Source organism: Aedes aegypti, chromosome 1, assembly GCF_002204515.2.
Source record: "Aedes aegypti strain LVP_AGWG chromosome 1, AaegL5.0 Primary Assembly, whole genome shotgun sequence".
Classification (NCBI taxonomy): Eukaryota; Metazoa; Arthropoda; class Insecta; order Diptera; family Culicidae; genus Aedes; species Aedes aegypti.
In genome coordinates this window covers 34,159,772-34,231,860 of record NC_035107.1, presented here as the reverse complement: position 1 = coordinate 34,231,860, position 72,089 = coordinate 34,159,772, and the positions used below count along the sequence as shown (strand labels likewise).

At 40.6% G+C, this 72,089-nt stretch overlaps 1 protein-coding gene across 3 annotated transcripts; it reads left to right on the top strand.

Moving 5' to 3' along the window:
* The first annotated feature begins 47,819 nt into the window (after nt 1-47,819).
* Nucleotides 47,820-57,404, top strand: LOC110674851. Of its 3 annotated transcripts, none has more exons than XM_021839362.1 (3): nt 47,820-48,328; nt 50,561-54,953; nt 55,152-57,404. In XM_021839362.1, exons 1-3 carry the CDS (start codon nt 48,324-48,326, stop codon nt 57,303-57,305), a joined length of 6,552 nt encoding a protein of 2,183 aa, XP_021695054.1. In that variant the 5' UTR covers nt 47,820-48,323; the 3' UTR covers nt 57,306-57,404. The 3 variants fall into 3 exon arrangements, with proteins under 3 accessions (XP_021695054.1, XP_021695053.1, XP_021695052.1); XM_021839361.1 differs by having other exon boundaries at nt 50,561-55,943; nt 56,142-57,404; XM_021839360.1 differs by having other exon boundaries at nt 50,561-57,404.
* Nucleotides 57,405-72,089: the final 14,685 nt, after the last annotated feature.

Sequence of the window (72,089 nt, the reverse complement as noted above, 5' to 3'; positions counted from 1 at the left end):
AACTGTGAATTAATTCTTGGAGGGATCACTCTGGAGGTTCAAATTGTTAGACGAAGTGGACAGGTACGCAGCGGATTCGCGTGGAAACACGAAAATACTACTCGGGAAAACTCGGAAAATACCGCGGGAAAAAAACTCGAGTGTGTCATTCACAAAGCGTAAAACATTTTATATTTCGTCAAGTAAAAGAAACGTCAAAACACGCACACCAGTGGTATCGGCACATTGGTCGACACAAGGGGGTTCGGCAAACTGGTCGAACTCAGGGCTACCTACCGTTGCATATTTGCCAACACTCCTCCTCAACGGTTAGCCCTCAATCTTTGAAGAACCCAAAAAACCTTACAAACGGGTTTACCTTCAGTTCTTCACACGTTCCAGTTCCAATACTACCCGCCTTTTAGCAAACTACCACCTACAGTACTCTTCGTAACTTTCTCGGAACAATCCGACTCCTGCTTTGCTACACACACAACATGGCTTGACGACGACTTCCAAGGAACACCTGCACAAACTTGCTGCTCCTCCTTAAGTCTTACTTTCACAGCCACTGACGCACGATGTTCAAACTTCCCATGACGCATGCTGCCAACTGCTTTTAATGCTTGCTCGGCTGTTCTCAACTGGTACAGGCTGCCATACCGGTCCCCTTTTGCAATCACAAAGCCGGCAGGGTTCACAATGTCACAGTCATTCTTCCGGAACACTACCACGGGAGAAAAACTCGAGTGTGTCATTCACAAAGCGTAAAACATTTTATATTTCGTCAAGTAAAAGAAACGTCAAAACACGCACACCAGTGGTATCGGCACATTGGTCGACACAAGGGGGTTCGGCAAACTGGTCGAACTCAGGGCTACCTACCGTTGCATATTTGCCAACACAAATCTGGATCACTTTCGGGTGTTCGTTATAACTGTTATTTCTATGAAATATATCACAGATCACCCAGAATCTTATCCGCGACTTCCGACCGCACCGGCACAGCGCTTCACTTGCACTCTTTGCCTTTGATCAATGTTTTGGGTTTAAGGCTTCCCCAAATCAACGCGATTTTTTACGGCGACAGCGACAAACAATCGCTGCAATTTCGCTGCTATATATAGTTTTATAAGCGTGTCTAAGCCACAGCAACGCGATTTCGCAGCAATTTTTGTCGCGTCGATCTTGATGGGTCCATATGAGAGTGCTTGCAACGAACGAAATCGTTGCCGTCGCGGAAAAAATCGCGTTGATTTGGGAGAGCTTTTACTCATGTGGCGCGAATAATTGATGCGTGCTATTAGTTGTCTTTTCTATTCTCCCGCTGTTCTTATGCAAAGTTAAAAGTGACGTCACAGTGGGAAAGTAAGAGAGAGAACTAATGTGCACATCAATAATCTGCACCACCTGAGCAAATCCAGAACATCAGGGACTCACGCTCTGCAGCTTTTTTTGACATCTGTGTACAAACTAGAGTTACTGTGCACGTGCTGTAGCTTGAGGTGCTGGAGGCTCATTGCTTGCTAGCGCACGGGAGCGCTGTACATTGTTTGACCTATTTTGGTGCGCCTCATTTTTCTTGAGATGTGTCTCAATGCGGTCTCATGCGCTCCGTCACATGTGCTGTTTTATATTCAGCGCAATAATTGAAGTGATAACAAAAGGATCAAAATTGTAACTCTTGGATCGCGAGTCTTTGATTATATCATGTAGGCCGTCTAGACACCTGCATAATTAGGCGAAAATAGTTGTACAGCCTCTTCGTTACTACGCAGTTGTTCCAAAACTTTGATACTGATGGTGAGCCGAAGCGCCGAGCACCACATGAGACGAGTCTCCCCGGAAGCACATCGGCTTGCGTGCGCTTTCAGAATTTTCGTAAGCCTCCAGCTAGTGCAGCACACTAGGATTCCGATGAGCTAAGAGACGGTTTGGTTGGAGGCTCGTCAGTAGATTTATGTGCTCCTGAGATATATGTAACTCTAGTACAAACAATTTTTGCGATATATTAACGGATTTGCTCAAAAGGACACGCGATTTTCCCCGGAGGAAACGAACAACCGTGGTTTTGCTCTCCTCATTCTTATGGAAGAAAACATTGCGGTAGCTCATCAAACGCAGTTGTTCCTTTCCTGGGCTATTCACCGCGAGGAATTTAGGGCAAATGGGCGTTTTTGGAAACTTCACAACAGCAGCGCAGTTTATCATATCCTGCGGACCAGTCAATACTACAGTCACCCCACAGTTATGGATAGCACACAAATATGGATCAAAGTTGGATTAAACGGAGAATATCTCATCAAATAAAGTTGCAATTACGCAGAACCCATTTTACCTACGCGAACCATAAATCTATACAGCATCGCAATCAACAATAACATGCTTAAACACATTTGTTCCGTTCGTAGGAAATAAAATGTCATACATATGTCTAGAAGCGTTGATTCATATCTGTCGGGCATTGAAACCCATACCACAGTTGGTCGGTGTTCAGACAGACCAGACTAGACGATATTTTGGCGTTGTAAGGAAACTTGAAAGACTGTCAATTCTGATTTTTTCGACGCTATTTTGATACAAATGTATCATCATATAGATAAGCTCCATTATAACCGCGAATAATGCAAATATTCTGATATTTCAAAAGCCCGGGGAACTTTTTCCTGAAGCCTTCGAGAAACACTTGGTCCACTCTGTCTGAACACCGACCAGTTATGAATCAAAGATAAAAAGATTCCTAAAGAAACGCCAAAACGTATGCTTTCACTAGCACACCATTCGTTTGCCTCGCAGATAGTTTGCTGTTAAAGTGTTCTGATCTATGATATGAGTGAATTTGATCCATAATGGTCTAATCCACCGGTGTACTAAATTCACTCGGTCTGAGAATTGTGACACTTGAGCGGGGCACGCTCCCGTATGATCCCCACGTGATCTGGACCCGCTCTAGTGTCAAAATTCTTCGACCAAGTTCGTTTAGTACACCAGTGGATAAGACCATATGGACCCATTTTTAACTGTTGCTAAGAGTAGAAGCGAGCGCTTTGCTTTTTTTGTTCGAAATAAAACTCAAAATTTCGCGAAATTTCGTTTCATTCCGTTTGTTTTCAATTTTCCGTGGAAATATTTTAACAATTTGGCGAAACGAAACGAAATAGCAAAATACAAATTTCGCCAGTATGAGTTCCGTGGAATTCCGCGGAATTTCGTTTCGAAGCATATTTGACGGAATCATTCGGTATTTCGCATACCCTTACTTTGGACAGACAATTTCAATGTGATTATTGGGAATTTGTTGAATATTTTCCAATTAGGGGGAGATCCCCCAGTACCGGACACTTAAGCCACTAAATTCATAAGTCGAAAAATATTGGTTTTATGTGCTCGTGTTACCCATTTATGATAAATATTATCATTTTTATAGTGTACAAAAATAAATTAATAATAAAAATAAATAAATACAAAAATTTTGACATTGGATTTTGTTGATGTATTTTAGTACTAAATTGATCGATCTTGAAAGGGTGCACCCAATACCGGACACGATCTGGAAATGCCTCGAATTCTGTAAATTTGAGCATCATTGAATGTTCTTGCTATAGGAATATTATCTAATTGCCAATTCAATGCATTTGCAACATTTACAAGAACAATTTGAGTTTATATTAATTTGCTAGATATCCATCAAAAACTTCTTTCATATATGATGAAAATTAGCACATTTTACGATGTTGTTCTGATTGTTTATTCTTCTTAATTTTATTGCATGTTTGATGCCATGATCGACGAAATCAATGAGAAATGAATGTATTTAGAAACACTGGTGCAATAATTACAAAGATATCATATAACAAATCAAGCTGTCCGAAACTGGGGGACAGGAGGCGCTTAATAAAAATTTTAATTTGTCCATGTTTTGTTCAATTGTGGTACAAAATACATTCATACTATCAAATTAGGATTATGTTCGATCATGCTTGCGTGATCCAAAGTATTTTTTCATACTTAAAATAATTACTAAATAGGCTCAAAATTTAGGCGATACGTAAATTTTTTTAAGATTTTCAAACTTTTCTACTTTTCTTAAAAGGCATACATATTTCAAGGATATGTTATTCTACGCAAACATTAGTCTCTATTATAGCTTTCTTTTCTTCTAATACCCCATCTTGATTGGACCATGATTTCTCAATTTTTAGACTTTGTCCGGTATTGGGTGCTGTCCGGTGCTGGGGGATCTCCCCCTACTGGTAGACACTGAAAAAGTCTGCAATGTGAAATGATGATTGATAAAACAGTTTTTGATAAAGTGTAGAATATTTTGAAATACTTCGTGGTAAAAACAAACAAAGCTATGACAAGAACACTATTTGTATGACATGTAGGTTTTTAAAAATAAATCTTTATAATATTTGAGATTTTTATTCCAGACTGTATAATAGTCTAATTTATTAGAATTCCAGACAAATATGTGAATGAGATGAGGAGCTTTACCAAAATTTTGAATAATACATTACATTCCAATAAGATAGAATTTCTGAAATAAATACAGTATTTTCTAAATTACTCTCGTATACTTGAATGCTCTCTGGTGTCTTTCGCATATTTTCGAACACCTGGGAATTTCAAAGATTCGGACAACTTTTTTAATGAGATTAGGATAGAGGAAAATTTCTGAATAAAAGGAGATAAACACCTCAAAAGTAATATGAGATGAGGATTCCAAGATATTTCTACAAAATAAATAAATGTGATGGGAGTCTGTAAATGATATTAATATTATAGACAGATTTCTTGAAGAAATTCCGAGAGAGAAATATATAAATACGCTGAGTACTTTTTCAGTAACTTTGAAATACTTGAGTGTTTTTGTGGAATTCTTGAAATTATTCCAAATAACACTGTTCGACAAAAAAGTCGATCTGAATGCACAGAGACCGGACACCCCGAGCTTGAAAGTATAAAAATAAACAAAAATAATGGCGTTTTCAGAATGTTCGTGTCTGCCCCGGTCATTTTTAAAATATACTTGAACTTTTTGCATTTTTTATTTAAAAATCTAATCTAATCAATAAACCGACACAGTGTTTTATATTCAGGACAGCGGAATTCATGTGCCATGTAATGTTTTCAACTTTAAATACAATATGAAGAGTTGTAATAAGATTTGCAGGGAGCCCTCCGCCCTTTTTTGTACCCTCCCCATTTTTAAAGTATCGCAAATGATGGAATATTTGATATACAGGGGGATGTCAAAATAACAAACACACAGGGACAGGCAAAAATTGGGCCAACTTTGGAATGCTGTAACTTTGACAAAAATTGACCGATTTCAATTCTTTAAGAAGAAATGGACGGGTCAACTGATCTAGTTTTGAGGTGCATCCATGGAGATGAACTATGACCACCGGATACCGGTGATAATCCGGATTTCCGGAAGCATGTCTTATGCAGTAAAATTATGACGTGTTTTTAGCAAAGGTCTCGGCTAGAAAATCAAAATTTTACTACACATGAAGCTAGAAGATCAAATTCTGAAGCGATTGGTGCGCCAAGTATAAAGATCGGTCCAGAAACAACCAAGATATGGCCATTTACCCGGAATCGGTGCCGGTAGTGCCCTAGCTTATCATAAAATACCCTTTTATAAATTGAAAATGAGTCTTGTACTCATGGCGCCGCCAAGTGCCCCGAGGGAACCTTGCATAGGGGACATTTCGATTTTGACACTAAAGCATATCATGCGACGGCTCATTCTTCATATCTTGTTCTAAATAGGGCAACTGTAGACTCAAAATGGATAGTTGACTACAGTGACTACTTCCGGGACCACCGGATGTCCCCGAGGGAACCTGTAATTAGGGACAATTGAAATTGAACTCCAATACATATCGTGCGACGGTTCATTTTTCATGCCTCGTGCTAAATAGGGCTATTGTAGACCTAAAATGGATAATTGACTACAGTGGCCACTTTTGGAACCACCGGAATTTCCCGGAGGAACCTGTCATTGGGGACATTTCTGTTTTTACACCAAAACATATCATGTGACGGCTCTTTCTTCATGCCTTGTCGTAAATAAAGTAACTGTAGACTCAAAATGGGAATTTAATTGAATTGGCCACTTTTGGGACCACCGGGTGTCCCCTAGGGAACCTATGATTGGGGACAATTGGAATTGAGCTTCAATACTCATTGTGCAACGGCTCATTCTTCATGTCTAGTCATGAATAGGTCAAAATGGATATCTAACTAGAATGGCTACTTTTGGGATCTCTTATAGTTCCCTAAGGAACCTATCATTGGGGACATTTCGATTTTTACACCAAAACATATCATGCGACAGTTTGTTCTTCATGTCTTGTCGTAAATAGGGTAACTGTTGACTCAATGTGTATATTTAAATATTGTGGCCACATTTGAGACCAATTTCGACGGTTCATTTTTCATGTCTCGTGCTAAATATGGCTATTGTAGACCTTAAGTGGATATTTGACTACAGTGGCCACTTTTGGGACCACCGGATATCCTTGAGGGAGGCTGTGATGTCTCCAATGACAGATTCTTCCGGGAAATTCCGGTGGTCCCAAAAGTGGCCACTGTAGTCAAATATCCACTATGAGGTCTACAATAGCCCTATTTAGCACGATACATGAAAAATAAACCGTCGCACGATATGTATTGGAGTTCAATTTCAATTGTCCCTAATTACAGGATCCCTCGGGGACATCCGGTGGTTCCGGAAGTAGTCACTGTAGTCAACTATCCATTTTGAGTCTACAGTTGCCCTATTTACGACAAGATATGAAGAAAATGAGCCGTCGCATGATATGCTTTGGTGTCAAAATCGAAATGTCCCCTATGCAAGGTTCCCCCGGGGCACTTGGCGGCGCCGGTTCTCCGACATTACCCGGAAAACCATTACCCGGAATGCAATTTACCGGAAGACCATTTACCGTAAACCATTTACCGGAATGAACCATTTACCGGAAAACCATTACCCGGAAGGACCGTTTACCGGAAAATTATATATCCATTTCTCGACTTTTTTATTAACATCCTTTTGACCGTTTTAGGTCATTCAGGTCAGTATGTTGACTTAAAAATATTTAAAATGACCACCAACGGACAGGGGAGGTCCTTCCTTCAAAATACATAAGCATCGACGAGGAGTCTAAGATATCTTCATACTTCATCATGTCAATATGCACCATTTTAAAAATAAGCTGTTCTTTCAAATTATCTTCTCAGCTTGTCATGGCTGAACTGGCTAAATTGGGCTACAACTATTGAACTTTACTTTTAACATTCGACCGTCGGTTCTCCATCCAAATGATAATGAATAAGCAAAGATAAGAATTTTAATACGATTGGTTGTGCTACTTTTCATTGAGTGTCAATTCACCGATTGTCGTTTCCACAAACGTCAACCAACCGGATGCATATCCCCCGTGTGTCCTTTTTTGCAGAGAATATGATTATACTAGAGAAACGCGGAGAGGATTTTGACTTTGTTTATAAACAATATTTGCAATGACTATCAACAATTCAGGTCATTCAAACAAAATTTTAGTGCGCGTGTCATCTTGTCAGTCGCCATAAGAAATCAAGCTCATCAATGACGTCACTTTCGTATCGCTTTATTTACTAACACACATCCATCGTCTCTTTTGCATAACATCTCTTTGAGTCTCATTGAATTTGCTCGATTGGAACCACGTTTGACGGTTCAATTGGAACCTTTGGTTTCAGAATCCGCGCTTCTCTATATAAACAAATTCTCTGCTTATTTCTAGAATGGCTTATTTCGGGCCATCTGATATTTACCGTTCTTTATTTGGTTGGCAGTTCTTTCGAGTTCCACCGATCTTGGCAATTTTTGCAAAATGTGTTTTGTCGAAAATGACCAAAATCTTCTACTTTTGATTGCTGATTGTTCTTTCTAGTGTATTAACCTGGAATTGAATTCGGGTACAGACAAATAACACAATCAAGCAAATTCAATGGAAAAGTAGATCAATTGAGGTTCAATATTTCGGAATCCAAAGACGGACGTCACAATGGCGAATAGTGTCCCTACTTTTAATCACCGAGACGCTCTAAGTTTTCCTCTTGATTTTTCTAGCTTTCCTCAAACCATAAAGCTGAAAAGTGAATTGCACTGTTGTATGTCGCTTTCTCGCAAGATAAGTGTTTTTTTTGTATTTTGATACAATATCAAAATTGGATTCTAAACTGTTTTAACTTAAGGGAATAAGAAAACCATCATAATTCTAAACATTTTCAAATGCTGAGATGTTACATTTACTGAAATGCACTCTACCTTATTTGTAAGCCTTTTTTATTCATACATCGTTATGCGAAACGTATTTATGTGAGCATTTTTCAGCAAAATGCGCTACTTCCCACATCAGCTGTCGTAAGGACGTGGCCAAGGTGTCTTTCAGTTTCTTGAAATTCTGAATGTCCTCCTTTTTGGAAGTCATCCACTCAAAATGTCCTCTTTTGTACCGTGGATCGACCCCGATAAAACACGGATCGTTCCTACATCAGGGGAATAAAACGCGCACGAATAACTACTTAAAACACTATATTTCGCGACACGATAAAATGGTACAAAACGAACATGTTTAGGAACGTAAACAAAACTCACTTAATATACAAATACATTACAACGACAACCACATTAAAAAGCATTCCTTGATGCGCATCTCCAGCATCACACAGTGACAGCTATGCTGCCGAGTGTGAGCCCAGCGGCGTGCGGAGTACTGGATAGTACACCGCGATAGGGTTGTCCTCAACATCCTCCATTCTAAATTTTTCATCTGGTAAGCCTACCCGTGCGTAACTACATATTTACCTGTTTGGTTCGTTATTATTTCCTCGCCAGTAGGATCTTGGAGTTTTTGGATTCCATTCACGCCACATGGTGGTCGAGTCTATTTTTAGGACAAACATGACTTCAAAAAAGTGTAAATTCTATTTGCACACGTAGACTGTGTTGTTGTTGCAGTTGCTCTAGCTTGATTCATTCAACTGTTTGCCGATGGGAAAAACAAAATTTAATCGTTATCTTTAATAGCGACGTCGGCATACCGTTCGATATGATGGTACCTGCTGGAAATCGAAATCGACCTGGAAAATCAATACAAGTTCATTGACGTACCGAACTTGAACTCACTCTTTTATTTATTTTATTTATTATTTGGTTTTATGACCTTTTAACTTATAAAAGTCATTCAGGTCGCGTTTCTTAGATTACATTAAATTTGATAATACATGTTGATATTTTTGAAAAACTCAATACATTTTTTCACTTCATCGACATTATCTCCAAGGGCGATGTATAACGATTCTGCAATACCGCTGTCTCTTCTGGCTTGGACATATTTTCTGCAGTCAACTATAATATGTTCTATAGTAACTGGAACTCCGCAACTGTCACATTGTTCAGGCTCCACATTGGCCATCAGATGGCCGTGTGTTAGTGCAGTATGGCCGATCCGTAATCGTGTCAAAACTCGACTGTCACGACGTTGCAGACTCCTGGACGTTTTCCACTCAAAAGGCGATGATTTGATCCGGCGAAGCTTAGTTGTGCTGTTGTGCCAAATAGTGGATCGCATGTTCCACAAGTAGTAACGAACCATTTGCTTGAAATCGGGATAAGGTATACTAGGAGATGCTTCTAGCATAGGACGATTCGTAGCATTTTTTGCAAGTTCGTCAGCGCGCTCATTGCCAGCAATCCCACTATGTGCTGGGACCCAGCAAAGTTTTAAATTACCATTGCTTTCCGCTATTAGGCGCCGAATTTGTGTAATCCAAGGATGATTCAAACTGATACCAAGTACAGCTGTAAGTACACTTTGCGAGTCACTAAAAATCACTGTGCTTCTTTCTTCGGAATATTTTTCTAAGGCGGTTAAAATTGCCCACGCTTCCGCTCTGAATATTGAGAGTTCTTTTGGTAAACGTATACTCATGTCTTGATGCGGACCATGAATTCCACAGCCAACACCTGTCTCACTTAATGAACCGTCCGTATACACATGAAATTGTTCGTTGTATTCTTTCCTCACTATTTCTTCAAAGTTGCATTTCTTCACAATTGAAGGACCTTGGTAAAATTGCGGGATTCTTACGTGACCAGGATGGCGCATCCAATCTCCTTTAAACGGAATCCCTGCCGGGGTGACAGAGGGAATCTCTAAGCCTAGCCAGTCGGCTGCCTCCATTGCTCGAAGATAAACAGGAGAGTCGTCATCTATACGTTGCCTTTCGCGTTGACGTACAGCATATAAGATCATCTGCTCTTTCGCATAATAATCCAATGGCAACATTCCCGATTCCGCTAACACACTTTCAATAGGACTTGAGCGAAAGGCTCCAGTACAGCACCAAATCGCTTCGTGGTAGATTTGGAAAACAGGTTTCAAGTCTGCAGCACTGGTTATAGGGGATCCGTAGAGTAGCTTAGGGAGGAGTACAACTTGAAGAATGCGAAGCATTAATGATCTGTCAGCACCAAAATCTCGATTTCCCAGACATTTAAATAGATTCAATACTTTTCGTCCTTCCGTACGCACTATAGCGACGTGTTGTTTGAAAGATAACCGAGAATCCAGCCAAACTCCTAATACTTTATGTGCTGTAACAAACTCAACGGTTTTGTCTCCATACTTGAGTGGGGTCTGCTGACGTTTATGAAATCGTTTGGTGCAAATATGCATGGCAACTGTTTTGGATACCGACATTTTAAACCCAGTTCTTTTGCACCATAATTCAATCTGCTTCAAAACCTTCTGCAATTTATGACGAGTATGAAGAACGTTCGAGCTGGAGACTCCGATGGTTATATTGTCAGCAAACATCTCTAACAGGGCTGCATCCTTAACATATTTTCGAATAGAGTTGACCGCGAGCAAGAAGAATGTAACAGCTAAAACCGAGCCTTGGGGGACTCCATTTTGCAGTATTTTTGCTGATGACGTAAATCCCTTGTAACAAACTCTAAATGAGCGTTCGTCGAGGAATTTGCGGCAGAATTTTGCCAATCGCCCACCGATGTTCGCTTCCTGTAGTCCTTCAAGGATAATATAAGTTATGGGTTTGCCAAAGGCCAAAGAGAGCATGCGGACTTACCTTTTTATTCCCCAGGGGCTGCTGGTTTCTAATGTTACGACGGCCTAAGTCGCCGGATGCTGGACGCCTTTGCTCACACCACTTCACCTCGCGGGTACTATTTATCGGCGATCTTGCACCGCACTTCTTCTACCGTAATTGAAGTTTTCGGAATTGGAGTCTCGAACTTCGTTTTCTTCTGAGCGCTAAAGCACAACTCTGGCCAATTTTGGCGCACACTATATGGGCGCAGTCGCGCTTTTAGGGGGCTTTAAACGTGAGCGATATACCCTATTTTTTCTAGCACACGCGAATCACCAGAAGATTTTAATGTTCACTAAGGTTACAATTATTCTTCTCTACGACACTTTTAGGAGTCTTGAGCCTTATCAAAGACCGTCATGAATCACTTCTCAGGTGGATACACACACCGAATATCCAGGGGCACAAACCGGTCACGAAACACGTCTTACTAGTTCAAGTCGCAAGCACCAAGCGACCGATCTTCTATTCTCCCGATCAAATCGGAAACCGCATCACTTGGTCTAACTTTTTGGCCTTCCCATTTTCGCCCATCCGTAGTCGTATCGCGAGTGGGGTTTTAGAACAGCGGGGGATACTGAGCTAGGGACGTTTTTCCGACGGCGTGTTGATAGGCAAGTTTTTCCAAAATAATAAATTTAACTTCTAGTGTAATCTATGTATGGTTTATTTTTACTTGGTGGAATTTTATGATACATTAGAAATGTAACAATAAGTCGACGCCAAGTTCTGTCGTAAGCTTTTTCAATATCCAGGAGAAGTAGTTCTGCGTGTTGTTTTTCTACCACCGCATTACGTCCAAACTGTTCTATTTTTGTCAACGTGTCCAAGGTTTGCCTTCCTCTTCTGAAGCCAGCTTGCTGTTGACCAAATGCATTCTGCTCTTCAAGTGCTTCTAACAATCTTCGGTTTACCATGCGTTCGAAGAGTTTGAGCATACAGCTGGAGAGATGAATGGGCCGTAGATTGTGAGGATCATTCAAACTTTTTCCAGGTTTAGGGATTGGGATAAGCAAAGTTTCTTTCCATGTTGATGGGAAATCATTTGCAGCCCACAAGTTATTGTAGGCGTTTAATAGTTTTCTTTTAGCATAGAAAGGAAGTCGTTGTAGCATTGTATTATGTACTTCATCTGGGCCAGGAGATGTACCCGTGAGTCGATCTATTTGGTAAAGAAGCTCATGAATGGTAAACTCCTTTGTGTATTGCGATTCTTCATCAGATAGGTGGACTGGTTTCATATCAGCTCTGATCTTCCTTCTACGAAATTCGTCATCAAAAGCTTCGTCTGACGACGCCTTTTCGAAGTGGCATGCCAGTTATTCCGAAATATGTTTTGGATCAGTGATAGTCACATTGTCAACTTGTATCCCTTGGTTAATATTGTTTGAACGTTTGCCACTAATTGCACGGACCTTGGACCACATTTCTTTTACAGGAGTTGATTCGTTGATTGAAGACACATATTGTTCCTATGACTTCCGTTTTTTTTTTCAGCGATAACTTTTCGTGCTTCATTACGAGCTTTTCGAAATTCTGAGTGGATAACGGCAAATCTGGACTATCTTTATCTATACCTTTTCTTTTGCAGAGTCGTAGATATTTTTTTCGTTTTTTAACAGCTTCCTCTACTCGATCACACCACCACGGGACAGCACGATTCGGGATCTCATCGGACGATTTCGGAATGGATTTCATCGCTGCACTAATGATGCACTCAGTTATTTGTTCAATACTGTAGGAGCAGTAATATTTAATATTTTTCTCTATTTCTTCTTCGTATTTTGACCAATCAGCTTTGAAAATTTTCCATCAAGGACGCCGTTTTTGCTTTGCACATAGAGAAAATTTCCCGACAAATATGGGTGCATGGTCACTGCCATGCAAATCATCGCCTACCTTCCAGTCTAATTTGTCTGCCAAATCCGGGCTACAAACGGAGATGTCAGGATTATATTGTGTTCGGTGAGGAAACAGCGTCAAACTCCCATCGTTGAGTACTACAAGATTCTGTTCTTCTAAAACTGATGCTATCATTCTTCGAAATCTCCAGTGATCATAGATTCTTCATCCAGATAAACTCGCTCGGACTCGGATATTTGGGACGGGGAAATTTCAAGAAGCAACGTTTTAGTAGTTGGTGACGTTGAGTCGGCAGAATCTGATTCAGAGCTGATGACACGGTTTTCGGGTATCGCAACCGCCTTAGAACGTCCTTTCCTTGAGCGTTTGAGTTCTTGTCCAGCAGTTGGGGGATCTTCTTTTGATTCAACAGATGCGGTGATTATTCGCTGAGATCTAATTTTGTTTTCCAGGGCTTGGATGTAGCTGTCCTTGCTTTCGATCTGTTTAGTTAACTTCTCGATCGTTTTCAGCTGGCTTTCCATCATTTCCTCCATCTTCTTCAATCTTTCCTCGATTTCGCGGTTCTTCTTATTTTCACTTTGCTTCCTTTGTCTTCTAACAACTTGATTCTCTTCTCTAAATCCACTTCTCTTCTTTTAATATCTTCTTCCTTCTTTTTTAACTCTTCTTCTTTTTTCGAAAGTTCACTAGTCAATCCAGTTGTTACGACGCTATTAAACGTCGCAGATCCATTTCCTTCGATCAGTCTACGGGCAGCCGTAGCAGATATGTTTTTATCGATCTTCAACCGTATTATGCTTTCTTCTTTCTTCCAGACTGGGCACAGGCGACTTGTAGACGGGTGTTCTTGTACACAATGTTTGCACTTGGTAGGATTCGGGCACGGAATTTCTTCACCATGGTAGATTTCGGCACAGTTAAAGCAACTCTTCGGTTCCTTACATTTGGTTGCAACATGTCCATACGCAAAGCATTCATAACATATGGTAGGAGGTGGATAGTACTTGCGTGTAGGAATTCGTTCGTAGCACGCAACTTTCACTTTTTCTGGGGGCATGCTTTTGTTGAAAGTGAGAAGCACAGATCCCGTGTCTACTCGTTCTTTGCCGTGTCTACGCTTAAAATGTCGTGCTAAGACAACACCTTGGTCCTTCATTTCCTCAACGATTTCCTTTTCTGGTATCCAGCTGTTTACGCTAGCTATAATAAAACAAGGGGTGATTCAATTTTGGCATTTTTTGGCTACAAATTTTATAGTTAAGTCTTAGCAGGCAATGATTTTATGTTGTTGATTGAACTGTCATTTATTTTCACTCGATGGGTTCTGCGACAAAAATATTTTCGCGTTCAACTTTTTATATTGAGCAAAACCATTTTCTTATAATTTTTAATTATTTCGTATGATTTTTAGGCAACCAATAATTAGGATCCAATGAAAGTTTCCTGGTGTGAACGAGTTCCCCTACAATTTATAGATAGCCGGAATAATCGGTGTGGGTTGTGGAAAACATACAAATGTGAATATTGAGCGCTTTTCTACGCAAGCAAGGCACTAATTAATTGGCTATCGAGAAATTAAAGTTCTAAAATTTTGCTTGAACCCGCTACAAACTGAAAGCTTTGCATGGAAATCAGCAGGTTTCAATTTCTAAGCAAGGAGAGTATTATCAATTTTTAAGGTTCATGGCAAGCAGCCGTGCGCTATGCTGTTGCGACCTTAGTTTACTTTAGCGAACGACTGAAACCCTCAGCGCCAACTTTCTCGCATTTGTGAAGGCCAAGAAAGTCCTCCCTGATCGCAATATTATTTCTATTCCCACAAACTTCCTAGATGAATATTAAATTCTAACATTATTAGTAACGATGGATGGCGTTGGATCCCACACGAAGTTACGAATAACCTGTTTTTCGTCCCTATTCACATTAACAGTACTGCTAGTCAAAGACAAATTAAATCAAAAAAAAAAAAAAAAATTATCCATCCAGGCTCAGATCTAGGCTACATCAAGGCTCAGATGGTCTTTTGTGTTAATGGAGCATAATACATCACTCCTTCGATCATTGGCGAATCAATCAAATTCTGAAAGGGCACCTAAAATAAATAAGAATTAGAGCAAATAATACAGATAAAAATAAAGAATAAAATATGAAACTTTTTCGAAACACTTTTTGGTTTTGGTCTCCTGGAAACACGTTTGTCAACAACAATAATTTTCTCCACCACGAAGGTTGCTGTGATCCAACTATAAATAAATTATAGTTTTGGCAAGAGATGTCAGAAAGGGGTGATTCAAATATTATGGCATGCTAGCGTAAAAAGCTGGATTCCCTTCAAATCACGACATGTGATAACAGCTCTGGACGTGTTCTTCATTGTGTCTTCAGCAACCTGCACAGGTGTTTGGTCAGCAAGCACGGTTAGTTTTTTCAACTGCTCAGCTTGACGCATTGACGCTACTTTGACCGTGTACGTACCAGCGATGAAATTTTTCTTTATTTCTTGCACCGTTGCACATGCTCGGATAGATTTGTCGACAAGAAAGATATTCTTGTCGCTGAGTGAACCATTCGGACTACTGACGGTCAGGTACAACGATGTACCGTCATGATTCCCCGATGCCAATAACGGTGGGAAGCCATATAGGCCCCCGCTGCTGGAGGCCATCCTAGGAGGAGATCAATGTATCGGCGATTCTTTCCCACTATCCCAATAGTTGTTTAATAGGCAGATGCGTATAACAGTTTATCCGTGAACGTACTCCAACGGCTTTTATACACGAACAAAAGCAATGTCACTCGATGTTGATGCTTGTGTTATGATTACACCCTTCACCAAGATTTAATCAGTCTTACTAGCTCTAGTAGTAGATCTGATTAGATTCACTTCACTAGCACTGCTATATTACAGTCTAGTCAACCGTTTTACGTCGGGTAAGACGATAACAGAGCTAGAAACACAATAGATTTCGAGCGAAGTTTGGCGATAAAGCTAAGCACAAGTACGCGAACCGGCTGACTCACTCTGTTAAACATACAACTCGAGAGGGATTCGCGATAAGGGCCTATCTGACAAATCAATAACAATGAGAAAATAACCAATACAATTCTCATGGGCAATTTTTAATCCCAATTGGAGAACATATCTCGCATAACTTGTGATCTCGCCCTAAAAGCCATTGGTAACCGAGTGTGTAGCTTCTTGTTACCGAGCAAACAAATAGATTTAAACGTTATTCAACAATGCTACGATGAAGAGAAGATCCTCTTCTATCTTCCAGTGGTTATAGTTTTCATCCTAGTTCATTCATTTGCTTAGAAACAAGGAGCTACACACTCGGTTACCAATGTTTTTTAGGGCGAGATCACAAGTTATGCGAGATATACTCAAATTTCAACCTTTTCTCTTAAGGCCCAAGCTGCCGTGAATCGCAAGTCAGTCCCATCTGTAAAAAGTAGGCATTGAGAAAATGGGGTGTGAAGTTTCCAAACTCGTTTTCCATACGAATATTCAAAAAATTCCAGATGTTTGCAACATGTCCAAATCTTAATGAAACTTTCACAATTTGCTTTTCACTACGATATCTTTCTGAGAAAAATATATAGATGATCAAAACACGGTTGATTTTTGTGTTACACGGTGCGGAAATCTGTAGTGGTACTGACTTGCGATTACTTTTCATTATGGGACAATTTGACTTGCTGTTTTTTCCAACTCTTTCTGAACAAATCTTATTATCTCATTAGGGCAGCTGAAAGAGCATTTAAAGAAATGCTGAAAACTGAACTCAACTCAATTTTGACGAAAATGCAGATTAGACTGACTTGCAATTCACGGCAGCAAGTCAGTGGCGCGTCTGAAATGCGCGCGGGCTACTTTGATCGCAATTTTAACAAATTTGATTACTTGTTTCAAAATTCTAATCTCACTTGTCTCTTCTAAATTGAAAGGAGATTATTTCTTGAGAAGAAACCATGTTCATAAAGTTATTAGATTTAGCTGGATTTAAACCTGTGCGCCGCCGCGCCACGCCGCCACCGCCGATCAATTTTACGTCACGCCGACGCCGCATGAGGTACCGGCGGCGCGCCATACGCCGGTCAGCACGTCGCCGCCGATTTTTTATTTTCACGCCGATCGTTTATGCAGCTCGAAAAAAAATCCTTTATCAAGAAATGCTCTACATACTTTTAGGAGGCGTCGTTTGTATGTATGTATCAAGGGGGTGGCAAGAGCCAGTAATTACCAACCCAACACCAATTCAACATGGCGTCCAGTGTTCTTGTTTTGATTATTTTGGGATAGACAAAACAAAGTTTTTATGGGTAGGAGACATCAATGATACCTCGCTGATGCACAAAACAATAAACAAAATGATGAACAAATGAAAAGCCGTATACTCGAAAATCAGGAGCAAGGTTAGGGCAAACCGACCAGAAAGTGGGTACCAAAACGTGAAGTACCAAAACGATGTGAGGAAGAACCGAAATGTATGCAGAATGGCAGTCGTGTCAGTCCCCTGGTATGTATATAAACCATCCACAACATCTCAAAAAATATTCTCACAGAAATTCATCAGGATTTTTCCATGGGTTTTTCTAGGGGATCCTTCAATAATTTTTCTATGAACTCCATCGAGAATCCTTCCAAAGATACCTCCTGATTGTTTTCAACTACCCTGGAATACCTACAAAGATTTTTTTGTGAACACTTCTAAGAATTCTTGTACTTATTACTTGTGCTGGGACTTTGGTATACCTATAAGACCAGACATTCTTCCAAAAGCGCTTACAGAGATTCCTTCAACAATTCTCTTCTCGCTAGATTTCTCGAGAAAACAAATCAAAAAGTTCTAACCGATATTCTTAGAAAATTCCATCATGCGTATGCCCAGAAATTTTCATAAAGTTTTTTCGATATGTTTGTTTTTTGGGAAATCCTATAATGATTTCTTTATTAATACCTTCACAGCTATTTCAAAGATTTCTCTGATATTAGAAGAATTTATTTATTAATTTTAATTGAATTTTTATATGTAATGTCTAGCTTTTCGGTAGTTGTTAATGTAAATACTCGACCATCCCAAATTGGGACTGTCGCCATCTTATAACAGTGTGAAAGAATCACCCGGAATGTGACTTACTTCACCGGAAATCTAACACTGACTGACTTGAGGCGATTGGAAGACTGACGGCCACATCACGCACACACTAATATTGCGATCATAGCATACGCATGCATTACCGTCTCAGCTGTCAGCCAGTAAGGGGAAAGGTATTAAACATACGCATGTAAGGGGAAAGGTATTAAACATACACACCCCACATTCTCCTTCTTCTCCGAAAAAAAAAAAATCATTAGCGCCGTTCTAGTGTCACCAATATTTATATTTCAATGCAATTATTTATATAGTTATGTTCTGATTTATTCTATTTTTGACAGCTTTCATTTATTTTTGCTGCGTTCGCTGCTTCAATTCAACTGTTATACAGCACAAAGCAAATAATCTTGGCTTATAGCGCTAAAATTGTTAGTTGGGAGAAATGTTCAAGAAATTTTCTACAGCGAGTAACGTGTGAAGCGCCATACTTTCTCAACTGCGTACTGTGATTTAATAAAAATTGATTTTCATGACCATTTCTTGCAAGGAATTTCCCACGCATGAAGGAAGGCGATTACTTTACTTTTCAGATACATAGTTCCCATTATTATATATTCTTAAGGAGATTTTCACGCTTTTAACTGGTTCATCTCCGAACTGCTATTAACTTTGAGCTCTATAGTTAACACAAACTTTAAACACTTTTTGGTCGCGCTTTTGTTTTCTGTACAACATATGAGGGATCAAAACCAACACTTTTCGTGCACAACTTCAACGTGGCGATGGTCATTCACGTGACAGACGTGTATTTTCCATTTCTATGTTCACCTGTTATTGATATGGTAGTATTCCATATTCAATAGGTAGTAGTAGAGTATTCACATCAGCAGCCGTTGAAAATATATTTCAACATTCTCGCCGTTAAATGGGAAGTTGTCTGACTCCATGGCTTTAGAAGCCGGCTCTCCTTATTGGACAATCACTTCATCCGTAATAATATTTTCACGAGTTACATCTCCAGATGCCCGACCTGTGTCATCAAATTATTGTACTCGAATGATTTTAACTTGAGAATCGATCTTTCGTTGTATCTGCAACTTATTCAAGATTAACTATGGTAGTATCAAATAAAAAAAAAACTGAACTCTACCAACTTTCAGGATCACAACAATTTCTCGTAAATTTCTAGACACTCATCTTTCATAATCCATTCAATTCAAAATTCAACAAAATATTGCTTGCTTCTTTTTTCATTAACGTGATAACTCTGGCCTTATTTATCTCGAGCTTAATGCCTTAATTTTACTTCCGAAGTAAGTCGATCGTGTAACCTTAGTTATCTCAGCTGAAAGTCTCTTCTATAAAAATAATAATAATAACTGTAACCTTAACGTCATAAGTGACTATACCGGAGTTGAGATACAATCCTAGATTTTTGGTATGAGGGATATGTGCTCTAACCACTACACCAGGCCAGTCCCCAAAGATCACTGTTCCGTATTTCTGATTCGTTTTATATTTAGTGTTTACTTAGCCAGTTTCTGAGAGTGAATTTCGTTAACACTCTAGAGATAAACAAAATAAACTTCTGGGTGAGTTTTCTTAAACACTACAGATTCCAACCTTTCCTGTTGTCCCGACATACCATTTCACTCTACCTACACGATTCTCATTACGCATCAGATAACATTATCGACTTTTCTCAGACAATTTTCATTACCTGTCTCTAGGGGTTGTCTCGACGTGCCATTTTCTTTAGAGGTTTTCATTACACATCCATTTTCAGATGGCTTCCAATACACACCATATTTTTTTCAGGTGGTATTCATTACACACCATTTTTTTTTTTCGTGATTTGCATTCTTTCTCTCAGGAGGTCATTACCACACCCAATTATTCTCAGGTGGGTTTTCATTATAAACTCTATTTTCCCGAGTGGTTTCTATTACAGCGGGGATTCGCTGGTTGGAACACGACTGCCTTCCATCTAGCGAATCCGACCCGTTAGTTGGAACGACTGAGAGACGGTGAAAATGCTCCATACTCACGCATCTGGAGAGCAAATCGTCACTAAACGCATATATACATGCACATTTGTTCTATATATGGTAACTTCAATGCGACTATGCTCAGACGTCAAAGTCAGTTTGACATCTTCTCTTGAAATTCGAGTGCTTTTTAGTTGGAATATTTTCCAACCAGCGAACATCCAAACATCGAGTCATTCCATGTAGCGGACCCCCAATGAGTGAATTTCCACTGTACACATCCTATTTCGTTCCGGGTTATCTTGTAGTACACCCCCTATTATTTTCGAATAGTTTTCATTACACACCAATTTTTTCAGAGGGTTTCCAATACACACCTTATTTTATCAGGTGGTTTTCACTACATACCCTATTTTTTCAGGTCGTTTTCTTTACAAACCTTATTTTCTGAGGGTTTGTCATTACACACCCTGTTTTGCACCCGGTGGTTTTCATTACTTTTTTTTTAATTTTTCATCAGGTGGTTTTCATTACATTTGTTTTCTGGGTGGTTTTCATTACACACTCTTTTCTTATCAGGTGTTTTTCATTACACACCATATTTTTTTTCGGGTGGTTTTTTATTACACCCCATTTTTCCCGGGTGGTTTTCATAACGCACCCTTTTTTTATCTGGTGGTTTACATTACCCACAATATTTATTTTCCAAAGTGGTTTCCATTACGCACCTCTTTTTCAGGTGGTTTTCATTACACACCCTATTTTTCCTCGGGTGGTTTTCATTACACACCCTATTTTATTTCGGTTGGTTTTCATTACGCACCCTATTTTTCCTGGGTGGTTTTCATTACGCACCCTATTTTTTTATTTTTTTCTCCGGGTGGTTTTCATTACACACCCTATGTTTTTCCCCCGGGTGGTTTTCATCACGCACCCTATTTTTTTTCCCCGGGTGGTTTTCATTACACACCCTATTTTTTTCCCGGGTGGTTTTCATTACACACCCTATTTTTTTCCCCGGGTGGTTTTCATTACGTACCCTATTTTTTTCCCGGGTGGTTTTCATTACACACCCTATTTTTTTCCGGGTGGTTTTCATTACACACCCTATGTTTTTCCCCGGGTGGTTTTCATTACGCACCCTATTTTTTTCCCCCGGGTGGTTTTCATTACACACCCTATTTTTTTCCCCGGGTGGTTTTCATTACACACCCAATTTTTGTTTGGAAGGTTTTCATTACGCTTCCATTTACTCTACCAGAGTGGTTTCCTCTACGCACCACAGGTTTTCTCATACACTTTTCCATCGGTCGTTTTCGTTGCACACTGCACCTTACACACTCAATCACAATTTGCTAGCTGTATCACCATGTTTATGAACCGCTCCTTCTATTGAACTGCCATTCCGAGTGATTCTTCACACCTGGCTTACCAATAAGCAATGTCAATAATAAGCTCCTGGCAGGATCGCCAATGTAAATACTCGACCATCCCAAATTGGGACTGTCGCCATCTTATAACAGTGTGAAAGAATCACCCGGAATGTGACTTACTTCACCGGAAATCTAACACTGACTGACTTGAGGCGATTGGAAGACTGACGGCCACATCACGCACACACTAATATTGCGATCATAGCATACGCATGCATTACCGTCTCAGCTGTCAGCCAGTAAGGGGAAAGGTATTAAACATACGCATGTAAGGGGAAAGGTATTAAACATACACACCCCACAGTTAATTGAATTGTTTTAAAGATTTTCTTCATTTAAAAGAAAATATTCATTTAGGGAAAAACAATTCAATTGGGATTTTAGTAAAGAATTCATTTAGAGATTTAATACATTCCGTCATGAATATTTAATTTTGTTTACTAAATTTCTGTTGGAGTTGTTTTTTAAGATTCCTCCAGAAATAACTTCAGGGATTATCCTTGCAAATTGAAAATATCCAGAGATTAGTTTGAAATATCCTACCGATATTACCCTTAGATTTTTTACAATTCTCCGAAAGAAATTCTTAAATTATTTATCTAAGCACCACTCCAAGCATTGTTTCAGGGATAATTTTAAACGATTATGTAGGGATCCATATTGAAATCACTCCAAGGAATGCTTCAAGAATTATATGTCTCCTGTCATTCTGCAGCGTTTTATTTATTTTTTTCAAAGGATTTCTTCAAGCATTACATGGGTATGGGATAACTGGATTTTTTATCAATTTATATTGAATGAAATTCGCTGGAGATTACTCTAGGTTTATAATATTTCTAATGGAATCTTCAAGGGTTTCTCCAGGTATTCATACAGAATTTAATATTTGGATTACTCAAAAAAATTGATCGAGTATTCGTCCATCGACTTCTTCAGGAATACCACCAAAGATTTTCTTGAAAAATCCTAAAAGGGTTGTTCCTATACTTTTCTAGTGATTTCTCATTTTGTATGTACAAGAACTTCTTTTATTAAGGCATTCATTCAAGAAATTCTTGCAGAATATTGTTCTGATATATCTCATCTTACAAGTGCATTAGAAACATATTGCCTAATGCTTTATGTAATTAATTGATTATGCTACATTAACAATATATGTATATTGAAGTATCCCTGAAAAAAACCCTTGACGAATTCCTGGACTGACACTTGGGCAAGTCACGGACACCGTCTTCAGTTGTACATATTACATTTTACACCAGACAATGGACAAGCATGATCCAATGGCACAGCCAAGAAAAAATCCTGAAGAAAATATTCAACAGCTGAAGCGGGGATCGAACCAACAACCCATGACACGATTATCCATAAAATAAATGTTTTTTTTTTATATAATTGGTTAGTGATTTCTTTTAAGTTTTTCTTACAGTATTTCAATAACAATTGTTGAGGAAAACATCGAGAAACTTTGTTCATAACTCAAGATGACAATTTGGGCAAAATGTTGAGAATGTGTTTCAAACAGAACAGAAGAGCCCATTTTAAAAATTCTTTAGACATTGTTAAAAATTGTGTGGTTTCCCCCTTCCCGTCGCATTTATCCAATATAGACTTTTGAAAATTATCTCTAGCCATCTATCTAGACCAGATTGATGCTTCTTAAGCAATCAAGAGTTTTTCTGACCACATCCTTGCGACAGCTGGAAGGAGAATATGCTTATCATAGACATTTGCAGGCACCTCTACAATTAAACAAATTGCAAAAAACGTTAAATTTCATACATTATTCTACAAGAAGAAGAAAGAAGTAATAATAATTAAAAAATTTCTCAATTATTCCGCAAAATCTAAGCTATTGTTTGCCATAAGTTTTCATTCTTACGAATATAACTAAAAATTTTGCAGAAATAAAAACGAAAATTGTGTCCTTAATGTATCGATTTTACTTTCATCAATAGGTTCATATAGGGTAGAAGCACCAGTTTTGGCCATACGCCAGTTGTAGCCACAGTGGATTATACACCGTTTTACATAGCCAATCAGCATGGAACCTTTTGTGTTCAGTAGATCACATTCATATGATAGAGCTACATTCATTTTCTCGTCCAAATTGTTTCAAAACATAAGAAAAACAAATCATTTCCCTTATAATTTTAACTCCCATACACCTAATTTGGCCAGGGCACTCCTTATTTGGCCACTCTCATGAGAAATCAATGCGATTGGCCAATTTAGGAACCAAAACTAAATCTCTGGCCGAAACTGGTTCCATTGGCCTATATTGACCAACGGGATTTTCAAAGCGAAAAAATGGTTATTGCTCAGTTTTGATATTTTACACACATAATACGGATTGGAAGCTTGCATTTGACATATTTGTAGTATAAATACGGCTTCCCATTACATTTTAATTGACATTTTCTCTTAGGCTGGCCAAAACCGGTGCTTTAACCCTATGCCAAAGGAATTTCGCAAGCAGTTTATTTAAGAATTATATAAAAAAAAATCTAACGGTATTCTTGTGAAAAAAGAAACCCACAAAAATGGAAAAGTTAAGAAATTTCAGCGACAACACATACAACATTTTTTAACTAATATTTAATTCCAAAATTACTCCTCGTGTTGCTTTAACGATTCCAGCACTGAAGAAGGCACCCCCATTTTGGCAACATAAAAATCACGCCTTGTTGCTAAAATCGTAAGGCACTGTATCAAACGTGACATTTTGATTATCTTCAAATTTTTGAACATTATGTGTGTATAAGCAGTTTGACATCAAATATATCTTGATGCTGAAACATTAAAAAATATTCAAGATGTGAAAGTTTTCGAGAAAACACGTATGTCTAAATAGGGAACCACTATGGCCATAACTGGTACACTTTCCCTAGTTATTAAATTTCTACACGCACTACATCATAATACACAAGTTTTTCCAGAAACTGCTCCATGCGTTCCTTAAGAGATTCTTCAAAATAAATCTCTCTGGACTCCGCATTGAATCCTCTAAGGTATGGTTTTACGATTCAACCCAAAACTTCAGTAATAGTTACAATAATGATCACAAGAGTGCTTCTGGCATTTATATTATGCGAATTTCTCCATATAGTACTAATAGATCGATAAGGACTCTTGCAACAATGCCTGCAAGGATACTATGAATAGTTCCTCCACATGTTCTGCAAAAGGTTCTCCAAATATTCGTTTTTTTTTTAATATTCCTGGGAATGTTTTTATGGTTATTTTTTTCCAAAAAAAATATTCCAGGATATATCTCTAGATTTTGTCCAGTGATAATTAAAAAAACATTGAATGTATTTTTTTTAATTGAAATTGGAAAACTCTTTGATCGGAATGAATTTGTATGCTCCTCATAGGATCCGCATTTCAAGATATGAGTACGGCAGAGCGCGGTTGTCGTGAAATAAATATTGAAATCGATACTCGCACAAGCACAATGCGAATTCCGAAATAATCGTTGTTAATTTTTTGAATTTAGTTCCCGTTTAACATGTATTCTGCAAATATTCAATCAGACATCCATCATTCTTGCTCCCAAGAATATCTCTATTAGTGTTTTCCATCAGAAAATCATCGAAACACGAAGTTTTACAGCTAATACGGAACAAAAACTTGGAGCCCAAACTGTCGTAGCGTTAAACGACAACCAGAGATTAAATTTTGAGAAAATTGAGATTATCTCTCACTAATCGCTCTCTGTAACAATCATGATCCGCTGCGCATCATAAGAGTTAGTTTATCGTATATCGCTACAGCTCTCTGCTACAATGCATGATAAAACCCATCTAAACAAGCACTGAACCTTGGACACTATTTTTATATGATGTTTGGGGATTGCTCATCATGCCAGTAACACCTGCCCCAAAGTCTACCCCACATGGTGAATAAGTAAAATAGGATTTTATCAGAACTCTGCTGTTGTTTAGCAAGTTTGTTACAACTTGCGAAACATTGCCGATCATGCGCCGATACAGATGTGATGTTTTTCTTCGCTTATTTTGATCACGCTTCGAAATCAATGGAGAACAAGTCATGTAATGCCTGCGTACAACTACTCAGCCTGATCATGCTAATGGTGGATTAAAATCCTACAACTCGAGGATTTTTTTCATAATTTTCTCGACTCCCCAGGGTATAAAATATCTTAGTACTAGTATACAAAACTGTAAAAACGTCAATGGGGTCCTAAAGGCCTGTCTCGAACTTAGTGCCATAAGCGTTTGCGCCAAAAACACATGTTTACTCAATTTTTTAATGTTTTTCGTTTGTTTAAGTCCAAAAAACATTGTTTATGTTTTCTTAAGATTTTGTCACACCCCTTGGCTTTAACTCAAATTTTGGGTTTAAATCGAATGCCGCCTCAGGCGGTATATATAAATAAAAAACAACAAACAATCAAATTTTGGGTATATTTTGTTTCCCGTCTCCCTTCCGAAATGTCAGATAGGAACAACCCCAGTGTGAAAACTAAAAGCCCTGCACGCTCGTTCAAATCTACTCAAAAGAGAGTAACTTTGACTCACTTTTGAAGTTTCAAGTTAGCTGTCAAAAGTGAGTAACTTTATTTTATCAAAGTGAGTAACTTTTTACTCAACCATGAAAGAAAACGACCTTACTCACTTTTGAGTAAACACAAACATATTTGACTCACTTTGTAAACGTCAAAGACGTCGCGCGCTCGAACTGACAAATTCTAAGTTGTAGTGAAATTTCTTCCGTCGCCGGGATGTCGGACTGTTTTCAAAAACAGTCGAGATAAAAGCCGAGCCGGCAGAGCGCTTCGGAAGTCCAACCGGCGATCTCCAGATTAGTGCTGCGAAGTCAATAATCCTGATATCAAGTGAAGCGAGGTCGGATTGAATATGACCAAGGTTTTGATCAAATTATCGCAAAAAAAATATAAACTGTAAGTTTTACCGTCGTTCTTTGTATTGACTTTTTTGATTAAACTCAAAATGCGATCGCAACTCTATTTGCAAGGTTCGAACTTTTCCTTGCACAGTAAAATAAAAAAACTCATCAGGGGTTAAACAATTTTTTCCTGATGTACCGTTTGAGTTTATTTGAATGAGAAATTTTTAAGCTGATTTCATTATCTTTTATTATCGTTTGCCAAAAAGCACATAAAAATGCCATGTTTTGAAATTTATGTTCGTAAAATAAAGAAAAAACAGCTCGATTAGATATTGTGTAATAATTAGATCCAATATGCGCACTCTCACCCTTGCGTGTAAAATCAAACGTCAGATGCACAGCCCCAATGTTTTGATTTCATCCAATCATCTGTTTTCGGCGAGGTAAATATTTGTTCATCGAGCTTGTTTTGCGAGAAAAAACAACTTATTGCGATAGTAGAAGGATAATCATTGCAGAAATGGACCGGTAAGTAGTTGAATTTCGAAATGAACGGATTACGCAATGAAACTTAATTAAATTTCAATATCAGATCTTACGGCAGTGATGAGTTTCTCGAGGAAGAGCGGCTAGAAGACGACCCTTTGGACGAAAACCAACAGGGACTGCCCTTGCCCGAGTTGGACACTATTTTGGACGATTCCATCGATTCTGCTCCCGAAACTACAACCGAGCCTGAAGCACTTGGCGAAGATTTTGCCCCGGATGGTGCACCCGAGAACTACATTTTCTGGTTCAAAGGAACATTCTGTCGCAAACTGTATCGAAGCCAGCTACGCCCAGGACAAATTTGTTCCAAAGATATCGTTGGGAACAACCTCGATGACATCCTTCGGTGTATTTGGAATACAGCCAAGCATCATGTGAACCGGAAGGTGGAATTTAGTGATGGTGTGCCGTCGTGGATCGAAAAAGAGCTGCCTGATTTCGAGGACATTGGCGAGTTTGTGATGTTGCAGAATAAATAAAAAAAGAAGGTCTACGCAATAGCCAACATAACACCTCGAGTGCTACGTACATGGAGAAGCCAGGAGTTGAAAATTTCCGTGTTTGTGTATTCATTGAATGTGGAAACGAACGCGCAGCATCAGAAGCTCCAAAAAGTTTTGATTTCTCCGCAAAACCCCGACCGATCGGGGGCGACATCCACTCGCGATGATTCAGCATTTGCAGAAGAACTACGTTCATCTCACCCGCACATCGAAGGCCATTATAGTTCATGGCTGTTATGGGCGAATTATGTAAATTCTTCACCAGCGCATGAAAAAGATCGCTTGAAAAACGTAAGTGCACCCCCTCTCGAAATAGCAAAATACTTTCGATGGGCTGCAGTGTCAGAATCGGCTAGATTACAGGCGATGCATCGTGGGATGATAGTGGCCAATGTTGTCAACACCGGATGGGCAAGAGATGTTGCAGACCTCGAAAAGGATGTATCATTGACCCTTTCCATCATCCAAGGTGTTGCCAACAAGTTGAGTGCAATGAAAGCTAAAGGAGCTGCTGGATCAGAACTGTTCGACACAATGGAATCAAACCTACGGCCTGAAGAATCAGAGCTAAGTCGTAACCTTTCATCACGGGTGACGGATTGTGAGGACACTGATCATGCGTAAGGATTTAAACGAATTGAACTCGAGATTTTCTTCAAAATTTTCTTTTTGAAAACAAAACGTTGAAACGTGTTTTAATTTTAAACCATAATACATTTTTATTCGATTGTTTTATCAATAAATGGCTGCTTCACATCAAAGTGGAGTTCTATTGAAATCCATTCCTTTCACGTCCTGATTCAATCCTTTTTCAGGCAAGAAAACCCCCCCGGAATAGTATCCACAATGCTCAAAAATGCCCTTGGCTGAAAAGTTTTGGAATTTAGCAACTGTCGAACAAATGTCCCTCAAAATAGGTGAATTTTCGTGATGATGCTTTCTCAAGAATCGCTTCATCAAACCAAAAGCAATTTCTACCGGGTTAAAAAACGGACAGTATGGAGGGAGAAAAATAGGAATTATTCCAATAGAGCGCAAATAACGGATTATGTTCGGATCGCAGTGGATCTTAGCTCCGTCCATGATCCATATGGAATGAAATCCAGGATATCGCTGAACATGAATGTTATTCAATGCGAATTTCTTGCAACAGTCGTAAAATTTCACCCTGTCGAAAGTTCCTTCAGTCCAGAAACTTTCCACAATTCCGTTCAAGCCCAAAAAGCATAACAATGAAATGCGTGGTTTTCTACAAAACTCTCCTTTGTAAATTATTTTTTTCCCCACAACTCCATATCCCTTATTCCTCAACATATCACGGTTGTCAAATGCAACCTCATCAAGGAATACGAGATTGTATATGTCCCAGGGAATGGACATCACTTCCTTAACAAAACGGATTATTTCTTCATTACGGATCTGAATTGCACGACGTTCAATTGATTTCCACGAAAATCCCGCTTCATGCAGGATGACCCAAATCGATGAAACACTGATTGTTTGATGAAAATGGAGCTGGAATTTTTGCTTAGCTTCTTCCAAAAACAAAACTGGTTCCTCCAGGTATGAATCAATAATCCATTGGCGCATAATTGTGCTGAACTTCTTGTACACTTGTTCACGCTGCTTTCTAGAGAAATATCCCATTTTTTCATATCTGGAGATCCATTCGCAAATTGTAGACAACGATTTTCCGTTAATCACCGCTAAATCTTTCCTTGCAATTCCCAAGAAATAATACCCATACAGAGCGTGGTAGACTGTATTTGAGCTAGTAGTTTTTTTCAAATTCAATGAAAAATATCAAGATCTTTTTGCAACTTTTGAAAACCAGCGAACAAAGTTGAATTCGGTTCAGTTTGTTTATTTACTGTGTGACACTTTGTCCATTCAAGACGCCATCGGATGGTTGTCATTCAGCGTTGACAGAAAGTTCGCATCTAACTTCGCATGAGAGGGTCAACTCGCGACTCCGGATTAGTGCTGCGAAGATAATATTGAACTAATTATCAATTCTTTACAGTCTAACCGGGAAGGCTACTGGATCGGTCAAACTACATCCTCCATGACTTACATCAATGCCCCAGATATTTATAACATCCGGGGATCCATTCCAGAGCAGCGAAAATTTCAACACAAATATCACAATTTTTTTACTTGTTATCATGTATTATTATTATGTATTATGTATGAGACAATGAATAAATGTTATGCTCTTTGTATATTTCTTCTGATTTTATAAATAACATAATACATTTATTTCCAAAATTATTATTTCCTGAAGTGAGTGACATCTACTCACTTTCGCAAATTTCAGATTAAACGAAGTGAGTAAGTGTTACTCCCATATGGACATTTGACTATATTACTCTAAAGTGAGTAACGATGGTGTTACGACCCCTCGGTCGGCGCGTCTCCATCACACACAACAACAGCAAGTTACGGTCAGCTGTGGTAATCCATCGCATTGATACGACGTTGGTCATGCTCTTCACAAGGGGACAATAGAAACGGAGATACCAGATGAAAAGTGATTTGCGAGCAGATAATTGTTATTGAACTATTAGCTTATATTGCATTTTCTCTAAATAGTGTTTAACGCCGAATGCGGCTACGTAGTGAGTTTATTATGAATTCTCAATTATTTTCTTATTTCATGAATTATTGAACCTAATGATTGAATTGTTTAACAACATTTTCCCTAAGATAACCTAAATAGTACGGATATTGATAATTTATTACTAAGGAAGCCTATCTACTTAACTTAACTACTGATCAAGGCGTAAGTTGTCAAAAGGTTTAGTTGAACTAGGTAAAATAAAATCATTATTCTGATTAGACAGGTGGGCACATACGTCGGTACAAGATTTCGTTAATGCTAATGCAGTGCTGTATCCAGGGGTAGTACAGGTAAATCTCTTATGGAACCAATTAGAAGCAGTTCTTACATGACTCTATTTCAGAATTAATTCATTAAAATAATAACTATAAGAGCACGCCGACCAGAACTAAATAAGAAAACTAAACGTAAGTTCCAATAGTATTTAGGTTTCATCACATAGTTCTATGTTGATTCAAACTTTGTACTTAATTGCAGGATTTTTTTAATACATCTTTATTAAAAACACGGAACTCTTGTTTCTGGCCGGTTGCCGATAACATTTTTAAAAAAATCGTTTATTCGCGAGAATGTCCAACCGATCCCACGAAGCCGAAACCGCTGCAAGAAAACAGGGACTGCAGAGCTCCACGAAAACCAGAAATTCGTGTGCCCACAGTGTCATGGTCTCAGATATCACCCGTCACGACGCTAACGTCGACGGTACCTGTGTACGTGCCACATATCGTAGTTGGAAGCTCGTATAGTGTTATGCCGAGATACTCGATCGCTCCATCATCTTCGTATAGCTCACCATTTCTCCCAACCAACCAGGCATTTGCAAATACATTTCCAGTACTATCCAATCTCTTCCAAGCAATGCCATCGATTCAAAATCCTCTGCGTCCATCACTGTTAGGCCAACCGTGTTCGAATCAACGGTTTGACGGACCAAGTACTGTCACATCCGTCGGAGAACCCTTGCAAGCTCAACCTGTACCAACTTCGACTAGTCTTCCGACAGCTTCATCATTATATCAGTCACCATCGACACTGCAAGGTGTAGGGCGTTTGTACCAGTGATAGTGACAATAGTAACGGGTTGAGGAATAAAAAATCGCCAAAAAATAACGGAAACTCGTTTTTTATATCTAAATACGTCATTCGAAAGCTTTATTATATTTCACGTAAAATATAATCTTAGAATGATAAAATCATTAAATCTATCAAAAAAGCATTTCCTCCATTACTGGAACACGTTCCAGTAATAGTGGTATTTGCTAACTTTTGTTCCTATAATAGTGGTTTACATTGATTTCCCATTGAGACTCACTATTATAGGAACGCCCCACTATAACTGGTGCAAAGGAGCAAAAAAGTTAAGGATTTTAATTGTTTTCTACTATTTCCTTACTATTTCACAAGATTTTTTTTCACACATTCATATCATTTTGACAATGTCCATGTTAGAAAAATACACATAATAATAAAAATTGGCTATAACACGCTTGAAACGACACTACCACTATTATTGGTACACACACTATGACTGGATCAGACACCCTAGTACCATCAGCTTCCGTTGTATCCATTGGAGAACCAATACAAATAGCACCGACGCTGCCTCCGTGTGACCCGCAGAACAACCAATCTATAGTTCAAGCGGATGCCAGAAGTCAGATTTCAAAGGCTACAGGTTCCCGTTTATCCACCAGACAACAACAAAAGCAGTTGGAGCTGGAAATGTTGGATGAACATAGGAAGTTGCAGGAGCAAGAAGAGGCGAGTAAGCGGGAATATCTTCGTAGACGGTATGAGCTGTTGCAAGAGATTGCCAGTGAAACATCGTCCGTATCCGGAATTAGTATAGTAGAAGATGGGCCCAACGATAAGGTCAATGCATGGCTTCGGAGCGGAATACCAAAACGTAACACAACTCACACCTTGACAACATCACAGGTACATTACCCTGGCCATTCAAGGTCAAGGTCAGCCGCGCTACCCGAAATATCAGGCATCCCCACCCAAAATGTAGCTGACAACAGACCGCCGGAAGGTAGACAGCATTATGAGATACAAGACGACAGTCGAGCTCCGCCTAGAAGCATAAGGTTCGCCGACATGAGTGCACCTAATTTCGACGTAGTTCAGCGATCAACGCCGAGGCGAATTTCATCACGGTCAGACTATGGTAATAATCTGACGCACGAACAAGTAGCTGCTCGACAAGCTGTTTCCCGTGAACTACCGGTTTTTAGCGGCTCACCTGAAGAGTGGCCATTATTCTACTCCACGTTCAACTCAACAACGGAAATGTGTGGCTATACACAAGAAGAAAACCTTATACGTCTACAAAAGGGCCTTAAAGGAAAGGCATACGATGCGGTAAAGTGCAGGTTGATGCACCCGAGTAACGTTCCTGGAATCATCGCTACGCTTAAAATGCTCTATGGAAATCCTGAGATTATAATTCACCACCTAATAGCAAAGATTAACGCTGCTCCCGCTCCCAAAGCCGATAAGCTGGATACTGTTATTGAGTTTGCCCTGACAGTTCAAAATTTATGTGCAACTATTGAGGCATGTGAGCTTTTAGAGTACTCCTACAACGTTGTACTACTAAGAGAACTGGTCGATAAACTACCAGCTACGCTGAAACTGGACTGGGCGAAGCACAGGCGCACTCTATCGAATATTAATCTGTCGACGTTTTCAGAATGGCTCTATGATCTTGCTGAAACGGTGTGCCCTATAGCATCGTTGAGTGGCGCACGTTCTGTTAAAAATGGGCCTGCCTTTCTGAATGCTCACTGCGCAGAACTTGACGCTGCAGTATCCGAAGAAAATAGATCAGATGCGATCAACACAACTTTGAAAACATGTGCAGCTTGTAAAGGTGACTGTATCAACCTCGAAAAGTGTCAGCGGTTTCTAGATCTAGGATACAACGCCAGATGGACAGTGATTAAAGAGGCTGGAATGTGCAGAAAATGCCTTAAGAAACATAAGGGACCTTGCAAATCACAACGAACATGTGGAGAAAATGGATGCAGCTACAAACATCACCCTCTGCTTCATAATACTCAACGCGATGATACAGTAGTGTCTAAAAACCAAACGAGTAAAGCGAATAGCGAGGAATCAAACTTAAAACGTCTTGACGAGCGAGACTGCAACGCCCATCACAGCACGGCCATGAAGACACTGTTTCGTGTCGTACCGGTAATTTTGTACGGTCGCGATAAAGCTCTTAAATCTTACGCATTTTTAGACGACGGATCCTCATGGACTCTAATGGATGCAGGGCTCGCAGCGGAATTAGGCTTGGATGGTGAACCAGAACCAATATGTTTAAGATGGACTGGCGATAAACACCGGTGTTGCGGGAACTAGCAGCACTGCCACGGACACCCCTCATTCGCCCTTTTCTAATGCCGACGTTTGACAGCTACGAACGAACAACGTCACAAAGGCCGGAACGATGACAAGACTGTCATCGAGAGGGCTTCATTAAGAACATTTACATTTCAATAACCACGTTTGTAACACGATTTCTTTAATAAAAATACTATTTGTTGGATTCGAGGAAAAATTGAATTAGTTGGATACCTTAACGTAAGTAACCTTTATTGATTGTAAAATGAAAACATTCAAATAAAAAGATGCTCTTCCATAGCTTGAAAAGGCCAAAAAACGTCTTTTACGAGGCGGATCCGAAACCCTGTTCAACGATCCAACAAAATTCAAGGTTAAGTCCACGATCGGATTAACCATCCGCGATGCCAGAGACGGAGCGTAATGACTGCAAAGTCTGTAGGCAGTCCAACAGTCTGGACAATATGGTCCAATGTTCGGCCTGTGAGGAGTGGATCCATTATGGATGTGCGGGAGTGGATGGTAGCGTCCGGAAGGTCAGAAATTGGCGATGCGAGACATGCAGGTCATCGATTGCCTATCGCCCTCCACCGTCAAACCTACCTCTAACGACAACCCTGGTGATCCCTTCAACGTCGACACTGTCAATTGTGACTGCTGGGCTAGAGAACGTGTCAAATACTCCGATGTCGTCTGGTGCTGCGGCTGTAGTTGTAGGCGATAGTGTTATCAGCCCAATCGGGAGCTGTTCCTCCCAGTTCTCTGAAAAGACAAAGGCTACTCTTCGCCAACTACAGGAGCAACAAGCGCTTCTAGAACAGGAGATGGAATTTCAGCACATGCTGGAGCTGGCAAGGAAGAAGCAACATTTAGAGTCAGCGATTTCGAAGGTCAGAGGTCAGATTCTGCAAAGTGGAGAACTGGAATTACCGACGATGACTACGTTAGTCGAGGAATCCGGAGTAGGACGAGTGGAAGAATGGATGAAAAGGGTGGAAAATCAGCTGACGAACCTGTCACTCATACATCCAGTTGTGACAGAAGTTCCTGCATCAGTGGCAGCTCCGTTTAATTCAACGTCCACGCCAATATCTGGAACGATGAAAGATAACCTGGCCAGTTCATCGTATGCTCCCATCTCGGTTTCCGTGCAACCCAATATGACCTCGGCACCGATGTCAACAATGCCTTCCGGATCATCAACGTTTTTGCCAGCAGCCGTGCCGTACAGTACCGTGCCATCACTCCCGTTCCAGGCACCACGGTTTGAGCAATGCATGAACCAAGGAGCTATTCCGAGGAGTCGTGTAATGGCTTCACTTCCACTGCCAGCAATGTGTATACCGGCAACAGCAACTCCAGTATGCAGTACGGTCCCAGTCGCGACATATCCACGAATTTATTCCGGAGCAACGATTGGTGAGGTGTCAACCGGCGCTGCGGCGCCTTTCCTTTCATCGATATATCAACCACCGGTAACCGGGCATCCACCGATTCAGAGTCTGCCGCCTGTTCCTGGACAACTGCCTCTCTTTAATCAGCCATCTGTGTCGGGTCAGCAACCTCTCTCAGGTCAGCCGTTATACGCTGGGCAGCCGAACGTTCTCGTAAATCCGTATACACCAGTTGGACCGACTCATCACCAGCTATTGGCTCGTCAGGTGATGCCGAAAGATCTACCACCGTTTAGAGGAGATCCGGAGGATTGGCCGATCTTCTACAGTGCATACATCAACTCAACCACGGCGTGCGGCTATTCTGATGTCGAAAATCTGGCGCGTTTGCAAGGTAAGGCGTACGACGCAGTTAAAAGTCGATTACTGCTACCGGCGTGTGTACCTCAGGTGTTGTCCACTTTATATATGCTTTTCGGGCGCCCTGAGCTTATTATTCATAATTTATTAAATAAAGTAAGGGAGGTACCGGCTCCAAAGCCGGATAGGTTAGAGACATTAATCTCATTTGGGATGGCTGTGCAGAATCTCTGCGACCATCTTGAGGCTGCGGGTCAAGTGGCACATTTGTGCAACCCAGTGTTACTCCAAGAGTTAGTCGAGAAAGTTCCGGGGCAGTTGCGCCTAGATTTGGCGTTGTACAAGCGGCAGTTTCCAGCAGTTGATCTTCGTACGTTCTCGGCTTATTTGTCTACACTTGTCGTAGCGGCTTCGGACGTTACGATCATTTCGGATAGCAAGCCCTCAAGCCGACTAGGAACGAGAAGGGGAAAGAAAGAAACTTCCTTAACGCTCATGGGGTTGAGGAATCAGCGAAGAGATCCCCGTCATCGAAGCCCGAGTCCTCTCCATTAGTACGGTGTCTAGCGTGTGAAGATCCGCAGCACAAAGTTAAAGATTGTGCAATTTTCAAGAAAATGGATCCAGAAGGTCGTTGGAAGGTCGTCCAAGATCACCATCTGTGCCGGACGTGCTTGGGTAAGCACGGTCGTCGACCCTGTAAGATACAATCCACCTGTGGCATAGAGGGATGTTCAATGCGTCATCATCAACTTCTACATTCTGCTCTCCACAAGCCAAACAAGCCGGCGAAAGATGAAACGAAGGACTCAGCGGTAACAGGAGAAACAAGTGAACGGGTAAACGCACATCACACTCAGAAGCACTCTGTTCTTTTCAAATATCTACCTGTACGCTTGTACTGGAAAGGTAGATCGGTGGAAACATTTACGTTTTTAGACGACGGATCATCCATGACTCTGGTAGAAAATACGGTGGCGAAAGAGCTCGGAATTGACGACGGAGAAGATCTTCCGCTTTGTCTAACATGGACGAGCAATGTAACACGACACGAACCAAAATCTCAGCGGATTCTGATCGAGATCAGCGACGCCAAGCAGTCTGCAAGATACACACTGAACGATACGCGCACAGTGAAGAACCTCAGTCTGCCGCAGCAATCTTTGAACTACGAGAAGTTGGCACGGCAGTACACTCACCTGCAAGGACTCCCCATCACGAGTTTTGAATCAGTGACAGCTGGAATCCTCATCGGCTCCAATAACGCCAGTCTGATAGCAGCGTTGAAGATACGAGAGGGTCAACTAGGCGACCCCATCGCGAGCAGAACTCGGTTGGGTTGGACAATATCGGGAATGGCGGCAGGAAGTAATCCCACAGCCAGCGCTAGCTTCCACATCTGCGAATGTACGAAAGATCTTGACTTGCACGATATGGTAAAGGAATTCTTTACCGTTGAGAGCTTGGGAGTAGCCGATTTCACACGTCTTGAGAGTGATGATGACAAGCGTGCCCGATCAATACTGGCGCAGACGACCCGCCGCATCACAACGGGGTTCGAAACGGGACTTCTGTGGCGTTATGATCACTTCAAGTTTCCTGACAGTTTCGGTATGGCCAAGAGGCGACTAGAGTGTTTCGAACGGCGGATGAAAGCAGACCCAGAACTTCATGACAGTGTACATCGACAAATCAGCGAGTATCTCGAGTGCGGCTACATACACCAAGCTACTCCAGAGGAGCTGGAGTCAGCGGACCCGGAAAGAATTTGGTACCTACCTTTGGGAGCAGTGCGAAATGCCAGAAAGCCGGGAAAAATACGCCTTGTGTGGGACGCTGCAGCGAAGGTCAAAGGAATCTCTTTCAACAGTATGATCTTAAAGGGGCTTGATCTTCTAACTCCATTGTTAACAGTCCTTTTCGGATTCCGTGAGCGGAAGGTAGCGATCTGTGGGGATTTGAAACAAATGTTTCATCAGTTTCGCATCTTGGCCAATGATACACAGTCGCAGAGATTTCTTTACCGTAAAGACCCAACTCAGCCCATTCAGGTATACACAATGGATGTGGGGACCTTTGGGTCGACATGCTCACCATGTCAGGCCCAATATATAAAAAACCTAAACGCCGAAGAGCACAAGGATACCTTCCCGAGAGCAGCCTCAGCAATAGTGTTCAAGCATTACGTTGATGACTACTTGGACAGTTTCGACACCGAGGAGGAAGCAATCGACGTGGCGCTGGAGGTAAAGCAAGTTCACGCTAATGGAGGTTTTACCATCAGGAACTGGCTTTCTAATTCTACGACCGTTCTTCGACGGGTCGGGGACTCTGGGAACCAGGAATCGAAGCAGATCGAAGCAAACAAAGAGAAGACAACGGAGCGAGTTCTGGGAATGTCATGGATTCCAAGTGACGATCAATTCACCTTCGAAGTAGATACGGATGTAGGAATAGTGGTACCAACGAAGCGCAACTTGCTACGATGCGTCATGAGCATCTTCGACCCTCTGGGACTGATGTCCCACTTTCTGATACACGGTCGAGTCATTATTCAGGATGTTTGGAGGACGCATACTGGCTGGGACGAAGTGGTTTCTGCAGAAATCCAGGAAAAATGGCGACGTTGGACAGCGGGATTTGCGGAGCTCTCAAAAGTCCGAATCAGCCGCTCGTATTTCCCTGGGTTTTTGTCAACGCAGATTAGGGAACTTCAACTCCACATATTTACCGATGCAAGTGAGGACGCGTATGCCTGTGTTGCTTATCTTCGAGCGGAGATTGACAACGAAGTTTACTGTGCTCTCGTGATGGCCAAGGCGAAGGTAGCACCGCTTAAGGCTCTCTCTATCCCGAGACTGGAGCTACAAGGAGCCCTCCTGGGCACTAGGATGCTGCGGACTATTGTGGATTCGCATACACTCCCTATAGTTCGTCAAGTGCTGTGGACAGATTCGGAAACAGTACTTGCCTGGATACGATCCGATCACAGACGCTACCGCCAGTTTGTAGCCTGCCGAGTAGGTGAGATATTGTCCAAGACAAATGCAGAAGATTGGCGTTAGATTCCGTCGAAACAAAATGTGGCTGACGAAGCGACCAAGTGGGGAAAGGGACCCTGCCTGAGTTCCGACTCCAGATGGATTGAAGGACCAGACTTCTTACGACGTTCAGAAGCAGAATGGCCGCAGAAGGTTACAGAACAAGACTCGGAAACTGCCGAAGAGCTGCGTGCTTGTTTGGTGCATCGAGAAATCGTGATGGAACAGTTGGTTGACTTCAGCCGATACTCAAAATGGGAACGTTTAGTGCGGACCTTTGCGTACGTGATTCGTTTTTTGGATAATAGCCAACGGAGCAGATTGGAACAGCCGAGGACGACGGGCCGCTTGTTGCAGGAAGAAATCCACAAATCTGAAGCAGCTCTATGGCGCATGGTGCAAGCCGTAGCCTACCCCGATGAAGTCGCTGTGCTGCTCAACAAGGATTCAACGGTGAACCAAATCGACAAATCAAGCGCCATCTATAAACTTTCGCCATTTGCGGATGAGCTGAACGTCCTGCGGGTAGACAGCCGAATTGGAGCTGCCCCAGATTTACCTTATGACTGCAAATTTCCCATCATACTCCCACGGTACCACCGACTCACTGAACTCTTGGTTGATTGGTATCACCGCAAATTTCTACACGGAAACAGTGAAACAGTGGTAAATGAAATCCGGCAGCGTTTCCAGATACCAAACCTTCGCACAGTTGTACGCCAGACCGCCAGAAAGTGCCAGAGCTGTAAGGTACAGAAAGCTTCACCTGTCACCCCAAAAATGGCCCCGTTACCACCGTCGCGTTTGGAACAATGCGGTCGACCGTTTACATACATTGGCCTCGATTATTTTGGACCAATAGCTGTGAAGCGTGGTCGTTCGCTGGTGAAGAGGTGGATAGCCTTATTCACTTGCTTATCGGTAAGAGCCATACATCTCGAGGTTGTACATTCGCTATCGACGGAGTCATGCAAGATGGCAATCCGTCGCTTTGTTGCAATGCGTGGGGCACCCAGCGAGATTTATACGGACAATGGAACTAACTTTCAGGGTGCTAGCCGTGAACTGCATCAGGAGCTTTATGAAATCAACAACGGATTAGCAGATACCTTCACTGATGCCAATACGAAATGGTTCTTCAACCCGCCCGCCGCCCCACACTTTGGAGGAGTATGGGAACGGCTTGTACGAACGGTAAAGGTCGCCCTAGCATCTTTAACCAGCTTGAACAACCCGGATGATGAAACGTTGCTCACGGTCATCGCTGAAGCAAGTGCTATTGTCAATTCTCGTCCATTGACTTTTATCCCTCTCCAGTCCATGGAACAAGAGGCATTAACGCCAAACCATTTCATCCATCTCAGTTCTGATAGGGTTGTCCGATCCAAAAAACCGTTGATGGAGTCGGAGGAATTGGGATATGGCAAGGCAAATGGTTGAACATTTTTGGAAGAGATGGACACGCGAGTATTTGCCCAGTAGCTCAAGGCGGACGAAATGGTTCGAGGAGGTGAAGACACCGGAAGTAGGTGACTTGGTGGTGTTGATTGAGAAGAACGTACGCAACGGCTGGACAAGGGGCCGCATAGTTTCGATGATAGCAGGGCGTGATGGTCGTGTGCGACAAGCCGTCGTACAGACAGCCAACGGAATCCTTCGTCGTCCAATGAGTAAGATCGCAGTGCTGGACGTACAACCAACTAGTAAAGCTGCGCCGGAGACGAACCTGCAGCGTTACGGGTCGGGGAGTGTTGCGGGAACTAGCAGCACTGCCACGGACACCCCTCATTCGCCCTTTTCTAATGCCGACGTTTGACAGCTACGAACGAACAACGTCACAAAGGCCGGAACGATGACAAGACTGTCATCGAGAGGGCTTCATTAAGAACATTTACATTTCAATAACCACGTTTGTAACACGATTTCTTTAATAAAAATACTATTTGTTGGATTCGAGGAAAAATTGAATTAGTTGGATACCTTAACGTAAGTAACCTTTATTGATTGTAAAATGAAAACATTCAAATAAAAAGATGCTCTTCCATAGCTTGAAAAGGCCAAAAAACGTCTTTTACGAGGCGGATCCGAAACCCTGTTCAACGATCCAACAACCGGTATGAAAAAAAATCGAAAGTGGTGCATGTCGACATTTCTGGAACAGGAGAAAACTCCAAGAGGTACCCTTTGCGAGAAGTTCATACTGTCTCAAACCTTGGACTTTTTCATCAATCGCTTCGCATGGATGATCTAGTTCGCCAGTACCACCACCTTAAAGGAGTTTCAGCCGAATCGTACGAAAACGATCAGCCACGCCTCCTCATCGGAGTAAACAATGCTAATCTAGGACATCAACAAAGGAGCAGAGAAGGAGGAATGTATGAGCCACTAGCTACTAAGACACGTCTAGGTTGGATTATTGACGGTGGCTCGGATAGTGGGGAATTTATTGGATACCACGACTGGAACATTTGCGACTGCACTGAAAACAGCAATACGAGGCTACACCGAGAGATGCAAGAGTATTTTTCACTCGATAGCTTGGGAATTTCAAAACCAGTTCGCCTTATAGTTTCGAAAGAAGATCAGCGTGCTCAGGACATTTTGCAAACGATGTTCCGAACAGAAAATGGTCGATTTGTAACACGATTACTGTGGAAGTTCGAAAACTTTCGTCTTCCTAACAGTAAGCCAGTAGAACTGCAACGTATGCGATGTCTAGATTCCAGACTACGGAAAGAACCTAAGCTGGCTGAAGCGATGCAGCAAAAGATCGACGATTATTTGAAGCAAGGATATATCCGGAAACTGACTCAGGCAGAACTGATGCAACCAACTTCCCGTGTGTGGTACTTGCCGATATTCCCGGTGTTTAACCCACATAAACCTGGAAAGCTAAGGATCGTCTGGGACGCAGCAGCCAAATCTCAAGGAATATCGCTCAACACAATGCTCTTAAAAGGACCAGACCAACTCACCTCCTTGAACTACGTTCTTTACCAGTTTAGGGAACACAAGGTGGCCATCTGTGGAGACATCAAGGAGATGTTCCACCAAACACTTATTCATGATGAGGATCAAAACTGCCAACGGTTTCTATGGAAGGAACACCCCACTGATCAAGAACCGAGTGTTTTCGTAATGCAGGTCATGACATTTGGAGCATCGTGTTCTCCGAGCTGTGCCCAATACGCTAAAAATTTGAACGCAAAGGAGCACGCTGGAGATTACCCCGAAGCGTCTGAGGCTATAGTGAAAAACACTATGTGGACGACATGCTAGCAAGCGTGGAAACCGAAGAAGAAGCTATTAAACTAGCGAAAGATGTCCGACATGTGCATGCTCAAGCAGGATACGAAATGCGAAATTGGCTTTCAAACTCCTCTAACGTTCTCAATGCCTTAGAAGTGGATAAAAAACAAGAAAAGAGTTTGAATATAACATCTGACTTGGCGACGGAGAAAATTTTGGGCATGTGGTGGTGTACAGCGACCGACACGTTTACATACAAGCTGTCTCCAAAACACAATATCGAGCTGCTTGCCAGAAAACGAAAGCCAACCAAGCGAGAGATGTTACGTACTCTGATGGCCATATTTGATCCATTAGGACTCATTTCCCACCTGTTGATCTTCTTGAAAATACTTCTTCAGGAAGTTTAGCGATGTTCCATTGGTTGGGATGATGAGATTTCAGAAGTGCTACATGACAAATGGAAGTTGTGGTTACGATTCCTTCCGACGATGGAGTCGGTGAGAATTCCACGTTGTTACAGGAACGCGATTAGCTTTGGGGAAGATACCAACGTACAACTTCACATTTTCGTGGATGCTAGTGAGTTTGCATATGCAGCCGTCGTCTATCTACGATTTGAGCAACATGGTAAAGTAGAGTGTGCGATCGTTGCAGCCAAAGCTAGAGTGGCCCCATTGAGGTTCATCTCCATCCCTCGACTAGAACTACAAGGGGCAGTAATTGGCTCAAGGTTGGCAGAAACTGTTGCAAGCTCGATATCGTTCAAGATTGACAAGGGTGTTTACTGGACTGATTCACGTGACGTCCTGTGTTGGATCCGATCAGATCATAGACGCTACTCACAATTTGTAGCGTTCCGTGTAAGTGAGCTCCTTGAAACTACTACGGTTTCCGACTGGCGGTGGGTGTGCTCAAAAAACAATGTGGCAGATGAAGCTACAAAGTGGCAGCGTCAACCTGATTTTCAAAGCGAAAGTAGATGGTTTAACGCACCAGATTTCCTTTACAATGATCCCGAACACTGGCCAGCTGAACCTGTCCATGGCAAAGATACAAAAGAGGAATTACGCACTCATCTTCTCCATCACGGGAGCGTACAAGAATCCGTCATCGAATTCAAGTATTATGGTACATGGGAAAGACTACTTCGCGTAACTGCAAGACTGTTCAGGTACACATGGAACCTTCGTCAGACCGTGGTAAGAGGAAAACGTAGATCCGGCCCGTTATCGAAGTCTGAACTACAGCGTGCCTCACTGTACCTTTACCAGCAAGTACAACAGGAGGCGTATCCCGAGGAAGTGAAAATACTAACAAGCTCAGAAAAGCATCAAATACCTAAATGCAGTGCAATCTACTCTTTTGCACCATTTCTCGACGAGCATGGAATAATTCGAATGCGAGGAAGAATTGATAACTGCGAATTTGCCACGGTGGACGCAAGAAACCCTATAATTCTTCCAAAAGATCACTATGTGTTGATCGTACTGAATTACCACGTGCGTTATCTTCATGGAAATCACGAAACGGCAATCAACGAGGTGCGACAAATGTTTCGTATCCCAAAATTGAGAGTGCTGTACAAAACTGTCCGATCTGGTTGTCAGGTATGTAAAAACCAAAAAGCTAAACCAAGCCCCCCAATGATGGGAGATTTACCGAGCGCTAGGTTAGCTGCCTTCTCAAGGCCGTTCTCGTACATTGGGGTTGATTATTTTGGACCCATGTACGTAGCTGTTGGACAAAGGCTCGAGAAAAGGTGGGGCGTACTAATAACGTGCCTAACCGTGAGAGCAATTCACATTGAAATTGCTCACTCGCTAAATGCTGATTCGTGCATTATGGCCATGCGAAACTTTATGGCCAGACGGGGCGTACCTATACGAATATTCAGTGACCGGGGTACCAACTTCGTGGCTACTAATAAGGAACTCCACCTAGCTTTGAAGGAGGTGGATCAGGATCACATGATACGAGAAATTGTAAGTCCTCAAACCGAGTGGGAGTTCATACCACCTGCATCTCCACACATGGGTGGTAGCTGGGAAAGACTAGTCCGCTCAGTAAAAGTAAATCTGCAGAAGATGAAACCCCGGCGCAATCCATCCGACGAGTCTCTACGCAACACATTAATCGAAATTGAAAACATTATCAACTCACGCCCATTGACGTTTGTACCAGTAGATGATCCTGAAGAGCCCGTCCTAACCCCGAACCATTTTCTGATGGGGTCGTCCAGTGGTTTGAAGCCAGCAATTCCGTTAGATGATAGTGTCCAAACCCTAAGGCGAGCGTGGCGAGCAACGCAAGCAGAAGCCAATCTTTTCTGGAAAAGGTGGGTGCATTACTACCTGCCAGAAATAACCAGACGCTCTAAATGGTTCAACAAGGTTAAACCAATCTGTATGAACGATGTTGTAGTGGTTGTCGATCCCGCATCACCTCGAAACTGTTGGCCTTTAGGACGTGTCATCTCGGTCAAAAAGAGCAAGGATGGGCAGGTCAGAACAGCAAAGGTTCAGACCCAGAATGGCATCTATGAACGCCCAGCTGTCAAGCTAGCAGTACTTGATGTTCGACGCAATGGAACAGTAAGCCAGGAACCTGGCGTAACCGGGGGGACTGTTACGACCCCTCGGTCGGCGCGTCTCCATCACACACAACAACAGCAAGTTACGGTCAGCTGTGGTAATCCATCGCATTGATACGACGTTGGTCATGCTCTTCACAAGGGGACAATAGAAACGGAGATACCAGATGAAAAGTGATTTGCGAGCAGATAATTGTTATTGAACTATTAGCTTATATTGCATTTTCTCTAAATAGTGTTTAACGCCAAATGCGGCTACGTAGTGAGTTTATTATGAATTCTCAATTATTTTCTTATTTCATGAATTATTGAACCTAATGATTGAATTGTTTAACAACATTTTCCCTAAGATAACCTAAATAGTACGGATATTGATAATTTATTACTAAGGAAGCCTATCTACTTAACTTAACTACTGATCAAGGCGTAAGTTGTCAAAAGGTTTAGTTGAACTAGGTAAAATAAAATCATTATTCTGATTAGACAGGTGGGCACATACGTCGGTACAAGATTTCGTTAATGCTAATGCAGTGCTGTATCCAGGGGTAGTACAGGTAAATCTCTTATGGAACCAATTAGAAGCAGTTCTTACATGACTCTATTTCAGAATTAATTCATTAAAATAATAACTATAAGAGCACGCCGACCAGAACTAAATAAGAAAACTAAACGTAAGTTCCAATAGTATTTAGGTTTCATCACATAGTTCTATGTTGATTCAAACTTTGTACTTAATTGCAGGATTTTTTTAATACATCTTTATTAAAAACACCGAACTCTTGTTTCTGGCCGGTTGCCGATAACAGATGGTGTTACTCACTTTTGAGCAGTTCCACTTTGTTCCGAAGTGAGTCGAAATCTACTCACTTTTGAGTAGATCTGAACGAGCGTGTGTGACGTTTTTGTCGACTAAGCGAACGTCAAACATGATCGAAAGTGTCAAAGTTCATTTATGGACCTAATTTTTAAATTTAAGTTTAAATATGATATAGCCGTTATTTGAGCGAGATTAAGTGCTAAAATAGTAACAATAGCATGTTTTTTCGTGTTATTAAAAAAAACACGATTTCATTTAACATTTTAGGACCCTATTGGTTAAGAAAGTTCTGAGCTGTGGAAATGCTCATAAATACACTAATCTGAGCAGAAGGCTCTGAATCAGTTGGGGCGTAAAAAAAAAAGAAAATTTTCAAACAGTTTGGTCCTTAACTTTCCCCACGCCGATATACGCCGCCGTCGCCGCCGCCGAAACATGTTAACGGCGTGACGCCGATGACGCCGCCGCCGTCGGCACAAAAATGCTCTCACGCCGCCACCGATGGAAAATATTTCGGCGCACAGGTCTAGCTGGAATGTCTTTTGAGTGGTAAATGCCGAAAATCTAAGACGTTGCTTGCTATTTCATGTGATCGAAGTTGTTTGGGGGCAAATTTTGAAAATTGAAAAACATTCATCGATAGATATTTCCTAAAGGATTATTCCTGTAAAAAAATATTTCCAATAAAATTAAGCAGGAATAAGGGAATGTCTTTTAAGATGATTATAGAACGAAGCCACACCTCAAATTTTCAAGAGCACAAGTCTTGAGAACCAAAAAGCGCTTTCCATTAAAAATGTATCCCATTGGTCACCACCAGCAAGCAAGCAAGTTGATTTGATTTTCCACGCGATCTGTTGCCAAATTCTCCAGTCTTGTGCACTTGAAAATTCAAAGTTTGGCTTTGCTTTATAATCACCTTAAACGCGATTTTAAAATCATCATTTTTATCATAAAATTAGTCATCAAATCGCCAACGATAGCCATGCACAGTGTCGTAAAAATTCAGCCGAATGATACCCGATCAGTGCGAAAACGAACAAACACAAACTCCGCTAGCAAGAAGCCAACCTGACTTCGAGTGCGAATGCGACGAGAAAGAGAGTGGGTGCAACACACGCACACATTCAGTTTCATCCACTGTTGGTGTCATTTCAAAATTCAATTTCACCTAGAGGCACTGAAATTGAAAATTGAATATAAAAAAATACAAATGAATTTTATATTACTGGTTCAAGAAAACGGCAATGTGATGCCTCCAGTTGATGAATCATGATTGTCTTTTAATGAAAAATACAATTTTTGCAATTTGCGAATGTTTTTGTGGGGTATTCTGAAGGAAATGATTTTTTTCACTAGCGGAATTGAATTTGCTGTCAGTAGGTGGATGAGAATCAGTGGGGAAAAAGTAATTGAAAAACTGAATGCACGTTCTACCAGACTCGTGCATGTATTGTCAAAAAAACATTCACACAGAGAAGAATTCAACGATGACGGATCCTACTGAGGATCGGCGATGTTGACTGTATATTGAAATATGCAGACACTGATTAGCACCAATAGATTGAAAATTTTCTCAGCAATTTATTGGTATATAAAAACATGTATACTTTCATATTGGAAAACCAAATAATCTTGGGGGAAACAACTGCATGTCTTATGCGCGCACCCGAACATCCATGCTAATACCAGGGGGGTGGCATGAGCCAATATTTACCAACCCAACATCAATTCAACATGGCGTCCAGTGTTCTTGTTTTGTTCATTTTGGGAGGGACGAAACATATGTTTTTATGGATAAGATACATTAATGATACCTCGCTGATACCTAAAACATTTAACAAAATAATGAACTAATGAAAAGCGTCATCGAATACGACGATTCAATGCTATATGTTTAATTGCCAGAATCTAGCACTAGCAGCCGTATACTCGAAAATCAGGAGCAAGGTTAGGGCAAACCGACCAGAAAGTGGCTACCAAAACGCGAAGTACCAAAACGATGTGAGGAAGAGCAGAAATGTATGCAGGATGACAGCCATGTCAGTCCCCTGGCTAATTCCATCCTCTGCAGCGTTCGAAGAGAAACGGTTCATTTCTTCAACGGCTAGGGTGGTCATGCGAATATTCATGTATTTTCAATATTGCCATTGGAGCAGTCAAATTTATTTCAGAAAAGCTTCAGTTAGATAGCTAGTTTACTCATCATTTTCAAATAACCATGGAACATAACAACACCTCCTTATCAGGTTATATTTTTATATTTTGTTATCATCTGAGGGAACATGCAAATCACAATTAGTGTGGAAGCGTCAAATCAATTCTAACTCGCGCAAATGTTTTATCATATTGTTGTGTATTTCCTACACTGCTGAACTGGGAATAAAAGTGCGGGATTGCTTCGAATCATTTTGGTGTCTTTAGATCACATATTTTTTGGACCGCGATGTATAATCCCGCTGAAGAAACTGAATCGATTTGATGCTATCGTGCTCTTTCATTAGCTTTCCCGCACTTCTAAAAACTTTTGAGTTAGTCCAGTAGTGAAAGAAATGCGCAAAATATTGGTAAAGAAATGGAACAAAATTTATTTCCTGCAAAAGCATTATATTTTTGAATTTAGAAAATATATTCAAATTCTATATCCGAGTCCCACTTCATATGTGTGTTTCGATTATAGGGATCTTTGGCCTACCTGACATCTAAACCACATGATACGAAATGAAATTATCATTATGAACTTTCACCATGAAATTGTACTTTTCCAAGAACCAAAATATCTCTATCATCTATACTCACCAACCACCAGAAAGTTTCCCATTAGCTGCAACGTGGATTACTCCTAGAATTCATTTTGCTCACTTGAATGAACTAAGCCTGATTCATCGATCGTTGCATGGCTTTCGTTGGCGATTTGTTGGCTAATTTTAAAATCCTTCACATTGGGTATGACTACCAAGCCAGACGGATGTCATTGTAAACGAATCAGCCGAGACCGAATCAAATGAGCAGGAAGAAACGCAGCTACCGATCCAGAGGGTAAGATAAGATAACTGAAAAACTAAGTGACGGTAGGTGAGCTGTGTATTTGAACGCAATAAAAGTGCAAGGAAGGCAACAGTGTTACGCAGCAGATTGAACCATTCGGACTCAAAGCGGTTTGTTAAGTTAAAAATTGCTGGCAAAGTGATACCACATCTTCGGACGATCCCATCATTTTAAGTTTAACTTTCCATGTGGTGCAGACAGTGCGATCAATTTAACCAAAAGTTGGTAACCTACGAACAAGTATTGCATAGCGGATAAACCATTCGCAAAGTGAAGTGAAATAAACTGTGCATTAGCGAGAAAAATCATTGAAAGATTCCAAAGACTGCAGTTACTACTTGTGAGCAGTTTCAGTTGAATACAAAATTGAGAGAGATATTTCAATGAGGTGAGTGGCAACCATGATTCAATTCACGGGTTTTTCCAGATTTATTCTTATTGAGTGATTCTCGCTGAAACCACGCAGCCATCGGCACAAATCACATGTCTCATATTTCCCTTGAAACACAAATCAAACTCAGTGGTATCGTCAAGAGGAAGGATATAGCTTTTGTTAGAAACTAAAAAAAATATTGGCAATTATCTTGGATTTTGATGCAATCTTGAATTTAAGTAATAGGATGAGTTTTTCACCTTGTTAGAACTCAACATGTTGAATTTTGTGGCTATTGCTAAAAAATAATTTCCGTGGATTTTCAAGCATGGGTCCCACTAAAAGTTGGAGGCTGAGGTTTTGGCAGAGTGAATTGATAATTCCTCACACGGAAACTCTTACTCTTCTTTTTGTTCTTCTTTTTTTCTGGCGTTACGTCCCTACCCTACTGCAACCGAACCTGCCTCTTAGCTTAACTAGTTATAAAAACAGGTTTTTAAATAGAAATTTTCTTCAAGGTGACACGGGAGACCGTGTTATTTTCCCTATCTTTTGTCTCACTCCAACAATTGTCATCAAAATTTTGCAGAAGCAAATCTCGAGTTTTAATGAACCGATGACGCTGAGAATTATAGTGATACAATTTTCGCATCGATATATGGAGTGGTTCTTGAGATTTGATTCTTCAAATGGATAGGATGATTATGGTAACCGTGCGACCTTAACAAGGCTTTTAAATAACGGGATGATTCTTCCACATATCCTTGAGTTCAGAAATAATGAATAAATGAATTCAACATATGAAAATTTTCTGAAATCATTGATTGGAATAAACATACATTTTTGACGTTAACTACGTCTTACGGCAATTTACTGGGTGTCAATTCAAAATGTAAAATGTTGCGACCGTCATGAAATTATGTAAGATTTTGAATAATAATAATTCAGCCATTCACAGGTAGATTTTCAATATTTTCCCACCAATCGGTCGGGAATTTATACAACATTTTACTCAAATTAGGAAAACTTTTGATTGTTGACGATAGACTGTCGAAAATTGTGAAAATGTCGACCCCTTTCTTACGCAACCAAACACGTGGGTTGGGAAGCACACTATAAAAGTCATTTCCATACAAACCCGCGTTCCAACCTGTCAAAAGTGGAACATGACGTAACTCTTGTTTACAGGCACTCTAGATCGGAGGAAGACTGTTGAAAGCCAGAATGAAAATGTCAAAAGCGAGTCCAATGGAAACTGAATATGAATAAAGCCATTTGTGGAACGTATGCTGTTAGTATGACTTTTACGCTATTTAATACCGGGAATCCCCGTTGGTTTGACCACATTTAATCTGAACACTTTTTAATCTGTACCCCGCTAATTTGCACATCGTTCAGATTAAAATGGTTCAAACGTCATTTACCTCATGGAACGGAGTGAAGTGAGATGGAACGCCGTGGAACAGAACGCAGAATCAAAACAAAACAGTGAAAGCGGTAACCAGAAACACGTTTCTAGTGTGACCAGATGTTCAAATTAAAAATGAATCCCGATGGTTTGCATGAGGTACCGTTCAAATTAGCGGGGGTGCACTGCATACACGGAGAAATCAGACTACCCAAAAAATAACTTCTTTAAACTCAAATTTGGGTCAACTGCATTTAGTTATTGCCCATGGTTGGGTTGTTTTGCCTCTCTCTCAATAGCAATGTTGTCAAAAACAGGGAGAGACGCGCCGACCTAGCTTCGAAGTTCAATGAAATAAGCCAAATTTGAGTTCTTTCGAGTTTACCCAACTTTAATGATTCAACCCACTACGGAGACATCGAAAGCTAATGCTGGGTAGCTTGTTTTTGGACTGAGTTGTTTTTTTCACTGTTGTCAAACGAAAACTACCAAATGATAGCTATAAGTCAGTTAACCCAAATTTGGGTTAGCCCACGGAAGAGCCGAATTGCGTCAAAAGAAGTCAAATTTGGGTAGATTTGTGGCTCCGTGTACCTTTTTCAAGCGTGCAAGTGGCAACATCGTGATGGCGCTGCTACGATGTCAGTGGTGAATATGAAAAGTTTCATGCTACTGATATTCACCACTGTTTGATGAAATACGCTGGGGTGCAGCGCTAGTGATTTCAACGTGTTTCACTTTGAATATTTACACAAGTTTTCAGAAGATTTTTGTTCCAGCATAACCATTTGTTATCTGTATAAAAAAAAATTTTTTTTTTCAAATTCATTTTTCCGTAGTTACCATAATATGGAAGCTCAACAGGCATCAACATCGTCTGACTGGTACGTATGTGGAAGTAATCCCGGCAACCATGGCATCCGTTACGAGAAGGATCTCGCATTCGTAACCTTTGTAGCGGCTTCCTTGGAAGAAAGGAAGCTCAAGCTGGCCGTAGAGATGACAGCAGCAGAGAATTCCAATGACGTGGTAGTTTTCAAAGAAGAATCCAAAGAGGTGTTGTTATTCCAGGCCAAACATTCCGATAATGGAGGTCATGTATTGTTCAACGACCTATTCCCTAATTATCGGAGAAAAAACAAAGACTTTGCTTTTTCTGAGTATATTCAGTCGTATCTGAGGATTAAAGAAAACAAAGTTTTTGAAAGTTATAAACCAACAATCATTATATTCACTAATAAATCACTGAAACGAACCGATGAGCTTAACCAGTTGATGAATATCCAAATACAAAACGTGAACAGCATGTTTAAATGGTGCGATTCCAAGAAAAATCTTTGTTTTGAGCCACTTAACGATGAAGCAGTCAGAAAAATTAAAGATATAATAAATTCAGAGCTGTTCCAAATCAAAGAAGACATAGACAAACTTGTGAAAACTGGAAAAATTTCCGATTTGCTGATACTATACAAGACACCATTGCAAAATATTCTTCAAATTGCTGATGGAATATTAAGTTTCAAAGAGCCTGCAGTGGATAGCAAAGATATGAGAACTCATCGATGGATGCTTGACAAGTTAAATTTGAAGCCGATTAGATTAGATGACAAAACTGTTAAAAGCTTGAAAAGTGATTTTTTTAACGGAAAATCGAGGAGAAATCTTCTTCCTGTGATTGTCGAAGAAGAACAAATGCGGGAATTTTTTCAAAGTTTAATTTTCTGTACAGAACAACCAACTGACCTAAGAAGCGTTGCCGAGAAAATGATAAGCTCCTGGATGCCACGGTGGGTTGACAGCGATCTTGCACGGGAATCAAAATATTTTTCAGCCTGTTTTGACGAAGTATTCAACAAATGGCACACCCAGATATCGAAAAAAAAAGGCTATCTTACATTTCAAAAACAGGGCTTGGATTGCATTCAAAATATGAAGTCAGAATTAGAGAAAAAATTTGAAAGGAAACATTCTTCGATTGCAGCCAATCTGTCAATATATGTCTCGCGCACCATAATTAAAACAATACATAAAAAAGACGACGACAAAATAGAATCACAAACTAATCACTGTACATTGAATCACGAATCATTTGAAGAGAAAAGCAAAGTACAAACTATCCAAATGAGTGATCAGGATTTTATAAAACAGATCTATCAGCAGAATGCGGTATCAGCAGGAATGAAATGTCAAATACTTATTGGAGAACCCGGTATGGGAAAAACCACATTAATTAATAACTTGTTTTGGCAATCACGAAACCTTAAAAATGTAGCCGTTTATTTAATCCGTTTAAAAAATCTTAATTTTCGTGAAGAAAAAAAAAGTGATCCCCTGCACATCTTTGAACATGAATTGCCCCAAGAGAGTGGGAATATTTTGCGAAATTATTTGGAAAGTTCGGAAATTCAAATTGTATTCCTTTTAGATGGGTTTGATGAAATGAATCCAGCTCACCAACATTCAGTACTGACAATATTTGAAAAAATTCTGGAGAAAAAGAACACTCAATGCATAATTACGGGAAGGAAACATGTTTGCAAACTGCTCGAGGACAGATTTAAAGTGCATGCGTTGAAGCTGAAACCGTTCGACCACAACGAACAAGTAAAATTTTTGAAATTGTTTTGGAGGGTGGAAAGCAGTGAAGCTCTTTTCATGAAATTTGCCGAACAGTTGCTCAAAAAGTTCCATAACGAAATCAAAGGGAACGATTACGACTTCGCAGGGCTTCCTCTGATGATACGAATGTTGGCCGAGGTTTTTGCGGATGATTTTCAGAAGTTTCTCGAAACTGAAACAGCTGATGCAACTTGTATATTTGAGTCGGAAAAACTTAATGTACTCAATTTGTTTGAAAAGTTTGTGAAAATATCTTTCAACTTAAAAATGAAGAGTAAGGATGGAAAAGCTGTATACGCATATGATGAAATTGAGGATGAAATTGATGAGGAAATAGAACCTAGTTTTGACTTCTTTATGGAACAACTTCAATTGTTAGCCATCCAATATTTGGAAATCGATGAGTTGCAAGATGTTATAAAGAAACCTCCGTTTAATAAAAACAACAATCGACTTCTGGAACGTTTTCGGAGAGGAAATGAAAAATCTATGCTAATCAGTGCCTCATCTGCAGATAAAATAGATTTCATTCATTTGTCGTATGCTGAGTACTTTGTTGCAAAATTTATATTTGATCACATAGATGAATGCAAATTTTCACTGATGAAAATAATACAGGATCGAGATGTTGTACGAAAATTTTTCTTCTTAATGGTGGAGCACAAGTGTAATGAAAATTCTGAACAAATGCAAATAGTGCAAAGTCTGTATAGTCAGAACACAGAGGTTGTCGTATGGGCTTGTCTTGGTGGTAACGAGAAAATAGCAATGCGTTTGCTACGAAAGTCGAAAATCAACTCTAATGACCCACACCACAAAATTCTTATGCACGCCGCAGTTGATGGAGGTTCAACCGGTTTAGTTATGGCATTACTTGATGAATTTCAGATATCTGTGAACATTCAATACGGTCATAAGTTTTGTAAAGACGATAAATTGCTGATAGATAAGTTTGGAGTAGATTCAGTATACATTTTTCATGGAACTCCTCTCCATACAGCCGCTGACAATGGTTATATTGAAATGGTGAAATTGCTAATTGATCACAATGCAAATATTGACACTAAGGACGATGAAGGATGGACACCTCTCCATCGTGCATCCCAAAATGGACATCTTGAGGTTGTGAAATTACTGATTGATAGAGGAGCAAATGTTAACATTAGGAATGTCTATGAAGGAATCACACCTCTCCACATGGCTGCTGAAAATGGTTATCTTGAGGTGGTGAAATTACTGATTGATAATGGAGCAAATGTTAACACTACGCAAAATAAAGGATGGACACCTCTCCATATAGCTGCTGCATATGGTTATCTTGAGGTGGTGAAATTACTGATTGATAATGGAGCAAATGTTGACACTACGGACAATGAAGGATGGACACCTCTCAATATGGCAGCCCAAAATGGTCATCCTGAGATGGTGAAATTACTGATTGATAATAGAGCAAATGTTGACACTCCGCAAAACGAAGGATGGACACCTCTACATTATGCATCCCGATATGGTCTACTTGAGTTTGTGAAATTACTGATTGATAATGGAGCAAATGTTGACACTGCGCAAAATGAAGGATTTACACCTCTCCACATGGCTGTTGCAAATGGTCATCTTGAGGTTGTGAAATTACTGATTGATAATAGAGCAAATGTTGACACTACGGACAATGAAGGATTGACACCTCTCCATTATGCATCCCAAAATGGACATCTTGAGGTTGTGAAATTACTGATTGATAGAGGAGCAAATGTTAACATTAGGAATGTCTATGAAGGAATCACACCTCTCCACATGGCTGCTGCAAATGGTCATCTTGAGGTGGTGAAATTACTGATTGATAATGGAGCAAATGTTGACACTACGGACAATGAAGGATGGACACCTCTCAATATGGCAGCCCAAAATGGTCATCCTGAGATGGTGAAATTACTGATTAATAATAGAGCAAATGTTGACACTACGGTAGGTGAAGGATGGACACCTCTCCATTATGCATCCCGATATGGTCATCTTGAGGTTGTAAAATTACTGATTGATAATAAAGCAAATGTTGACACTACGGAAAATAAAGGGATTACACCTCTGTATGTTGCATCCAAAAATGGTCATCTTGAGGTTGTTAAATTACTGATTGATAATAAAGCAAATGTTGACACTACGCAAAATGAAGGATGGACTCCTCTTCATGTTGCATCCAAAAATGGTCATCTTGAGGTTGTAAAATTACTGATTGATAATAGAGCAAATGTTGACACTTTGGAAAATAAAGGGATTACACCTCTTCATGTGGCATCCCAAAATGGACATCTTGAGGTTGTTAAATTACTGATTGATAATAGAGCAAATGTTGACACTACGGACAATGAAGGATGGACACCTCTCCATGATGCATCTCAAAATGGTCATCTTGAGGTTGTGAAATTACTGATTGATAATAGAGCAAATGTTGACACTACGCAAAATGAGGGATGTACACCTCTCCATTATGCATCCCTATTTGGTCATCTTGAGGTTGTGAAATTACTGATTGATAATGGAGCAAATGTTGACACTGCGGACAATGAAGGATGTACACCTCTCCATGATGCATCCCAAAATGGTCATCTTAAGGTGGTGAAATTACTGATTGATAATAGAGCAAATGTTGACACTTTGGAAAATAAAGGGATTACACCTCTTCATGTGGCATCCCAAAATGGACATCTTGAGGTTGTTAAATTACTGATTGATAATAGAGCAAATGTTGACACTACGGACAATGAAGGATGGACACCTCTCCATTATGCATCCCTATTTGGTCATCTTGAGGTTGTGAAATTACTGATTGATAATGGAGCAAATGTTGACACTGCGGACAATGAAGGATGTACACCTCTCCATTTTGCATCCCAAAATGGTCATCTTGAGGTTGTGAAATTACTGATTGATAATAGAGCAAATGTTGACACTTTGGAAAATAAAGGGATTACACCTCTTCATGTGGCATCCCAAAATGGTCATCTTGAGGTTGTTAAATTACTGATTGATAATAAAGCAAATGTTGACACTACGCAAAATGAAGGATGGACTCCTCTTCATGTTGCATCCAAAAATGGTCATCTTGAGGTTGTAAAATTACTGATTGATAATAGAGCAAATGTTGACACTTTGGAAAATAAAGGGATTACACCTCTTCATGTGGCATCCCAAAATGGACATCTTGAGGTTGTTAAATTACTGATTGATAATAGAGCAAATGTTGACACTACGGACAATGAAGGATGGACACCTCTCCATGATGCATCTCAAAATGGTCATCTTGAGGTTGTGAAATTACTGATTGATAATAGAGCAAATGTTGACACTACGCAAAATGAGGGATGTACACCTCTCCATTATGCATCCCTATTTGGTCATCTTGAGGTTGTGAAATTACTGATTGATAATGGAGCAAATGTTGACACTGCGGACAATGAAGGATGTACACCTCTCCATTTTGCATCCCAAAATGGTCATCTTGAGGTTGTGAAATTACTGATTGATAATAGAGCAAATGTTGACACTTTGGAAAATAAAGGGATTACACCTCTTCATGTGGCATCCCAAAATGGTCATCTTGAGGTTGTTAAATTACTGATTGATAATAAAGCAAATGTTGACACTACGCAAAATGAAGGATGGACTCCTCTTCATGTGGCATCCCAAAATGGTCATCTTGAGGTTGTAAAATTACTGATTGATAATAGAGCAAATGTTGACACTACGCAAAATGAAGGATGTACACCTCTCCATTATGCATCCCTATTTGGTCATCTTGAGGTTGTGAAATTACTGATTGATAATGGAGCAAATGTTGACACTGCGGACAATGAAGGATGTACACCTCTCCATGATGCATCCCAAAATGGTCATCTTAAGGTGGTGAAATTACTGATTGATAATGGAGCAAATGTTGACACTGCGGACAATGAAGGATGTACACCTCTCCATTTTGCATCCCAAAATGGTCATCTTGAGGTTGTGAAATTACTGATTGATAATAGAGCAAATGTTGACACTACGCAAAATGAAGGATGTACACCTCTCCATTATGCATCCCTATTTGGTCATCTTGAGGTTGTGAAATTACTGATTGATAATGGAGCAAATGTTGACACTGCGGACAATGAAGGATGTACACCTCTCCATGATGCATCCCAAAATGGTCATCTTAAGGTGGTGAAATTACTGATTGATAATGGAGCAAATGTTGACACTGCGGACAATGAAGGATGTACACCTCTCCATGATGCATCCCAAAATGGTCATCTTAAGGTGGTGAAATTACTGATTGATAATGGAGCAAATGTTGACACTGCGGACAATGAAGGATGTACACCTCTCCATTTTGCATCCCAAAATGGTCATCTTGAGGTTGTGAAATTACTGATTGATAATAGAGCAAATGTTGACACTACGCAAAATGAAGGATGTACACCTCTCCATTATGCATCCCTATTTGGTCATCTTGAGGTTGTGAAATTACTGATTGATAATGGAGCAAATGTTGACACTGCGGACAATGAAGGATGTACACCTCTCCATGATGCATCCCAAAATGGTCATCTTAAGGTGGTGAAATTACTGATTGATAATGGAGCAAATGTTGACACTGCGGACAATGAAGGATGTACACCTCTCCATTTTGCATCCCAAAATGGTCATCTTGAGGTTGTGAAATTACTGATTGATAATAGAGCAAATGTTGACACTACGCAAAATGAAGGATGGACTCCTCTTCATGTGGCATCCCAAAATGGTCATCTTGAGGTTGTGAAATTACTGATTGATAATGGAGCAAATGTTGACACTGCGGACAATGAAGGATGTACACCTCTCCATGATGCATCCCAAAATGGTCATCTTAAGGTGGTGAAATTACTGATTGATAATGGAGCAAATGTTGACACTGCGGACAATGAAGGATGTACAACCTCTCCATAAGGCTGCTGAAAATGGTCATCTTGAGGTTGTGAAATTACTGATTGATAATGGAGCAAATGTTGACACTGCGGAAAATGGAGGACGTACACGTATAGCTCATGTCGCTGCTGGCACCACTAGCCACAATCCAGCAACATCGTCTCTTCTCCCCGGCCATGGACAGCACCGCACTAGAACTTTTCTCCGTAGCCTGTTTAGCCTACGAGTGATCACTTTTCTTCTTTTGTCCTTCTTCTCGATTATCACCCTTGCTCTTCAGAGCCTCAAACCACAAGCAGTCTAGCTTCATGTGGCCCTTTTTCTTACAAAAGAAGCACTCAATGTCGGACTTTTCTTCACAACACTGTGCGACTTCATTCACGCATTCGCATTGCCGAATTATCCATGACCGGATCGCTCCTCCTGACGCTCGTACTCGTCCAAGAGTTTCGATCGGACCAGCTCGACTGTCAAGTCCTCATCTGGTCTACTTTCCAGCGCTGTGGCCATCCCGCTCTAGGAGTTTTCCTTTTCAATCATCGTCATCAATTTTCGCGATGATGATGGTTGATGACTGTGCGCATTTCTAGCGTAGCTTTTCATACAGGCGAAAACATAAATGGAGAATAATTTTTAAAATATTTCTGATCACCGAAGGTGCTTTTTTAAGTGATAAATGGGTAACAAAGTGGTAGCTGATACAATAACTAGGTATAATCTTGCAGCAACGAAAATTTTTGGATCTCTGTTTTGCCATTTTCTCCATGTTTCCGTTTGGTAAGATGAGGCGTCAGTTGACGCAGTTGCGACGCTCAGCTGTTCCGAAACGTCTCGTAAAATGGCTTATTCCAAACTTTCTAGCTGTCAATTCTGACACGCTTAAATAAAACGCACGATAAAATCAAGCATACATACTCATATAAAGCATGCACGCTCAAATCAAACACGTACCGTAATTTCGGGTGAAATTGATCATTTTTCACTGTTTTCTTGGTATGCTTTCTAAAATGTTATCAATACCACAGACAAACAGACGTCACACTCTCATCGCTGTCCATCGACCAACTTTTTAACGATCGATTCGAATGTATGGTAGGTGGTCAATCGACCACCCGCAGCGCTCGCGTCGTTTTCGTTCGTGTTTGACGTTTGCACACTACCGCCACCTGTTGGTCAATCGGCCAACTACAGTGATTGTAGCATTGGGCGTACACGTTTTAGCGACTATGATTTTTATCGCGATTTGTTCTAAGTGTTACGTCTGTTTCTCTGTGTCAATACCATACAACTTAATGCAGGAAAACAAGTACGACGGTGAACCTCATTGGCTCATGTACCGAAATTTTCTATCAAATGCGATGTTAGTGCCAAAAATCAGCTTTAAAATTTCAAAACGGGGAATCCTATTTCGGGGTGAAATTGATCACTTGTCAATGTGATTATTGCTAGTTTTGAAATCAACCCTATATACTTAATTTGGGCCTCCTGAATTCAAATATGCTTGCCAAATTCTTAACGAGACAATATTTATGGAAATGATCAATCATCAAATTTGAAGAATACCGCGAAAAACGCCTAAATGTAACTGAAAAACGCCTAAAGGCAATTTCCGAAGGATTTCCATACTTTGTAGCAGAAAATCAAATTTTTCAACAAAACGAGCAAATTGGTAAGAGTTTTGATAGTAAATTCTATTTTGGAGACATATTTTTAGCATCCTCACAAATTTTCAGGTTTACACCATGTCTAAATTCTTATTTAGAACTAGAAGTTTATGGATGTTTATCAATTTCACACCAAACTTGATTCTAGAATTTAACATTATTTTCATAGAAATGAACAATCTGTAGCACAAAAGCTTCACTTTACACAACTAGACATTATTTAAGACCAACAACGTTCATTTACTATAGGTTGCAATAAATTTGGTGCATTAATAATCAAAAATAAAATCGCGTGACATGGTGATCAATTTCACCCGAATTTACGGTACGCTCATATAAAAGCAATCAATATTTTTATTCACCAACTCTAGCTACCACACTCTAGAGCTGACCGAGAGTTGTCTTTATGAGGCTGTATTGATGATCCACAATACATATCCTCATCGTCGCTCGAGCCTTTTTGTCACCGTAGCTCCATTGATCGGTGACATGCTCCGGCTTGGGCGCATCGATCGTGTAGAGGAGCTCCTCCCTGGTCAAGAGCATCTCCATCCTGAACTTCCAAGACAGCCAGTTTTGATTATTCAGCTTCGCGAACTTTCGATCAGCAATCTACTTTTGCGCTGTCGGTAAAACCACGGCGACGGCTTTCACGCACACTATGCCGCGACCGACGACGCTTTCCCCGTTCCGAACGCCGAACTTTCAGCCAAAAACATTTTCGCCGTTCAGTGTGATATATGACAACTTTTCCGCAAAACCACCACTGGGCACATAACCTGTGGGTCGAGGTGGACAGGTTCGATAGTGGATTCACGTTGGTTAGACGGAATAAACCCGGAACGGATACGTAAAACTATTAGACAAAAGAAAATGATGGTGTGCAAGGTCACTACAAACTCAGGTGCACAACCAAGGTATTTTGAGTAACCGCTGAAACTTCCAACATTATATACCCGCAGGGTCCAGTAAGGTGGAAACTGCGCAATGCATGCTACTCTTGTTGCTCGACTCGATGATAAGTATTCCAAGACCAATTTCTGATTGGTTGTTACCTTGATGTCCCACGCCTAGAGCCAACTAATCCCAACTAATATATAGTATATATTATAAGGGCATATACGCTTTTGAGCGAACTAAATGTGATTCTCATTTAGTTGTTCAGATTTGTCTAAAACACCAACTTTGTATTTAATCACTGAACGGAGACGTAAGCAAATAGTAGGCAATAAGCGCCACCTTCGGATCTTATTTATCGTGGACATTATTATATTTTAAGATTCGGACTTTGCCCGGATAAGGGGCCTCTTGGCTTGTTTTTTTTTATTAATTATTAAGAAGATGAAGGTTTCTGGGGTGCTGAATAGACTCCAAAGTGTATTCACATAAACATACATTTTCAATATGCCATAGACATTAATCTTGTATCTCTTCATTGAACTGAGATATGAGCGAAATAAATATTTGAACGTCGAAAACTTATTTCTTATTTTGCTAGTACATGCAACTTTGGTTGGAGTCTCTGCGCGACCTGGTTAGCGAGTTTTGAATTAAACATGCACCTAGTGGAAGTCAGCAGTTCTGCGATCGATATTGCTGAAGATTTTGCTTGATTTTCAAAATATTTGTTCTGCAAGTACTGACACAGGCACACTTGCCCAAATACGGCTTGTTTAAAACTGCCAATAATGAGTTTCCAAGCCAATTTTATGAAGCCAAATTTAAATTATGTGTCATCCGTTATTTGAGTGGGAAATTTTGCAAAGATACAGTGCTGACCCGATTTTGTCCACCCCTGATTTTGTCCACCCCCGATTTTGACCCGATTTTGTCAGCCTATTTAGAATGTAATGTTCGTCATGTTTTACCATGCTTACATTTGAACTTATCCCGTATGATTCTCTATGGCACCAAAAGGCGAGTATAAAGTACGTCACGCAAAATTAGGCTTTTCAAAACTTCCTCCAACTGCTTATGTGAAGACTGCAAAATTGTTGTATGGATCGTCACGTTTCGCTGAGCGTCCCTCTCCTTAAGAGTGTGACATAATTCATGAACGACCCTCAGGTTAGATACACGCAAAAAAAAATTGTGCGGTAGAAACTACCATTTTAGGGGGTTAACTTAAGCGCTCGCACCGGCAATTTTCAGCAGACTAGAAATGCGCTCTATTTTACCATGTCTGTAGTCGAAATCAGATTGCTGAATATGGTTTCTGTCAAATGTACCAGTAATGTGGTGGGAGGTACTATAAACATAGTAATTTGTTCTGAAATTTCATGGTAATTTTAAGAATGAGCATAGTCAGCTAAAATAGTAGTTTACAGATTTTTTCCAGTGTATTATCAAGGTTAATGGCCGGTACACTGATCATAAGTACTGCGCAAAAGGATAGGACAAGAAACGGCCAAGGAATGATTCTGCTACCGAAATTGCTTGAGCTGTACGCTGCTGAGAAGTAGAGCTGATTTCATAACGTCAGTAACGTCTGCTGTGCAAATCAAATGGAGCTGTCACTTTTCCGCACGGAAAAATGTGACGCTCAATTAATCTGTAAGTAAAAGTGACATTTCGCTCATACTGAATCAGCTGTCAAAATTACTTTGGTAAGAAGGAGAAATTTTACTTGAGCGCTTTACGTTTCAGGCGCATACTACGCATAAGCTTTGATTTGGAAGCAACGTCCACAAATTACTTAACAATCGAAGGGGAGGAGGAGGTAAGCTCAAGCGTTACGACTCATTCATGGTTTTTAAAACTGTCATACAGAAAGCATTACGTACTAAATGGATACTGGCTAATAGGCACACTCATATTCTCAGTACTTGATTTCGTATTGAGATTTTGTTGAAATATTCCACTAAAATATGTCGAACTACGCGGAAACGGGAATCTGTTGTGTCTCAATTTTGTTGCCTTCAAAGCTAGTTTAGACACTGAAAGAAGTATCGATTTCTTAGCTCGATGCCCTGTAAAACGAACTCAGATGACTTCGTTGGGAAATCATGCATTTGACTACTAAATATTCATCTTATTCTCTCTAGTGTTATGTTCCAACGAGGACAAAGCCTGTTTTTCAGATTTGTGTTCTTTTGAGCACTCCCACAGCCATTAACTAACGAACGTGTTCGGAATTTCAAACAAAATGAGAGTCATTCAATGTTTAAAGTGAAACCCTGCTTCAACTCTTGCAAAACATTGTATTGAAACTTTTGCCTTTTCGGCGAATATTCGCTGATTTATGCCTATTCCATACGTTTATGGCACTGTCGGCCTGTTCAAACCTACTCGTCTTCAAATACAATAATATGTTGATTCACTATGTTTGAGTGTCTCAGTCAATTTTTGCCATAAATTTATTCAATATTGAGTTGTAAATTTCCAAAAAATAAGAATTGGTTTATTGGATAGGCCCTTTTAAAAACATATTGTAAAATTTACACGTCAAAAGTTGATAAACATGAGCAAAAATAATATCTCCCGATTTTGTCAGCCTAAAATTCATCGAGGGGCTGACAAAATCGGGTCCTTGCTTATGCTTTATATATAAATCGACATTGCAGTGAAAATTTTCGCATCATATTGGGCCTGAACTCACTATACGTGATTGAACCTGAGGTTTGGTAGCGAAATTTTTGCAAATTCAAATAAATATTTACGGTTCCCTGTGCTTTGAATAGGGTAACGACTGTTTATTTCGTTCTTGAACGCTAACAGTTGGCGCCAGTGGTAAAAAGTGTAGACAACAGCCTTTCGAACATTCAGTTTCTCTCACTGGCCGCCGAGCGGCGACACTGATGTTTGTATTCCACTCTCTGATCGCGCTACGCTGGATTCTCAAATTTCTTAAACTTTCAACACAAGCGCATGGAAGAATGGTAGTCGAGCGCTGTCAAAACGTATGAAAAATAATGAAAAACGCAAATTACTTGCAATTAGGAAACTGGATCAAAAATGTAGTGATTATAAATCAAGCGTGATGAGAATTCATAACTTCTTGTGTTTAGCTCATCTTCCGTGGAGCTTTCTTTGCTACAGCATTTCGTTTTTACTGCTGCTGAAAAAGAGCCATCTTTTGCCTTTTCAGCTTTGGATATCGCCCTATTGCCAAAATCTTATCAGTTTAATGATTGTGGCGATTTTTCTTCCTACGTTATCATTAGTAACTTCAACTGGGGTGCACCAATAATCATTCTAGTACAGCGTCACCTTCGCATTTTAGCTTTTCGTTAGGTCACTAATAGTAAATAAATGGCAAAGAAGTTGAACTGATTTTCCATCCAAGCAGATCGAACCCACCGTCCGCCATCTTACTAATTTGACTAATTTGGTATTCAACTCAAATTTCACCTCGATTGTTCAGTTGGTTTGTTTCAGAAAAATATAGGTAATTGTGTAACAGGCTCTGCAGAGGGCGATTTTCGCCACTAAAATAGAGAAGATGTGAGAGAGTAGTAATTGATTTCACGCTGCATTAAATATTATTTATAAAATTATATAAAAAAACATATTATTTTATAATCAACAGTCATGTGCTAGGTAGCATCAAAGACAAAATAAAGACGTTCTTGTCACTCGCAGTTGCCCGAGATATTACGGCGGTAAAAGATCTCCACACAGCGAACTGGACTGTCGAAATTCAAACATTTTTCCTTATGGAAGGTGGAGCGATTAATGCAATTCGAACGCGTTATGTGTCGCTTTAGCATCATTCCACATCAAGGCGTCGATAGGCACGTGGTGTACGAACGGGCCTTTTGATCGCAAGGTTTATGTTTCGATTTCCTGGTTTCATAAGGCAAATTTATGAATTTCAACCCGATTTCTTGTGTAGTTCTAGAATGCTGAGAAAGATGGAACCGCAATCTGTCAAACTAGGGCACCTATAAGAACCGAATTTAGTACTAGAAATAGAACCCATTAAGGGTCCTACTACTTTGTCTTTGTTTCGTCTTCGGTGGCATCGCATTCAAGTTCATTTTGAAAAACGGAAAAGAACCGATCGATCAATTCAAATGGCAACACAAATAGCAGCCTTGTAAAGAAGCCTGTTGCCAAATTCTCTAGAAATGAATAATAGTGGACTTATCTAGTTAATAAGTTTGTTTAATGTGATTATATGCAAAAATTAAGACAGTATGAATAATTTGAAAATAAATAGAAATAATCAATCGGATATAAAATAAACAAACGTGATTGATGAATAGAAAACATTACATACACTAAATGATCAAGTAAAAAGGAAGCTGAATGAGATTTGAACTGTGTACATATATGCCTAGGTTTTATTTTCAGTTTGAATAAAGTTACTTTGAATGAAAACCACACCTTGTTGAATTGAAAGAAATTCCTTTCTTCGTTTTCTTCAGCCATCTTTACTCACTCACTAGAAAATAAAGTTGTAAACTGGGCGATGGATTTTAAAGAAATTTGTACTAAGTGTTGTAATGACTTGTAAAGTGAAAGGCTTAAAGATTTCTGTTGTATATTCGATTGTAGTAAAACACGTCTTGTTTCGATGGTAGTCACAAAACTTCTGATCATTTATATTTCGCCTATTCCTTACATAGCTGAACTTTCTCTAAATTCCCTTTTCTCTCATCATGCTATCTCTTGTTTTCTCTGAGCGAGTTTTTTTTTACTAAATCATTTATTTATAAGGCTCATGCGCCATTAGGCATTACGGAGCCGAGTTCTTTTGATTTTATTTACAAAGTCATGGTGTTTTCTTAATTTCTATGTTAGTTTTGGGGAACCGAAAAACTCGCGGTTTGGTCGAGGTTAGGGGTAACAATAATTTCAAGGAAGGGATAGGATAATGGGATCGTTCCGTTGACATTCAGCAGCTTTATGTTGTGACGTGTTTGCTTTGCTGCTGGTCGAACGTTGAGTGGACAATGACAACCTGTAACGATACAAAAAGACGGGTTTCGAGAGGACACAAGGTGGACAAGTGGACCGACAAGAAAGGGGAGTTAAACAAGAATGTTAGCTTGTTTCAAAAAATTGTACATAAGCTTCATGTACACAAAGTCAAGTTTACCCAACACATCCCTAATGTCTTCCTTTTCTGGTTTCCCTTGGGCCCTGAGGGATACACAAAAATCAGATCTGGCAAAACCGTTTTCGGGGCATTCCCAAACTACGTGGTTGATATCTTGGTAACCTGCACCGCAGCTGCAATGATTGCTATCTGTGAGCCCTATTCGATAGAGGTGAGAGCCTAGAGAGTAGTGATTGGACATAAGACGACACATTACCTTAACAAAGTCTCGGCTTAAGTCCAACCCCTTGAACCACGGCTTCTTCGATACCCGCGGGAGAATGGAATGTAACCACCTGCCCAATTCTCCGGCATCCCACTTTTGTTGCCAGCTGACCAATGCATGTTGACGAGCCATTGAAAAAAATTCATTGAAGGCAATTTGTCGATCATAAATATCGCCTTCCATAGCGCCCACCTTGGCAAGCGAGTCCGCTTTCTCATTGCCCGGAATCGAGCAATGCGAAGGGACCCAGGACAAGGTGATAGTATATGATTCATTCGATAGAGCACTCAATGTAGATCGTATTTCACCGAGGAAATACGGAGAGTGCTTTACCGGCCTCATTGAACGAATAGCCTCTATGGAGCTAAGGCTGTCCGTAAAAATGAAATATTGATCAGAGGGAAGAGAGGCAATTCGCTCTAATGCGTAATGTATAGCCGTTAATTCTGCGACATACACGGAGCAAGGGTTCTGAAGTTTATATGCGGCGCTATGAAACTCATTATATACACCAAATCCAGTGGAATCATTTGTTTTTGACCCGTCTGTGTAAAACCTTCTATTGCAGCTGACGTGACCGAACTTGCTTGCAAAAATTTTTGGTATTTGCTCCAAACGAAGCAGATCTGGTATTCCACGGATATCTTGCTTCATGGTCAGATCAAAAACTACAGCGGAACTTGAGAAGTCAGGGAAGCAACCGTGATTGGGAAGATTCAAAGAAGGGTTAACCTCCAGAGTCATGTACGCGTAGTACAATGTCATAAATCTTGTTTGAGGATTTCGTTCGATTAGCTTCTCAAAATTTTCAATTACCAACGGGTTTAACACTTCACAGCGGATGAGGAACCTTAACGGCAATTCCACGAACCGATCTGATAAAGGCAGTATTCCTGCTAATACTTCTAAGCTCATGGTATGAGTCGAGTTCATACAGCCTAAAGCGATCCGAAGACAGCGATACTGAATACGCTGGAGCTTCAGAATGTGTGTTTTCGCGGCGGATTGGAAGCAAAAACTACCGTATTCAAGAACCGACAGAATCGTGGTGCGATATTGTAACCTCTCAAAATGGTTACATTTGTTTTTTTTTTGTAAATATTCCCAGTAAATAGTTTTTTTTTGTACATTATTATTATTATTCTTATTATTCTGATTATTACTCTCATTATTATCCCTATCATCATTATTATTTTTTTATTACTACCCTTATTACTATTATCATTTTTATTACGGCTGCTTAAAAATAATATGAATTAAAAATTGAAATGCCTATTCCTGAAACACAATGAAATTAAAATGTGAATAAGTAAGAAATATCGAATACACTTCCCTTGAACATCCCTATCCCAATCATAACGCCTACTACCCTGAGAGAGACTCGCGAAGACGAAAAATATCAACGTCATATGCAGCCCAGATTCCCCTCTCACGAAACGTCAAATGCAGCCCACCGTTTTTATGGCTGAAAAAGTGAAAAGTATTGTGTTCAAAGTAAACTGTTATTAAAACCTCAATCGGTGGAGTAGTTTTTTCCAAAGTTGCTGATAAATCTAAGCAGAAGATTAATTATTTCTAATGTCTACTACGTTTGCTGGCATGAAATTTCACTCAAACGGCTATTTATGATTCGATGTGATGCAAACTCAATCATTTTTTGCTGAGAGCTTCATGTGAGGGTTTGAACGGCTTGCGCATAATTGGTATAAACACAAAGTGGAATAAGAAAAAAACTCAGCAATCACAGAAAAAGAAGACCGTCTTCGCGAGTCTCGTCTCAGCTACTACCCACACACCACCAACACCGGTACCAAACAAGAAGGAGAAACTGACAGCACCGTTGGTAACCACCGAAGCCAAAGGAGGAATAAAACTGCTTGTCATCATTGCAGCAGTAGCTATTAGTGAACGGTAAAGTTCGGCGCTCTGTGAGTAAAAGTGAAGTGTGGTGAATCAGCACTACGGTGCGGCCCATTTGTGGAAGTCAGGATCCGTAAAGAGCCGATCAGAAGAAGCCCTCGGTGCGCCACTGAATCCTGCTTGGCCCGGTCGGTGATTGTGGACATCAAGTGAGAAGAAGAATCCTACGGTGCGCCATTGCATCACTCCGGTCGGCTAGTGTGATCGCGCAAGGAACAGCCCCGGTCTTCCAGTTTCTCCGTTTGGGCCCAGCCGACAAGGGAAATTCAATGACCTCCCATTTGAAGACTGGCTCCGTTGTACACGCCGACCTAAGAAGACAACGCCAGACGCATCCATCCGATCCGCATGCCCTTACTACGCCGGACAGCGCCGGCTCCCGCCACGCCATTGGAAACAGATGAAGCCTGCGAAGTTTTGTGGTAATGTACACCCCAATTTCCAAACTTTCCTTGCATTTTTCGCACATCCTTTGTACAAAATGTACGATTAAAAGAAACCTAAATTAAATATGTAAATCCACTGAGTTTATGAACTCTTTTGAAATTTTTACACGCTAAGCCCTGGTTTCCTCCATCTCTTGATTTCGGTTTTGTCCACCTTGAAGAATTAAATATTGACGTGGGACTACGTTTGGTTTTTTGAAAGGGAAGTTTTTCCGCCCAGATCCCCAAATTCCTCTTGGAGCAAGTAAAAACGACCCTGAGGCCCAGGACAAAGCCTGGGTGGGAACAACAGAGGTTCCCAACCTGAAGAATCTCTAACAATATAGCTTTATCAGATCTTCCGGGTGGGCTCCCCACCATGTTCCTGTGAGTGTACGCATGAAGTTGATTCGTTGTTGGCACTTCTGATACAGATATCTTATTTGTTTTCCCCAGGTGCATTTAGAATCAAACCAGACCCCTAAATACATATGTGATAAACCTTGAGAGAGTTCCTTAGCCATGAATTGAAGCTCTAGATCCGCAGGATTACGCTTCCTAGAAAAGACAACTAACTCAGTTTTCTCTGGAGAGAATTCGATACCCAGCTTTGCAGCCCATGCGGACAAATTGTCCAGAGTATCTTGCAACGGTCCTTGCAAATCGTCCGCCTCTGGTCCTGTGACAGAAACAACGGCGTCATCCGCAAGCTGTCTTAACGAGCAATTTCTCATGAGACAATCATCAATATCTCTTACGTAAAAATTGTAAAGAAGAGGACTTAAACACGAGCCCTGGGGGTGACCCATGTAACTTATTCGCAAAGTTGTCGAGTTTCCATGTGAGAAAAACATATGCTTCTCAGACAACAAATTGTACAAGTAGTTGTTCAAAATCGGGGAAAGTCCACACTCGTGGAGTTTGTCTGAAAGGACATCTACGCAAACTGCATCAAAAGCCCCCTTAATATCCAAAAAACTGAACCCATTTGTTCTTTTTGAGCATAGGCCAGTTGAATTTCAGTAGAAAGCAACGCAAGACAATCGCTCGTTCCTTTGCCCAAGGTGTGTGCATTTTACTCTGTATCCAGAGTAAGGTGTAATCACTTGGCGAAAGCGGCTTGGAGGCCATCTTTAACTAACTGGCTGGCCGTTTTGTTTACAAACATTACTGCCTTGCCTGTATGATGCTGAAACTGAAACTAGCTGTGGACGAATTTGTCAAAGAAGAAAGTAAGGAGTAGAACACACAAGGAGCAGTCGGAATAATTCTTGACAACACTGTTTCTCCAACCAATCAGGAGTCAATCTTTCGACTACCTGTCTCAGATGTTTGTAAACAAAACGGCCAGCCCTTCCTTACCTACCCTGTCTGGTTTTCTCCACAAAGTGAGCATAATAGAACACCTTAGAGAATTGAACGCGCCTTGCCTTTGCCTCTGCGGAATCCAAATTGAGTATCAGAGAGAAGGCCATTCGATTCAACCCATTTGTCCAGCCGAAAGAGAATCATCTTCTCTAACAACGTCCGAAGACACGACAACATCGCAATAGGACGGTACGAGTTGTAGTCCGAAGCAGGCTTTCCTGGTTTTTGGATGGCAATAACTCTCACTTGTCTCCAATCATCCGGAACAGTGTTGCTCTCCAAGAATGCATTGAACAAGTTCAACAAGCGCCTCTTTGCGACGTCTGGGAGGTTTTTGAGCAAGTTGAACTTAATCCTGTCCATACCTGGGGCAGAATTGTTATATGAAAGGAGAGCAAGTGAGAATTCTGCCATCGAAAAAGTTGAGTCCATTTCATTCCTTTCGTCTGGATAATCTCGTGTGATCGTTTGCACTTGGACAGAATCCGGGCAAACTTTCTTCGCGAAGTCGAATATCCATCGAGAAGAGCTTTCACGATCCTCATTTACCGATACCGCATTGCGCATTCTTCTTCCGACCGTCCAAAGAGTCAATCAACGCGGATAAGAATTGATATTCTTCCAGCGGCGGAAGTATATCGACCGATTGCTCACCTACGGAGATCGCTTCAGCGTATTTTCCCCAGTCGATATGCTTCGTGAGGTCATACGCTACGTCGATCTGGTGTGTCCGACACGAATTATTGGTAACTGAAATTTTGATAGGCAGGTGATCACTACCATGGGGATCCTGAATTACTTTCCACATGCAATCCAATGATAATGAATTCGAACAGATTGAGAGGTCTAACATACTTGTGGGATCTGGAGGTTTTATCCGTGTTGCTTTCCCAGTGTTCAAGATTGTCAGATTGAAGTAGTCGCAAAGATCATATATTAAGGTTGCGCGATTGTCGTCCTTCGGTGACCCACAGGCTGTACCGTGAGAATTAAAATCTCCTAGGATCAACCATGGCCGCAGGCATAGCTTCGCATATAGCCGCTAAGTCTCTGCGAGAGATTCTAGCGTTTGGCGGTATGTATACACTGGCTATGCTAAGGCTTTTACCACGGACTGTAATATGACATGCAACTACTTCAATGCCTGTCATCAAGGGGAAATCGATTCTGTAAAAGGAGTGAAGCTTGCTAATCCCCAAGAGCACCCCTCCATATCCATCCCCTCGATCCAGACGAATAATATTAAAATCGTGGAAAGAGATATTTTTATCAGAAGTTAGCCATGTTTCACAAAGAGCAAATATGTCACAGCGAGTGCTGTGTACTAAAAATTTGAACACCTCCATATTTTTTATAAGGCTTCTACAATTCCACTGTAGCACTTCGATCATATCTCTGACCTCATTGGATAAGTTACCCATCGAAAGATATGAACGAGTCAAGAAGCGGCCACTTTGATGCTATTTGCTTTAGAAAAGGTTTCACCAAAGAAAGTGCCATGTTGATTAGGTTTCTCGTTTCGGGAGAAATTTGAAACATTTCGAAGATGAAATCCACTATCCCAGAAAGAGTCAGTTTTCCGGAAGCACTGTTTGGCTCCTGCTGACGAGTTGATTGAGTTTCTGGGCGAAAAACTGGGGTAACTGGGGTTTTAGATGTTCCCGGAAGTGACGGAAATTCTCCAGCTGAAAGTTTAAAACCTGGAGGTGAGGATTTTTTTGGTATTTCCGCCATTTCTTGATTTTGCCAAAGGGTTTTGAGGAGAGTTTTGAACAGGAATGTTCTGAGAAGCCTGTTGCTTCAAGTGCCGTTTTGTAACCGCACGCTTCCTTTTCGTTCCTGTTTCAATTATGGTATACTCTTCCCCATCCTCAGAGTCGTCGCATTGATCATTATCCGGCAGGGATGCGAAGATATTGTTACTGGTTATAGAGTGGGCCGATGGAACAACAGTCGGAGCGATCTTTTTCAGCATATCTGCATAAGATCGCCTAGACCGTTGTTTCAGGGAGTTTATGGTATGTTTCTCCCGCTCTAGGTACTTCGGGCATGCACTGAGCTCGTGAGGAGCTTGGCCACAGGAGGTACATCTTGGCTCCATATTGCAGGAACCTTCGGCATGTTGTTCGCCACACTTACCGCAGCGTAGTTTGTTGCTGCAGTAAGGTGCAGTGTGGCCCAACTGCTGGCACTTTTCACAGTGCATAACCGTCGGTACGTAGAGACGGACGGGTAATCGAAGACGCCCAATCACAAGGACGCTTGGTAAGGCTGATCCGGAGAAGCTCACACGAAACGAATTTGACGGCTGTTTTGAGCCATCGGGGAACACTTTGTTCATTTGATTTGCATCAAGAACAGGGGCTAGCGGAACGGCACGATTTTTAAACCCACCAGCTCCTGACATGATGTCTGCGCGAGTCAAATTATGCTCCGTGACCACTCCATAACATTCGACCTCTCGACTGGGAATGTAGACTCTGTACTCCATCAAAAAGAGCTCAAAGGCAGCAATTTTATTCGCCTGGTCGCGGTCACCGACTGTGACACGCAACTTATCACGGCTGGGTGAATCTATCTCGAGGGTACCTCGAAACGATTTTGCCAGATCCCTTTCAATTTGAAGTTTGTTCAATGGTTTACCATTCGCTTTGGGCCGGGTTCGAAGAGGAACCAGAGGGGGAAAACGCATGGGATTGGCTTAAACTGCCGAGCAGACCAGAATTAGTAACCATTTGCTTTTGAGACGAATGCGGTAAGTCATGAAGAGAGGGATTAATCGTAACATCTCCTGGCAATGCAGTACCTGAGTGTACTGGAGGCACAGCTGAGGGAGATAAAGGAGGAGAAGGATTATCATCATCGATGGTCTCCATAGCCTCACTATGCTGGGTTTTAAGAATTTGATTCATCTGACCCAAAACTAACTCATCGTCAGAAGAGACTAAATATTCCGGCGTGCCCCCGCCTGTATCATTTGGTTCCATTGCGGAGCAATTTTTGCTTTACCGCAAAGGAGGGTCAACACAGCGCTAATGAGCGAATTAACTTTACTTAATTTAATCACACTATTGCCAAAGGAATTAAATAAAAACCAACTCACGTACTACAACTAGTATGGCGAGAAATTCCTGATAGTGTTAAAAAAAATAAAAATAA